Source organism: Lepisma saccharinum, chromosome 8 (genome assembly GCF_977018435.1).
Source record: "Lepisma saccharinum chromosome 8, izLepSacc3.1, whole genome shotgun sequence".
Taxonomy (NCBI): Eukaryota; Metazoa; Arthropoda; class Insecta; order Zygentoma; family Lepismatidae; genus Lepisma; species Lepisma saccharinum.
This window is the reverse complement of record NC_139236.1, coordinates 7,252,882-7,324,970: the sequence shown is the minus strand read 5'-3', so window position 1 is coordinate 7,324,970 and position 72,089 is coordinate 7,252,882. Positions and strand designations below refer to the sequence as shown.

The following is a 72,089-nucleotide window of genomic DNA, read 5'->3' as shown; positions in this document are numbered from 1 at the left end:
AAATTACTTCTTTCGTTCCGGTATCTTGATCCCGACGGGGCATAAACGTTAATTAATGTCAAGGTTCCCAATTTCCCCATGATTAGTCTTCCACTGGATTCTTTTTGTACTTGGATAAATGATAGTCCTTTACGAACTAAAATTGCAGTTCCTGTACCACTTGAATTATAATTATTATATTCTATGTAATTTTGATTACATTCTAGCGAATTTCGGCCTACTTCTTGCAACATCGCAACATCTATACTTTTTTGATGCAAGAAACTACGTAATGATTTTAACTTTGTTTCATTTTGTATATTATTTATATTTATATTTGCAACTCGTATTACTGATGTTTCCATATTCCTATATAATACTATTAATAGTATTAAAATAATCCACACTTTTGTATAATACATATTTTCCATATAAATAAATTACTCTAAGTACTATGTTCTTGAGCTGCCTTTTCGCTTTCTTTACTTCGATTACGAGTCCCCATCTTCACTACTTGAGAATTTAATCCAATAATTGGAGCACTATTTGAAAAGTTATTTCCTAATCGTCTGGTAGAACGCCGTTTTGCTATAGAGTTTTTTGTTTTTGTTTTTCGTTTAAGCTTAGTTTCACTTACCTTCATTTGATTACTATTCTCACTCCCACAAGTGGAAATGAGATCACTGTCTTCTTCTGATTCTTGTTTGTCACTCAGTGATTTAGTGGCGGATGCAGTTTCCTCTGGTGATAAGGTAGTTGGGGGGAGGGATGTGTCCATGAATTCTTCATTTTTCTTCTCACTCTTCATTGATTCTCCTGATTCTTTTTCTTCCTTCGAGTGTTTTTTATCTTGAGGTTCTGACGTTTTTTTATTTGCTCCCTCCTCTTGTGTTCTTCCTATTTGTTTTCCCATCTCATTATTACTGGTTGGCTTCATTTGTGAGGTAACCTCATTTTTCTTCTGATTTGATGCACTGGCTAAACCCTCTGAGCTTACTATGTCGGTCTCATTGGGCAAAGCTGCCTTACTGTAGGTTGCCTTGACTTTCGGTGGGACCCGTAGGGTAGTCATTTGCCGCTGGTTACAACTGTATCTTAAATGTTCATCCGAACCACAGAACTCACACGTTGGAGTTTGTCCCGTATATATCACGTGTGCCTTATATTTGCCAATATTTACAAAAGATGGTATTGGCTTCTTTAATGACATTTTTACCGTACGTACGCCACTGGGCACGGGGTAACGAAACTTTTCACTCCACATTTCTTCTGTCACTTCATCCACTGTTCCATATTCACTGAATTTCCCGTGCACTTGTCTTAATTCAACTTCCATTGGTAAATTAAATACACGTACGTATTTCACTGTTCGACTTGCGTCGCTAATTTTTACTTTCACTACGTTCCCATTATCATACTTAAATTCTAATTCACCTGGGTACTGTTCTAGCAATTTTAACATAGTACGTTGTCGCACTAATTTCAAATAAACACCTCGCGCAGTTGTCGGTATTTGTATTGCTAAAATTTCATCAATACTAAGTTTAAACTTACTGTAAATGAACTCGTGCACGTCCATTGCACTGGGTTTTGCTGCTCCATATGCGAAATTTATCAAAATGGTATTTTCACGTTCCATTTCTATCCTTTTTGTTCTTATTAACTATTGTCAAATACTATTACCGATCAGAGTCCTATTTTCCACTTGGCTCAACACTCGCACTCGGTTTTCCGCGTCACGCGTTATCTAAGCCCGCACGACTGCTTAGCTTCGACCTGCCTCTCCCGTGGCCAAGCACGGACTACTGAGCCACCGCGGCCACCACTAGCTAATTCATAAATTGTGAAATTGTAGGTTGATAATTTTCTTTTGTAATGCAGTTCAGTTCGTTTGCTCTGTGCTAGATTTATGACTTGCTCCATGTCAAAGCAGTCAGCCACGAACTCCTGTGGATTTTGTACAGCTGTATCTTTCATCGCACCTTTAATTTCCCTCACCTTCTGTTTTTCCTGTATGTGCCTGTTATATTTTTCAATCAAGTCAGAATGATTAGATAAACAATTAGCTGATTTCAATGAGTTGTACGTCTCACACAAACCACAAAGATCTTTTTTTTTTTGGAGAACGAAATTTTAACTTCATACATTTAAAAACTGATCTGTATAACGAGTAACATGCCGAGCTGTTTGGAAATTCTTTTTTGAATAGTCCATACATCTTTGCAATATTTAAGTTGGACGACAAGTACTGTTGGCTAGAACTTCTGCGGCAAAAATGAGATTCCATCCTAGGGAACATATTTATGTGCTTTTTAATATCTGTACGCACTTTTTCGTCTCGTTCTTTTAACGTTGTCTGACGTCCAACTCTCTTTTCTTCTTCTACCATGCACTTGTTCTTTAACTTCATTAGCATTGTCCTTACTTGTCTCTCAGCAATTGCAAGTGTGTTAAGAAACATTTTACAACATACTCTTTGTCTTACGTTATGGTCATCTGGTAAAAAATAATGAAGCGTTCTTTCCTTCCTCTTTTTGTCTTCGGACTTCGTTGACCTTACAGGGAGTAACTCAACCATTCTCGTTGTCGAGAAACATTTCCTAAATTATAATACGCATTATTAAGTTTCATTCTTGTGTTGTCATCAAAATCGTTGCACTTCAATCCTCTTGTTTGGCATGTCCGTGACTGACAAAGTGGACGAAGCAATCTGCGAGAAGGAATATCTTGATGACTCTTTTCACTTACATACTCATAACCCAAAGAAAGACAGGCTTTTACATTTTTCTTACTTTTTCCTTTTCGGAAACCCTTCGCTTTACTGGAGTAACATCCTCCTTTTGAGAACCATCTACTTTAAAATCTGTGTGGCTTGATCCAGGAGGGTTGTTTTTCTCTTGTACACTAACACGTCTGTTGTGCTTGGCGCAATCCAATATGAAGTGATTGTAACAAACCAAATCCTGACACGTTACGCATGCAGCAAATATTTCTTCTTCACAATGCAAGGAACTACATACAGCGTGAACATTCCTCGGTGAAGAATGTACGGACGATTCATTATCACTGGAAGATATAAAAAAAATCAGGATCCTTGTTCTCAACATCCGCTAACGTTTCTGAAGAACTGTCAACGTCACTAACTACTGCACTCGAGTCATTGAACACACCACCTGAGCTCTTCTTTGGCACTGACAGAGGAAGTTCATCACCTGTATCACCACTTTCAGAATATTCTTCCATCCCGATCACAACACCTTCATAATAAATTTTCTCAGGATCCCACCACATTTTCACTTTCGCTCCATATTGCAACTCCTTCATTCCATGGGGGAGCGTAAGTTCTTGGCTTCTGACGATGTTAGTACTGCCATCAGTCCACTTCACAAGCACGTCCTTATTCATATCTTCTGAATAATTACACAACGAGCCACACCACTAGAAGGCTATTCTTCAAAATAATATCAAAGAAATATGGCATTTCTTTTATAAACCATTTGAAATAATTTAGTTGCGAGAAGTAAATCAGATGATTGCCAATTTCATTGAAAGTCTCAAAATATAGACTGTACATTGTTTCAATAGAAACACAAACAACTGTGCCTTACATGTTTTCTGATATCTTACAAATGCGTTATATTTCTTATGAAACAAGTGAAATATAAAACGTTTTATTACAGCGGCATCTGTTAGGCAAAATGTAGTCGAACTGAAACATCCTGAATGGATTGTAAAATATCATCATATTTTTCTCCACGAAGCGACGAATTTCATATTCGTCGGTTCGTGAAATTATCACAATACTAGTTTTCATATTCGTCAAAACGTTGTCCATCTTTATCTCCTAAGCAATATTTAATAGAAACTTGAAACTTTGTGAGAGCAAAGTACAAGTTGTTCCAACATATACAGCGTCAAAAACTCAAAATGTCAAATTTTGCACATTCGCCGGTTCGTGATGCAGGCGAGTTGACATATTCGCCAGTTCGTGAAAACATCGACGATATATGCGTTTCATACTCACTTAAAATGACACCTTATTCACTTTTAATGCCAGAAATAAAATTTACAAAATCTTACAAATTTGTTTTGATTGATTAAAGAATTTAGTTAAGGTATAAATTGATCACCATAAAATAGTCAAAATTGATAAGCAGGGTTTAGTTGTTTCTTTACGTCTGGATTATTTCGCTATCATTAGCACAATATAAATTCTGCCTTGGTTATTCAGGAAATTAATACTTTCTTTTGCGTCATTGATTGTAACCATAATATTAAAAGCAAACTCCCTATTTTGATATAAACTACATTAAGGAATTTGGTTAGACACTAGACACTTCTTTAGATAGATTGGCATTAATTGTTACTGAGATTACAAAATGAGCTTCTTAGAAATTTTGCGTTAGTACAAGAAAACAGTTCCATTTTCTAGTTTGTGTAATTTGAAGCATGTACTTCGTCCTTTTAATATTCCTTTTGTAAGCGGCATGTAGTACAGAGACGTAGAACAGATGACGTAGAGATGGCGCAACATATGCAAGAAACCTCTTGTCAGAGAGTTTCACATGAGAGAGAATGCATGACAATTCATATCCTTCACATTTGGATAATGTAGTAGCCCAGGCAAGATTTCGCATTCAACACCAAACATCTATACTCTATCCCGGGAATCTCTGGAGCAGGACCGCACATAACGGTAGAGAACGGGAGAAAGTGAGTGGGCTGAACTATGCAATTTCACGCTGATGCAAGCAGCTTGTAAATGCAGTACCCTTTTCCCTTTCACGCAATCCAGTTTCCTCGTAAGCGCAGAGACTTACTTTCGATCACTTGCTCCATAGATTCCAGGGACAGGGTATAGTATCTCGTGCTTGGTTATAATGGTCTTGAGCGCGAAAACCCCACTGCAGATTACACAGAGAATGGATGTACAAAAAGAGGTTTATTTCATGAAGGCTCTTTCCCAGGTGAACAATGTGAAGTTCTGTCTCATACAAGTTGTCACACTGATAGTTTTGTGCTTTTTTACAACCTTGGTGACAATGAAGTTCGACCAGAAAGGAATACGTGATTAAATGCACAGAGGCATAGGCGGTGGAATGGGTGACCCGCAGAAGTGACGCATGTGTGTAAGAGGAGGCGTGTGAGCAGGCAAGGATCGTGATCCCAGCATGTTGCACCCAAGGTCACGTAAAGAACTATACGCGTGACATTGAACTTCGACCAGACACCAGACCCATACGGAAATAATTCCAGATAGTGGCGCATTCGACGGAAGCATGACGTCACGGACACGATAAGGGAGTCCGCCGTATATAAGCGCGTGCTGTGCACCGAGGAACCGCAGTGCATCATCACCATGGCCAGGGGCAAACCTATTGACAACACCGTGAGGAGAATAGTGGTGGAGTTGCAACGGGATGGACTCAGTGAACGGGAAATAGGGCGCCAACTGAACTTACCCAAGTCATCCGTCCACTGCATCATCAAACACCACCAAAATACCGGTACTACAGAGCCAGGTAAGGCCCCCGGTCGAAAACGCCTGCTGAGCGTGCGTGACCTACGGATATTTAGGCGCTATATCCAGACCAACAATCATGTTTCTGTGGCCGAATTACGACTGTGGACTCGAGAACGCTTTCACATTGAAGTGTCAACCAAAACCATTCGCCGTTACCTACAGCGATGCGGTTACCGAGTGTACAAGGCGAAACGTAAACCCTTCCTTTCCATGTTGAACAAAGGCAATCGACTACGGTGGGCACGAATGTACCGGGGATGGACATTTCGGCAGTGGAACAGGGTTTTGTGGACGGACGAATCCATTTTCAATGTTGTACGGGAAAATACGGAAAACAGTCATTTGTCGGAAGGAGGAACAGAATGAAGCAAAATGTTATGCACGTCGGGTACAGAAACCTGCGTCAGTGATGGTATGGGGATGCATGACGGCATCTGGGGTTGGCCCACTACACGTCCGTGAGGGCATTGTGAATGCACACGCCTATACACGCATACTGGAGCGGCATCTTCCCACAGTGCGAAGGCACCTGTTCCACAGGCGGCGTCTCATCTTTCAACACGACAATGCCAGACCTCATACAGCGCGGCTGACAAGAAAATGGTTGACTCGCCATCACGTGCGAACTCTGCCATGGCCACCATCGAGTCCCGACCTCTCGCCCATTGAGAATGTGTGGCGTGTTCTTAAGCGACGTGTGCAACAGAGGGGACCCACGACAGTGGCTGCTCTTATCGCCTGCCTGCAGGAGGAATGGCACCGCATCGATGTGGAATACCTTGAACGACTCGTCCGTAGCATGCCCCGACGCATTGCCACAGTTATTCGCCGACGGGGCGGCGTCACACCATGGTAAACAGGATCCCCTCTAACAGTGGTCGAACTTCAATGTCACGTGTAGATGGACGAAAATGTTTTATTTTGTGTGGACACCATACATTGCTGCGTTGCAGCGGAAATTTATGTTTTCCTTTGTTCCATGTTGCCTGCTGAATAAAATATGTTCAGCATATGCATGTGTTCTCCTTCTTTCACAACGCACTCCTATATTTGTGACTGGTCGAACTTCATTGTCACTAAGGTTGTAGTTCTTTGATGCACCAATCTTCAAACTGTATATATATATCTTTGAGTCAGTTTCTGTGTTGCAATTGACAACGTACACATCCTTATACAGTCTGTAAAGTACACACGTTGCTGTCTAATGCGCACGTACTGTTTTCCTCACATATCAAGCTTTACGAAATGAACCCTTTGTACCAAATAAGAGGTACATTTGGTTTGCTCCAGAGTTTATATCTATCATCTTCCATCACCATTCAACGTGGAGCCTTCGAACATGATGATTCTCTTAACGTCTCTCATAGTTGTGGCCAGCACAGAACCACTGAATCCAGTTCGATATTTTGAATAGTGTTTAGTCGCATGCAATAATTGGAACTGTCCGGTATCTAGAAGAGCTACAGTTTCTTGAGTGACGTCAAACCCATGTCATTTAGTCATCAAGAAACAAAAGCAGCAGTGCTGTTACATCACGTGGATGAGTTGAAGTTTGAAGTGTTATCCAAACTTTGATGCACAGTGTGATTGCTATCAACTCATCTGATCTAATTCAGTACATAACATGTCAACACCAGGCGATTTCTTGCAAGTTCTTAACTCATCCGATCTTGAAGGCGGGAAGATTCTGAGCATTTACTCTATAGCATTCTTAAACCTGAAGGTTTATGGCAGCAGCAACACAAGCCGTCCATCTGTCCCTATCCTGGGCAAGATAAATCCAATATCTTCCATCCTTACCGATTTCCATTAGTTTCATCTCAACGTTATAAGTCCATTTTGTCTTGGCCTTCCTACTGGTCTTTTACTATTAGGTGTCCCAACAAGAATCCGGTAAACTCTTCTTTCCTCTCCCATTCGTGCCACATGGCCTGCCCACCTAAGTCTTCTTGATTTAATCATTCTAATAATATATGGGCATAAATACATATTATGCAGTTCTAAATTATGTCACCTTCTCCAATCATCTGTCTCCTCATACCTTTTAGGTCAATATATTTATCTAAGGATTTTATTATCAAATACTCTTAATTTATGCTCCTATTATAATGTAATGGACAAAGTTTCACATCCATATAATACCACGCAAAATTACTGTGTTGTATATTTTAACTTTTAGTTTCTTAGACATTATACGATGGGATAAACGTTTATGAAGAGAAAAGTGTTCTGAGCTTAAGGAAATGTTGCGGAAATGTTAGTTAGTTACTTGTAAACATCCCAATCGTTTTTACTTGTTTTGACATTGTTAGAATGGGACATTTTCATCCACTTTTGTCAACACAACCCGAGTTTGTTAGAATAACATTTCTGTGTCATGAAATAACATCCAGCACTTATACGTGTGTAACAACGTTATGGCTATAGCTATATCTTTGTTGTAAGTTCCGTTGTTGCCAACCCTGCTCTAATGATTCCTGATGAAGGTGTACAGAGTGTTCCGTGGATACCTCAATGGCTGACAACACTATGTGGTAAAACTGCTGAGAAATCATAAAATACGCCGCAGATAAACAGAATAATGGCCGTTCCAAGTGTTGAATGGAAAATCTTGTGTCCACTACATTATGCGAATGTGAAGGATAAGAATTTGAGACATGATCAAAGAAGAGAAACGATCTAATGAAAAATTCACAACAAAGTAGTTTCTAAAAACTTTTCACTATTTTCGTATCATCAATTACAATGAATTTCTGTTCTTCATTCGATTTTATATTCAGAAATCAAATGGGTTTGTATATACATTGTATATTGTACTTATTAATAAAATGTTATTTATGGTAAATTTTTAAATATAGAATATAGTATTTTAAAAGTTCATTTCGTCTAAAATCTTCTTACAAACATTTCGTAATCTTACAAAATATAAAATACTATTCTTTGGTTCTAGAATTATTAAGACTCTCAACTTCCCGTTATTTACATAAATTATTCTAAATACTGAGTCTTTCTTCAAAACTATTATTTTTTTAATTTTTAAAAAAAATATGTATTGATATATTATGAAAATTTACACTATTTGGAGCGTTACTGAAAAAAAACTTATGTTGATAAGTTCTACCATTCCCGACATACATCAAATAAAAAGAATATCCATAATTGCGGACTCTTTTTAGATGGTGGCCGCCAGCACTCAGATGGCGATTGACTACTCATGAACATGTCTTAAATAGTAGGCCTATATTATTACTTCTGCCTAGTTAATTGTTTTTATCAAAAAGAAAATGATTCCGGACTTAACCACCGGACTGTGATAAAGAAACACTATCGTCCATTTGGAGACACATTGTCTGGTGTATCTTCATTAAAATACATTAAATCCATATCGTTTTAAAGGGTAAAGATTAGGCTACAACATTTATTTGAAACATTTTCTTGTCATTTAATTTGCTCAAAAGTTACAATGCCAAAACTTTACAAAGTACTACAAAAATTTCACATCTTAAATATATTCTTTTAAATTATAATTATTTTAAATTACGGAAGAAACACACACAGACATTATTGAAACATTAAACAGAATCTTTTTTGTAGCCCATTTAATAAGAATTAAGACTAAAGAAGATTATCTATCTATGACCATTGGTTACAGAGATATAGGTCAATAACTAAGAGTCTGCTAAATTGATATTTTGGGGAGTGTTTGGAGGGGGAGAAGGACCATGGGGAAGGGCGGGGACTTTTGAGATTTTGCACAGCTTGTAGTGTTGTAACAACTTACCAAAATTGAACTTTACGGGATTATTCCCGACATGAAACTTTTATTGACAATGCTATTCCCATTGAGGACTATCACTGTCATCCACAAACATTGCTATACTTTTAAAAACATACTTACGATGTATTTATTAATTCAGAATACAACCAGAGCCACTTACTCTTACAATAATGAAACCACCATATTATTTAGAACCCTCATATACACGGACAAAATTAAGCACATCTCAAATTTTATCATAAAAAAGACACAGACCCAGAGCCGCTGTGATCTAGTTAGAGATCCGGCTTCGTTTCCCATCTTCGTCACCTCCAAAATGGCTGAGATCGAGAATGTGTTGGGTCCTAGCCCCACGTTCCCTAAATGTGTCTCCATGACACGGTGCGACATGGATGTGGAATTTACCTACCTGTAACTAATTCACTGGCATCTCTAATCATAAAGGTCTCTTACTAGAAAAACTCCTCATCGTGCCTATTTTCTTCAAGGATTTCTTAATGTGGTCATTTCGTACTTGTTTCTCAACAAGAACTGTATTTTTTTTATTTTCTCTCCCCTGCCAACAGAAGTCTAACTAAGTAACTAACTCTCTAGCCTTCCTAAACCCGAAGGCTTATGGCTGCGGCAACACAGGTCTTCCATCTGCTCCTATCCTGAGCAAGATCTATCCACTCTTTTCCATCCTTACCGACTTCCTTTAGGTCCATCTCAATGTTATCTCTCCATCTTTGTTTTGGCTTTCCTACTGGTCTCTTACCATCAGGCTTCCCAACAAGAATCCTGTAAACTCTTCTTTCCTCTCCCATTCGTGCCACATGGCCTGCCCACCTAAGTCTTCTTGATTTAATAATTCTAATGATATGAGGGAATAAATCAGATTATGGACTTCAGTTTTAAGTAACATTCTCCTGTCGTTTCATTTTATTTTGGGTGTAACTTAAGATTTTATTTTCAGATGGCGAACGGAAAAGTATTTTCACCTTTAGTTCATTAATAATATCACTTGCCCTTTCATTTTGTAGTACTCGCGAGAGAGTTTACACGAAACGTATGTTTGGAAAGAAGAACGCACGGACGACAGACCAACGGAAACTGTACTACTAACTCATAGTAAAAGCCCGTGAAGGTCAGGGCCTACATACAGAAGCCAGCCTCACTCCCAGACACCGCGGTTGAGGTGTTTGATCATCCAACCAGTTAAGGCGTGACGTGTGACGTGCTGATTCTAGTCAGACTGCAAGAGCACCTTTGGTCAAAAGGAGTTACATTGTAGAGAAGTATTTTCAGCAGTGGCGGAATAAATTACTGCCAGTATGCTCGTATTCACAGACCTGTCTTTTTATACAACCATTTTTTTCTTGTGATTTATTAATAATACATCGATTTTCAATCTCTCTCTTTTATCACCACAAAGCGCTACTTTTTTATTTGTGTCACGCGTGAATTGTAATAACTCTTATTAGACATTAAACCACTCAGTTGCAGAAGCTCCTAACACCACAAAATTCAGCCATGAAATTAACATGCATGATCACTGTGATTAATCCTGCCAACTGATATATTGTTTCATTTATTGCAAGTTATGTCATGTGGTAAATATGTAAAAGGCCGTCCTTTTTTTCCAATTATATACAATTCTAAACACGTTACTGGCTGATTCTAAGTCTTTTTCATTCAGTTTGTTAAATTATTCGTAGTTCATTTTAGAACCTTTTAGCACATTATAGGTGCTATTGTTGAGTTTCTCATGTCATGACGTATCGTCTAGGAGCGCTCGTCCGTGGACGGCGTGTGGAGGAAGAGCGCAGAGTGCTCTACGTTACAACTCAAAAGTTCAAGGAACACAGAGCTAGCGAGAGAGAGAGAGAGGGAGAGAGAGAGAGAGAGAGAGAGAGATGAGCGAGTACATTGTTGGCCATTGCGTAGCTACTTGTGCGATCAGCTCCAATAAATTTTAAATATTTTCTACCGGTATGCTTCTTGGCATCTTGATTTTCTTATGGTATGCCATACCGGCTCATACCGGCCCAATTCGACCATTGATTTTCACGTCATCCTCTGTTAGACCAGTAAACTGGATGATGAACAATTGACAGCATCTTTGAGAGGAATATTGGCGGCTATTGGCACACATCATGGTCCCTCCAACGACCACCTCTACCCCCACCCAAAGTGAAACACATCTATACACGCGGCTAAATGGCTGGCGTTTGATCTCGCTTCCTCCAGAGAGCCATTTCTCTCCCGCTGCCCGGATTGCGATTCCAACAATGGGAGCGTCGTCAACAATGGCAGCGGGATTTTCCCCGTCCCGCCGAAAGTAGGGATTCTCCTCCGCGGCGCACGTGAATTGCGGGCGGTGGACGTGACCCTATTTCTACAGAAGCCGTTGATTCACAAAGTAGCTTCGGTCGGAACGGGGCGGAGAGGAGACGTCCGACTTTGCCAACTGCAATTCTTCTCGATTCCTTTTCCTTCTCTGCTTCCTCCCTATCTCCATCCGAAATCTTGGCCTTGAACTAAAAATAGAACAGTTGGCACCGAAGATGTTCTCTTTGGTTGAACTTTTTCCTCCCTCACTCTCAGGTCTCTATCTCACCCTCGCACGTCTCCTAGAGGGTGGGAGGGATGTATGTCGTGAGGCTCACTTTCCATAAGGTGAACATCTCCGGCGTGTACTCTGGGGGGGGGGGGGTAGGAAACAGGAAATATACTAGCATTATAACTATTTTAACCAGCAGTTGTTCTGAAATATATTTTCAGAAAGTTGGAAATATTAACTCTCATTTTGTTTACAATTGTTACAATTCTTATTGCTTTGTAGAGATGATAAAATGCAAGATGCTGTAGAGGTAATCATGGACCTCCGCACTTCAGGCACACCCCCCTCCCTTCCTTTGCAAAATGAAATTCAACCAAAATATACATATTTCACACATATAATCTCATTTCAGTTGCAATGTTAATTATAAAAGGGTGTTGCAGGAACATGAAAACTTCAAACTGAATCATTTTTTTTATGTTGACAATACTACGTGTATTATGAAAATATGTCTCGTTTGCCCTACCTCGGAAAAATACCCTGCTTGCCCCTTCCTGGAAATAATCCTGCGGACGCCATGGATTCCAGCCAAAGTATTCCTTGATGTAACAAAACAATAAAATCAATTGATGGTATGGCATGACATGAATTCCGAAGGGCGAATTGGCAACGTTGACCACTTGATTGGCCACCACAGTCAGAGGACTTTTTACCGCTGGGCATCTCTTTGGAAGGTCTCCTGTATTGGTCCAGTCGGTAGGGTGTTTGACTAGCAAGCAGTTCGATCCACGGGGTAGCGATTTCAGGCGGATTTTTGCCAGCAATGTCTGAGTGTCACTCGGCCTGAAATAAATAAGTACCTGGTGATACTGTCCAGCTATTAAGCGTATGGCTATAAGGTTTGGCCTTCAAGGCTAAAAGAAGAAAAACTGTAAGCAGATGTATTCTGTGTTTATTATCTTCCTGTATTGTGATTCAATGTACTTGAATGTTTCGGACATAACGTCCAGTTTCTATTAAATATGTTGATTGTTCATCGTGTGGTTTTTATCTTGTGCAACTTATAATAACCTGCATTACCATGTCCTTCACTCAAACATATCAATTTGGTGCTGTGGACAGAGGATTGACAGAGGATTTGAAGGATTCTAATCATATTGTCAGGATGACTTTATGATTTTATCGGCACGGGATAGCAGTGGCGTCGCTAGGCCATCTGCTTTGGGGGGGGCTGCAACCAGATACATGACTTACTACTATTGTAAATATTTTTAATGTTTGAAAATAGCAAAGTGATTCATAAGACAATAATATATAAGAAGCATAAGGAATTAAAACTAACATAGACTTACTGCATTAATTTTTATGAAAACAGATGGATATTCTTGTCCTGTTTTTCTAATGCTGGTGAACTATGTCTTTATGTATCAGCTGTACTCTGCGGTTCGAACTTCTTGCAAAATTATCAATAACACAATCCACACACAATTCATGACACTCTTCCTTTTCTATGGCCAGTATTGCAAGTGAGGAAAATCTGTCTTGGCCCATACTATTACGCAAAAATGTCTTGATTCTCTTCAAACAGCTAAAACTCCTCTCACACGATGCTGATGTCGCAGGAATTGTCACTGCAATTTGCAACATTCTGCATAAGTTCGGAAACATGTCTTTTGGATTGGCGTTCATTAAATGTACTATGGATGTGATGGTGTATGTCAAGTTCTTTAGGTAATTTTTTGCAATCATGATTTCAGCGATCGGCACTTGTAATTGAAAATAGTCACAAAAACCACTCAAGAATTGATGGTTCAAAAACAAGTCAAAATTTGTTGTAAGTAAAGAAGGTGACATATGCTGAATTCCAACCAGAACACTGGAAGTTGCTTTATCTTTGAAACGACTTTCCAGCTCATTTATCATTCGATCAATGATAGTGTAAAAAAGTCCGCAGAATGCAGGTCTATCGGTATCAGTTTTGTGCCCCAGGGTTTCATTTACAACGTGGTCTTTCAGTAATGATGGTAATGTGTGAACACGTCTGTGAACTTTTGAATAATATTCAACACTTGTTTCGTTGAGAGTTACCTTCTATTTCGCAAATGACTCTGCCTCTTTGTATACATTAACACCTGCAATTGCCTCCGCAATATGAAGGCTTGGTGACTGCAACTTGTTATTGAGAATTTCTGTTATGGACAGAAACTCAATGAAAATAAACAGAGATGTCATGGTTGAGAATTTTCTCAAAAATTCATAAAAGCCTAGGCCTGTACATTTATCTGATGAATCTGATGGTTTCCTCAGATATTTCAAAAGAGCATCATAAGTTTTTCTCACCGCAAGTAGAGACCTTATTTGGCAAGCCCATCTAGTGCTACTTAGATTTTTTAGTTCTGCACGAACATTTAACTCTGTCTGTATTTCTACAAACCGTGTATGAGCTATTCCGGACGTAGAAAAGTAGGTATACAAGCACTTGAGGATATCAAAAAAAAATTCCAACATCAAGAATATCTGTACAAATGTTAACTAGAACCAAATTTAACCTGTGAGCATAGCAATGAACATATAGTGCAAAGGGATGTTCTTCCCTAAACAGCCGTTGAACACCACTATTTTGGCCACTCATGACAGCGGCACTATCATACCCTTACTAACACATATTGCATTTTTATATCATATTCAGACAGCTTTTCACAAAGTCGTGCCTTTAGTCCCATTGCACTTAAATGTTTAACATTCAAAAAACACAAAAAAACTCTCATTAAGTTTGTTATAAATAAAATAGCGAAGACACACGCTCATTTGTTCAACCTTACCTATGTCCCTTGTATCGTCTGCAAGAACTTCAAAATAGCCACTTCCATTTACCTCCGTTAATATTTTTTTGTTAGCAAAGCTGCACTACATTCCAGCAGAACGTTCTGGGAGTCTGGAGAAAGATACGTGGCATTCTTGGGCATAACGTTTTGAAATGTTACACTAAAATCAGTCTCAAACTTCCCTAATGTCTTCAGAATTTCACGCACATTTCCTTGAATGAAACTTTCTTCACTTTCATCATGGCCTCTTTGTGCTATGCACTGCCTACCTGTGAGCAATAACCCTTCGACGAGTTCACTCTCGGACAAAATGAGACAGAACAGCACCTCTCAACATCAGAAACCAACAGATACCAGCCTACGATTACGAGGTGTAAACGAAGGATATGTATGTGTTACAGCACAAATATCCGTTAAACTATACTTACAAAATAGGGATTATACTTTACCTGTTTTTCTCTGTCAGGAGAAACCTTTATATCCATTGATCGGTCGTACATGGTTGGACATTATTCAACCGTCTTGGAGAAGATTATTGGTTACCGCTAGTGTTCTTTCGGCTAGCACCGTACCAGGTACTATTACTAGCACTGGTGTCAACGACTTAAGGAGAGAAATTTCTTTTAGGTACGATAAAGTATTTGACGGTGATCTGACCAAGCCCATTGGAACTTATTTGGTCGATATACCACTGAGATCCAACTCCGCACCAGTATTTCGTAGACATTACGAAGTTCCTTACGGCATTCGTGACTGTGTTCAGGACTCTATTCGAAATCTGGTGAAAGTAGGGTTATGGGAACCGGTCGAATATTCTGATTGGGCCTCACCACTTGTCGTTGTTACCAAGAAGGATGGCTCACTTCGCATCTGCACTGACTTCTCAGGAACGGTGAATAAGACGACTGAAAACGTCAAGTTTTCCCATTGCTAGAGTTGAGGATATTTTCTATAAGTTGGCCAGGTGTAAATATTTTACAGTTATTGACTTGCAACTGACTTACGGACAGTTGGAGCTTTCTGAAGCTGCCAAACGTATCACTGTCGTCAATACACCTTAAGGGTTATACAAACCTAACAGACTACCTTTTGGCATCAACATAAGTGGAGATATGTTTCAAATGGTCCTAGCGAAGATTCTAGATGACATTCCCGGAATTTCCTTATACTTTGATGACGTCATCATTGGAGGTGAAACATTACAAGAATGCTTCACACGCAAATGTGATGTCCTGAGTCGTCCGGCCAAACACAATGTGAAAGCGAGCCACCTCAAGACAAAATCACAATTACGTTCTTTCATTGAGATGAACAACTTTCATCGAATGTTCGTTTCCAACTTCACTTCAAAACTTCACTTTTTGCTTTCTTTACTCAAGAAAAACGTATCTTGGAACTGGGACGATAACTGTCAACGAGTTCCAAAGCATCATGGCGGAACATCGACAGGTCAATTCTATTGTGCCTTTTGATCCAACAAAGCCAGTTGTACTTATCACCGATGGGTCTCCTTTCGGCTGTGGCGCGCAATTGTGTCATCGAGTTGATAGCGGTCTACAGACCATCGCCTGCTCTTCTACCACCTTCAGTGAGACGGAGCGGAGATACTCCCAGGTAGAGAGAGAAGCTCTAGCCATAGTTCACGGAATCAAGCGATTTCACAAATTTTTACTCGGATTCAAGTTCGAGATTGTTACAGACGCACGTGCTGTAAAGTTTATCTTTTCTCCGGATCGAGCCATTTCGAAACATTCATCCAATAGATTGATGAGATGGGCTCTACTTTTATCTTCATACCGATATAATATAATTCATTCCAGCAAGGTAGAAGTAGCTGACATGCTAAGCAGGTTGCCTACGCAAACACGTGACACAATACCAGAGGGAGAAGAAGAACTTCATGCATATTTCGGGTCCATTGAAGACGTTGTAGCTCCTCTTTCTCGAGACTCAATACAGAACGCCACTTCAGAAGACCCACTGCTCTCATTAGTTGTGTCCTGTGTAGTAAATGGTTGGCCAGATAGACTCGACACGTCCACCGAACGGAAGAAGCTCGCACCTTTCTTCGAAAGAAGAGCTCACCTTACGTACGAGCAGGGAACGCTCATGTGGTCGGGTAGACTTATCATTCCCACAGTTAAACGGAATGAAGTTCTTAGAGCTTTACACGATGGACACATAGGTTCAACTCGCATGAAAGAGTTGTGTCTATCCAGATTTTGGTGGCCAGGCATGTCAGCAGAAATTACGGATTTTGTAGAGAGCTCCAATACATTCCGAGCTAATACTCCTAAGGTCCGCAACGGACACGATTCTTCATGGCCTCTTGCTTCGTACGTGAACGAGAGATATCATATAGACAACTTTTTATTTGCAGGGCGTAAGTTTCTACTAGATGCCTTCAGCAAGTGGACAGAAGTATGGCCTGTACACACATTGGACACAAAGGAAACGATCCGCTAGCTTATGCAATCTTGCGCCACGCTAGGGATACCAAATACTATCGTATCCGACAACTGCCCAACTTTCACTTCTCTCGAATTTCGTAACTTTTGCCTTCGGTTCAATGTAGAGTTGGAATGTTTTGTAAAATGAGCAAATTACGTCCACACATTTAAATATAAAAAAGTTCCAGAAAGTATAGTCTTAATCATTTCTCCTTTCCCACCCGATTCCAGGACATTTCTGCATTCTGAAGAAACTATTCATACCCCTAGGCATGATCTGGCTATGAAAATCTAATCTGCCACCAAATGAAAGGCCACAAATTTATTAAATTAAGTCTATCTACGAACATCTAACTTCTCTACATAAAATGAACAAAAAATGCTTTTGAAGAAGATAATCCCAGCTTCACTTTAAAAACAATATTGGTGTTATTTTAATATTCGTTTGTATGTACACTTAACAGTGCAGGGTCCATTAGTCGAGAATCTCCCGTTGAATTGTGAGGATATTATGGGATGTTGAAGATGAAACTGGCAGTGTTGCCAAGATCCCCAACAATTTGTGCATATTTGAGTACAAGAGCTTGTCACAATTTTCTACTGCCTACAATGCAGATCCTGGATATGTCTTTTTAATTACTGTTTGCCACATTTTTAATTCAGATTTGAAAATGTTAAAAATATCTACCAGGCCATCCAACATTTTGACACTGTTGCAATGAATGAGGAATAGGCATTTCATATTGGAATAAGTTGTTCCAATTTTCAATGTGCTGACTGTGTTCAGAGAAACTTGGGTTCATTTCTACTACAAAATGGTCCAAAAATAGACAACAGTAAAGTTTATACTATTAGTGTATACAATTTCACTAATCACCTTAGTTAGTATTCATACTTTTCTGTTCATCTTGTGTCATACAACTTGAGAACGTTACAGTATTTCCCTGGCTATATTGCACTGCATTCTTTAAAACCAAATTCCTTTGAGACAATTGATTGATTGATTTCCTTTATTTTACTTCGCTTTTTGTGCCAATTTTTGCTCATTTGCGAAAATGGGAATGAGTGATGATATGATGAAATTGATGAATGGACACCCACAAACTCCCATGCCTAGGCCGGGTTTCGAACCCGGGCGTCTAAGCTCGACGTGCTAACTAATCCACCACGGGGGGCAGCTCCTTTGAGAAGACTCGTGGAGAAAAAATTATAACTGATTTGACAGTCTCCATATCGAAGAAATTCGACAGAAATGGGCAAAAGCCAGGGTTAAAATATGTGCTGAACAATGTACACTTCTCTGAAATTATCTATCTCACCCCTTAATGCTACCACTCATTACATCAGCACCGTCATATCCTTCACCAACCATTTTTTTCTAAATCCACACCCACTCAACTCAGAAAGAGTAGAAGTACTAATAGCTGAAGCTAACCCAGATGCAGTTACAGAGGCGCAGCCACGATTTTTTGTCTGGAGGCAAGTACCAGGTTAAAGCACCAATAATAATAATAATGATTATTATAACATTAATATTATTTTTATTATTAATATTATTATTATTAGTAGTAGTAGTAGTATCAAAGACGTTATTACCCTCGTAAATTACGCCAAAAAGGGGTAGAAGTCGGTGCTAAAGCATTTGTGTTCGAACAAACTATTTGAATTATTTTTTCAAGACGTTCAATTTCACATTAATCAAGGAAAAACAAGCACACAAACTATTTTTGAAGGTCAGATGATGTTTTATAAATGTATTCCGAATATACCGTAATTCTTATTGTACATTAATATGTATAACTTTCATGCGCGATATATGTTTCACAGATTTGCAACATGGAGTTCCGTTAAATAAGAAACTGCATATGCAACGTACCAACACAAAATTCTGTAGGTATTCAAAGTTTCTTTAATACATATATACACAACATTATATTATTTAAATACATTACACTATCAATTCATCCACTTCATAATAAACCAACATCAAAAATTATATAAATTGTGTCCGAAATGTGCACGCTCATTTTCCTCAAAACAATATTGTTTATGCATTTAAGACAAAATCAATTAAGAGAAGTCTCACTTCCCTCTCTGGCAATTTACAATGCATCACCGAAAACAATGAAATATTGGGAGCGAAGCGAGCAAAAAAATTTTACGAAAAGTAATTTTATCTTGAATAAAATTTGAAATTGAGTGCCCCTGTAGATACCATTGGCCCTCAATGTTTGTCCTTCCCTAGAACTCATTTCCATCCAAGGTTGAGGGGAGGGCAATGCCCCCCTGCCCCCCTTGTGGTTGCGCCACTGTGTAGTTATAATCTCCAATAGGGACAAATCGGTAAGAAAGTTTCCCATTTCGGAAATGATTTATCGACCCTTCGGGATTATCAAACAGTTGAGAAATTTCAAATTATGAAAAAATTAGAACCTGAGAAATACTTAATTCTCGAATGGTATCAAACCATATTGGGAACTTATAATAAAATGATAATATTCGCACTATAAGTTCACAAACAGCTGTTTCTGGCAGAAATTACATATAGCATTATAGAATTTGCGAAACGTCAGAAGATTTCTGAGTATTTTCCAGAGAAATTTCGAAACTATCAGGAAATTACAGACATTTGCTTGGTAGTCCCATCTGGTGTGGGAAATTAATATCTTTCCCATCCGTATCCCGTTCTATACGCCTGTAATTTAGAACAAAATAAGTCTGAAGAAATTTTTACGAACAAATCTCTGTTCATAGCGGATAGAACAGGTAATCTGGCAATTTAACTGAACCAAAGGAGGGGGAGGGGGTTTGACCCGTTGAACATAAAGTAACGCTACTTTAAATGTATTTTTTTATATTGAATTTGATTATCATAGTCTGTTTATATCTGTACTTTTCCCACGATCCTTTATGAGTGATTAGTAAGTTCACACATGCTCACACATATACACACAAACGTATTTTTAATGTTAGTTACGCATTGTAGAAATATTTAACACTAGCTACAGTAATGCAGTATGAAATAGCACACATATGTTTACTGGTATAAGTTAAAAGTTTACTAATCCTGATGAAATAAAACAGTGACATATTGTTGCAACGACCCTGCGTGGTCGCCATTTACTAATGGACCCTGCGTGGTCATCACTAACATATTATTAGACCATGCGTGGTCACAATATTCCGTTTAAATTAACATGTCAGTTGAAAGAGTTGAGCGGGGTGTCCCTGCGAGGCATACGCCATTAATTTTTAATTTAACTTGTTCCGTAAACGTTATTAATTATGGCATTTACACTGTTAAATCCATTGAGTATTGCAGAGTCCTGGCGGATTCATTATTAATTGTATTGTCTTAACGTATACAGTTTTTGTTATGGTAACACGTGCATCTAGTGATTTTTACACTAGTGATTTCTCAGTATCAAACCATGATATTTCTCAGTACGGAGATTGCAACATGTAAACAAAAAGTGAGTTGGCAACGCGAACTCTTAGTTAGAATTTTCGCCGCCCATGCACCACCGCGAGTATAAATCCAACGAAGCGAGGCCGGGAGGTCATTTGGCTTCCTGATGTCAACTGGCGAACATCAAGATTAAACCGGCCTAGCAGCCATCCCAGGAGGAAGAAGAAGAAGAGCCGAGCCTAGCAGCGACCTACCTACCTGGTCCAATCGCTTCGGCTGATAGGTGCTCAGGTTCTTCCTGCCCAGCTTGTCTGGGAGTACCAGGACCGTTCCTTCTTAACCTGCCGTCCCTATATAGCAGACACCGGCTGACTTGCCAATTCCCAGCTAACGCCGGGGGTGTCGCGGCTTCCTTTGATCCCTGACCTAGCGCCCGCTTGTCGGAAGCATCAAACCGGTTGGCGACCGGGGGTGCGGATTGACTACGACCAGTTCCCCGCGTACTTCCTACTTTCTTTTAAATTATACAGGGGAGCCCGTGACGTCATCAGCGACCAAAGCTCTAAATAAAATTAGGTCCCTATACTCCCCCCGGCACCTCACTGCGAGGGATAAGTTTGATGTTCCCTTTCTAACGAGAACAAAAGTGGTGCAGGTAAAAGAACGTGTGTGGTACAAGTAAAAGATACAGGTAAAAGACACGCGTGTAAGTGTGCTAACAGACATTAATATATTGTGTTTATAATAAAAACCTATATTAAACTGGTGAAACCTTTCCTTAACCCAGCAAGCCCTGAGAATATTTTGGAGTCTGTGTTCACCGACTGTATTTAAAAGTTAGCACCTATGGTAGACTTTTGCCACCCTCCTAACTGCAGGGTTTAGTGTCTTGAACGCAGCCAGTGCCTGTACTCCTGCGCTGTGTTGTTGTGTGCGTGGGTGAACGTTGCATTGCAAAACAGAATATTTTCAACATCTACCTAATTTTTACTAAGGAGAACAACACTCAATGAAATATTTCATGATCTCTTTAGCGTCAATATTATCCGGCTTGATACAGTGCCACAGAGTTAAGATGCTTTTTGATCATCGCACTTTGTAAGAAGTTCTTGGGGCGATGTAAAGCACAAACTACTTTCAGCCTCGCAAGAAGAATATAGCCTCAAAAGCAAGCGTAACAAACCCCGCGGCACGTTAAATTTGCAGCAACTTCTCGCCTATATAGACCCAAACATGCGCGCAAAATGTAGTAATATTACTTGCAATATTATCAATAAAAGGATTATATAACATTCTCCGTCTTTCTTCATAAGTTATCGCCACATTGTTTTATTTCACATACACAAGAAGCCAAAAACCTGATTTTATGTAGTGTAAACTGAAAAAGTTCCTTGGGGGACTTGATACCTACCTTGGATACGTTTATTATCAATAACAGGGTTTCAGAGTATTCTCTCCTTGACTCGATAACTATATCTCTCCTTAAATTATCGTCACGTTACTTTATTTAACACAAACAAGAAGTCAGAAGCCTGATTTTATCCAGTATAAACCGAAAAATTTCGGGAGGCATCCTCTCTTGGATACGTGCCTGCTATGAAGTTCCCGACGGATGGTTTTGGTAGAAGCAGGTTCAGTCAAGTGTGTATTCAATTCTGCAGTGACTTGTAGCGGTGGTTTCACGCTTTTGGACACAATATTCTTCAATATCCTGACGTCCCTGTCAAACAGCTTCCGCTTCCCCTAACAGTCACCACTCCTGGATGTGGTTCGTCCTTCATTCTGGTCAATGTGGCAGGAACAAACGAATGCCTGCTGCGCTGTGCATGACCAACAGGTGGCGCAGGCGAACCCTCCATAGGCCTCTTTTATAATCACCGATGTTTCAGTTTCAATGTTTGCCATCTGTATATTTGCATTTACTGTAAACTTCATAATGAATCCAGTAATGTACGAATCACTATCACACAACTAACGCATGACTTGGGTTTTTCAGGTGGAACAGTTAGCCGCAGTATTGAACAGTTGGGATGTCACAAAGTGTGTGCCCGATGGGTTCCACGAAACCTTACAGAAGACCTCAAAGCACAGAGAATGGCTTGTGCCCTGTCATTCTTGCAGCAGTATTCCGTTGACGGCCAAGATTTTCTTGAGCGCATTGTCACTGCTGACAAGACCTGGGTTCACCACCATACCCCAGAAACAAAAAAGTCAAGCATGAAGTGGAAGCATCCAAGAAATTCAAGATCGTGAAGTCGGCTGGAAAAGTGCTGGCTAGTGTCTTCTGGGATCACAAGGGTGTGTTACTGGTCGATTTCTTGGAGAAGGGAACGACGATTAATGCAGCTGTATACGGTGCAACATTGGAACGTTTACGAGCTGCCATTCGACGTAAACGTCCTGGACTCCTGTCACAAGGTGTGCTACTCCTGCATGATAATGCTCGGCCACGCAGTGTCAATGCCACTCAAGAACTGTTGCGACATTTTCTGATCTAGCGCCCAGTGATTATCATCTCTTCCTGGCCTTGCAAAAACATCTTGGAGGGCACAGATTCCAAAGTGACGAAGATGTGAAAATAGCTGTGCAACGCTGGCTGAACAGGCAGGACACCACATTTTACGAACGTGGCATCGACAAACTCGTCCCACGATTATACAAATTCCTTAATCGTTATGGTGACTATGTTGAACAATAAAGTGTTGCATATACCATACCATGTGCTTGGTTCATCGTCCAAATAAAATAAGATAATTGACAAATAGGCCTTAAACTTACTTTTGGGACGCCCCTCGTAATTAGTACTGCAAGTAAGACAAAAATGACCAGTAGGTAGGCCAACACAAAGATGGAGGGATAATGTTGAGATGGACCTATAGGAAATTGGTAGGGAAGGAAAAGAGTATATAGATCTTGCTCAGGATAGGGACAGGATAGGCCTGTGTTGCTGCAGGCATGAACCTTCGGGTTTAAGAAGTGTAGAGAGTTAGTTAGTTAGTAAGACAAAAATAATCATAACTTTAATTCCTTTACTTTTGAAACATAATTTGAATTTGACGCTTCTTAAACCTAGCAACACTTAGCGTCATATCGTTCGCAGAGAAACGACAACTCATATTCACACGAGATGTCCACGAGGTGTCCTAATTTGTGAACTGTCCCACAATCTTCTCCTTCGTTGTTGTCTGGCTCTTCGTTTCCCCACACGAAGGCTGTGGAATACAAGTTGTCCCCTGCAGAATACATAATAGCATATGTAACTTTTCACAAACAAAGGGGCATTCTATGTGAAAGTGCCCCTGAGCCTCATTTTTTTAAAAACTAAATGCAATGCTGTAACTTTATCCTATCTTGTGAGCGAACAATCTAAAATTATCTTTTGGATAAAAGTTCAACTATTATACATAATTAAGTTACATGGTAGAAGGTATTTTACTGTTCGTTTATTTTAGCTTCTTGATGTACTTTTGTTTTGTATCGTGTACCACCCGTTACACCAAAAAACAATTGAAGGGCTCGGGTGTAAAACATGGTAAGTAACATTTTGGTCATTTTTGAGTTACAAAGTAAAATGTGCCATACATCAGTTTTAGAGTGAAATTGCAATGTCAAACAATTTGCATTAGACTCAGTGAAGCCTTCTGAAATTGGCAACAAGAAAACAATTTGTCTAGAGTATAGCTTGTAATAACCTTTTTTCTTAATGAACTCAGAAATGACCACATTGTCACTTACCATGTTTTATACCCGAGCACTTCATTTAATTTCTCCTTTACCTGTTACATTTCCCACTGAACTCCACTAGAATATTCAAAGGTCAATTACCTTCTCTCTTTGTCTTAATAATTTATTTTTCAAAATTTGACAATTCACAGAAATTAAAATAAGTTTCGTATTATGTGAAGAGAGAGTGTTTCGTCTGTCCCACCCGTGACACACAATTGTTCACTTAAATATCTGGGAAAGTATTTTAAGGGTAGTTTTCTTTAATCAGCAGTGTTAACTTTCATAATTGAATGAGCAGGAAATATAAGGAAAAGATTGCTTAATGATCAGTAGAATAGTTTCTATAATATCAAAAATGTAGTCCGCATGTCCCACTTGTTGTTTCTTCATAAGAAATATTATCAACTTTCTGTCCGTCACTTCCTACATCGCATACATAAAAATGAAAAACTTATGAAAAGCTCTCACTGACATCCATGGCGGGATGCTTAGCCCAGCAGCACGGGTTCCAGGTTCGATTCCCGGCCTGAGCAGGGATGTTGTTTGTGTATTTCCGTTCATCAATTTTACCATATCATCGCCCATTCTCATGTACGCCATTAGCCAAGACCAGGGCTCCAGAAGTTTCGTTTGGGCCCTCCTTGTAAAGTGTTTCAACATAATTTGATTTTCAAACAAGAAATTGTGCGGTGAAATTTTCATAAAATTATTGTGTGAGAACCTTTCAGGTCCTTATTTTATCGGATTTGTAATTAGAATTATTCACTTTATATTACGAAAATTAAGGAAGTTTATCTTCCGAAATGGGAATATTAATAATGTGGAGTCTATTACTCAGTTATACCCAATGGAGGCACATAGTGGTTCGGATCCCACTTTAGACCGTAGGTCCAGTCTCGATTAACCTTTCTATGCATAAAGTAGACTTAAAGTACCAAATCAATCAATCTATCATTCAGTTCAATCTGTAGTGTCCATCCTGCCTGTGCGTTTAATATCAATATTTATTCTTTCGAATACAAAGTGAATTTAGATTGACTGATTTGGTTTATTTTACTTCGCTATTTGTGCCACCTTTGGCTAAAATGGGGATGAGTGATGATATGATGAAGTCGACGACACAAAAACATCCCTGCCCAGGCCAGGATTCGAACCCGGGACCCCTGGCGTCGTAGCGCAATGTGCTAACCATTCCTTTTTATTATTATTGACAAGTTGTAAATATTACATTGTTAATTACATGGGTGTAATACTGAAATTAGCAGAATTTCATTCTATCTTGATATAAACTAAACATTTTTGTTTGTCCAAATTACGTATAGAGTACTATTAAGAAATTTGCGTACCATTTATACCTGGTATGAGGATGCATTTTTTCGTAATGTTCTCTCAAGAAGATACTGAATTTTCTCTTAAAACTACTCTGGTGATTGTGAAATATATATATATATCAATTATAACACCATTAAGCCTTGTTTCCATGATTATGAAAAACTAAATATGCTGACCAAGGCAGTAATTTATTTTATTAAAAACATAAACTAAACGTAACGTTTCAACCTTCTAGCAAGGTCTTCTTCAGACTCTGTATCAAGTACAAAAGTAACAAGATACAAAAACAGGGCCTTATATATACACAAACATTACTCCCTCCAGACTATTTAGAAAGTTGTTAGGAACTTTCTAGAAGGTGACTTTCACTTTCACCAACTTTACTTTCACCTCAAAGGCTAAACTCAATTACTTCCATATAGAATGTGGTTGGACTTTTAATCTCATGATCTTTTCCCTTCATTTTTCTTCCTTCTCCTCTCCTCTTTCTCTCACTTTTTCTAACATCTTCTTCCATTCTTTGTTTAACTTCAGTCCCCCATTCCAGTTCATTATGTCTTTTTCATATATATCAAGTATTGAGTTTTCAACCATTGTACTGCTCGTTGTTTCGTTGGAGGGAAAAAATTAAAATCAGGGAAGGCTATATCTGTGTCCTTGAACTTTATTGATGATGTGCGGCATATACGACTTAGCATTGTTCTCAATTTGGTCCATGCCGTGGAGGAGTTTTGACACTTTGTTAACCTGTCTGGCATGTCACAGGAGATGCAGTTAGGGGAGTCACTGATTCCGTATTGGTATATCCTATCTCTTGTCACTATCACACGATGGACCACTTTGTACCATATTGATTGGCCAACTCTTGAGAATTGTTTGGCTGAAACATTTTTCCATATTTGTGTCGAATTATGGGCAGAAAAATCCCTGGCACTGTGTCCTTTGGACTATTTATTTCACTGTATACCTTTTTAACAGATGGCGTGATGGTCTCATTTCGTAATAACTGATAACATACTTGTATAGCAATGTCCTTATAAAACAAAAACCTTTTGGGGATACTTTGGATATCGATGGGAGCTTCTAATGGAATGTTCCGTATTATCATATGTATATATCCTTGGGTCGTTGACTCGTGCAGGGAGAAAGTTGCTTGGAGGCCAGTCTGTACAAACAATGTTTTTGCCTGTGTGGTTGCGTGGATTAGTGCCAACCCACCTGTCTTCTCTGATAACGTGAGCTCACTCACTCATTGTTACTCGGAAAATCCTATCATGCAACAGACCACTCCGCCACGAGGGCCGGCAAATTAAATTTAGAAATAAATTCATGGTATATTATGATTTAAACTTTAGAAACACAGGATACTCTTTCTGAGGCATAAAGACCTTCAGCTACGCAGATAAGAAAAACACAAGCACACTGAAGTGCATTGTAAAAGTGCATCTCTTGGCTGGTAGCATAAACAAAGCAAGAAATTATGTTTGTATCAAGATGGACAATCTATTATTTACTGAAACAACTTCCAATTAACCCTAGCATACTCAAGGGGGGGGGGGTTGTCAGCCACACCACCTCTATTTTTTCAATTTTTGAACTGTGATTTTTTTAATAAAAAAATGAAAATAAATTACAATGTTCCCTATGGTTTTATAAATATTCTGTATTAGTTTTGTTAATAAAATACATAAATGTAATGTAAATAGGAGACAAAATGCACCTGGAGGTTATGTCAGACGCCATCTTTAAAAGCGTGTTATTCGAGACACTCATGCTAGTGAGAGTGTACAATTGCTTGGTAATTAAGGTATCTTTTTAATTATTATAATTAATAAACAACTCCTCCTCTATAAATATTGAAGCATTAATATATATTTTTTTTAGCGAATGGTGAAATATGTGACACTCATGCAAGACTTCGTTAATATTTTTTATTAATGATGGTAATTTTTGTAATCATTATAATTAAAAAATAACTAAACTTCTATAAACAAGATAGCAAACAACAATTCAATAACAAAATGGTTTCTTTAATTTAAGTGAATTAAAAAAGTTTGGGGTGGTCAGGGCCTTCCCTCAGGTAAGTAAGTTTCTCGTATGGCACGGGTATGCTAGGGTTAAAACACGATTTACAGCGGTAAACTTGGTTTAAGGTGTAATGGGTGGTTACTTCCTAAGTGGAGAAAAATATTCTAAAAACTCTCAACTACACATCCTAAAATGAATTCTTGTAAAACTCACCTAAAACAGTTTCGAATACAGCCTTCGTATTTCTGCAGTGAACTCCTACGAATGTAAGATTGGCAGTGCCACTTTCTGGATATCCTATTACGGATATCACGTTTGCGATATCCTGTTGTTCCTGCTCAGAATTGATGATAGCAAGATGAGCTCCTTGGAGCGTACAAACCACCGACGCTTCATCCCAAGTCTTCACGTCAGTGTGATATATGAATCTGCCAACCGAATACCCAGGTTCATACGTCACTCTTCTGTGTGTAGGTTCTGAAATAGTGAATATGTACTGTGCAAAGTAAAATATCAACCGACAACATTGTAAAATAATTTTTAGAGCTACTTATTTCAACATTCAGTTGTGTTAAGGTCAAGAGTGGCAGTTTCGCAACAGGCGTGCATTTGTTTCAATATCGTTGGAAAGAACACTGCTACTACAAAGAAACCCGGCTATACAAGAGAGCATAAATTTCTCCCCGTGTTGCAAGTAGAAGGGATTTTTCAAGTTTATTATTTAGCTGAACACGTTGTTTTAAAAATATATATAAATAAGAATTTTTACATTCCCATGCATTCCTTATGTAGAATCAACAACTTCAACTTCAAGTTACGGCTAATCAAATGGGAGTTTCGACTTTTCCGATGACAAATCAAATCTTCCACGTGTCCTCTATCCGTTAATACATTTTTGTACTCCATGGGAAGTTGGTATTCCGTACCAACGAGTAAAATAAGAAAAAGTCAAATATTGCTCCCATAAGAGAAAGATGCTCACCTAGCTCGCCGCGGGGAAATTTCGGTGGGAGAGGAGAAGTTTAGGGTCCTGCTTTTAAGTTAGGGTTGCCATATTTCTCCTTTGCCAATACAGGACGCTCACTCGTGGGGATGTAATAGAATAGCTATCATACACTAAAGCCCAAAAATATTTTGCATTTTAACTTTTCGTCATGTGTGAATTTACTTCAACTTATTATTAAATAGCATTTTTCTGGAATTACATTTGACTTATGACAAACGACTTACAAGTCTGAAACAACTGCTTAATTTTCAACACACAGAGGCAAGATACATTCAAAATTTTTCACACAGAAAAAGAAAAACTTTATAAAGTAACTTCACAGTAAGAGTACCGTTAAATATACCAATCGAGCTATACAAACTATTAAATAGTATATTACTACAAGCCGCCTGGCCACAATCAATTACAATGCTCTTGTTGACAAATGTACGATTTGTTAGTACGTTTAATGTGTCTTTTGCTATTTTGTGCTTGTCTTGTAATATACACTCATTTAATGACATGTTGAATTTCGGTAAACGTTATAACACGGATTTCACTGCTGTTGCAATCCCTTTCTTGCCCCGATTTACGCTCTATTAGAATTATAGGCTGAAGTACTACGACCAAATTGGTATATATGCATTTAGCCTTGTGCACATGTAATGTTTTGTAGTCAGTCTTGCATGATCATGTCAAACGGATCAAACAAAACATTCCGTGTGGACGGAAAGTTAGATGTGTTGGATGAACTAATTGAGGTTTCACGACCGTTCGAAAGACAGATGGGCTGGAACATTGATTTCAATAAAAACGGTCAAACCTCGCATAATTTTGCGCCTGGTCTCATGGATGTTGGTCAAGTAATGTCATGCTTTTCAATTTCTGGGGTTACTAGCTTAATAATTTGCATTAGGTGTCCACATCCATTCGTAATTAATTATGCATGTCCTCGTGTCCCTGCCCTAATCCACGGAGCAAATTGACACGTCAGAATTTACACGTCTTAAGCAACCACTCTAGACACTACAGTCAGCTATGCGCATTTCCATTTTCACCCTCAACGCACACACTGATATTATAGGTATTAATAGTGTTTTTGGAAATACTGAAGTAGGCTACAGACTGACAAGGGACGTTATCTAAGTGTCCCCCTCCGATTTCCATGAAACTTGGCAGGTGTATAGAGGGGCCCAAAGGAAGAAAGAAGTATTTTTTTGTTTCGGCTAAAAAACAGTTTTAGGGGGCAAAACCTCCCCTCTAATGTCAAGATGAGGACAAATTGAAGTGGGGATCTGACCCCTGTGTCCTCCTACGATTTCCATGAAACTTGGCAGGTGTATAAAGGGATCCAAAGGAAGAAATGCGTATTTTTTTGTTTCGGGGGGCAAGTGTATGTGCGGTGTAACTCATTTGCAAATGGTAGGAGTAGTGTGACAGATGATGACGGAAGTGGCAGACCAGCAACGTCCATCACCGACGGCAATGTGTGAGACGTGGATGCGATGATTCGTGAAGACAGAAGAGTCAGGTTGCATGGCATTGCTGATGCATTGAACATCTCATATGGTTCTGTGAGGAGTATCGTCCATGACCAACTTCGCTTCAGGAAAGTGTGTGTGCGCGCTGGGTGTCCAAAAATCTGAGTGAGGACCAAAAATACCACCGAATGGGCATTTCCCTGACCCACCTCACACGATATGCCCACGAAGGCAGCGGTTCCTATGTCAAATTTTAGTGTGATACTATGTGTCAAACATACTACAGTTTCTTATTTTTTTCTACGCACTTTTTTCAATAAATAGAAAATTCACCTTACATTTTGACACGCCCTAGAATATATTATCAGGTGAGAAGGAGTAAAAAAGTAAACAGAACTTTTTACTTTTTCGAAACAAAATCTACATATTGGAAAGTAAATTGGCATAATTGTTTGGCTAGAGATAGGCTACGTTGCATTTACTGGACTGTCAAAAACTTATTAAATACACCGTTTGAAAAGAAACAATATTGGTTGTTGAGTTCTTGCTCAAGATGTGTTATACGCTACGATCTCCTTTATTAAACTAGAAAAGGAAGTTCCGTTCCAAGTGAGTCGAGCTAAATAATGTTTCTGAGAATACTACATTTTCAAACTGGTATCTTTGTTTGAAGTAGCTGCCTGAGAAGAATTAAACACCTTGGATTGCAGGATACAATGTAAATACTTCCTGCAAAAGCAACTTCAAAAATCTATTGCAGCAAATTGTATGGCAAGATAGCACTTGAAGAACCTCCTTGATGGTCTCTATTGCTGCTTGGAGTTTCCGAAGCACATTACTGCCACTCGGTTTTGTTTCATTAATCAAAGATTTGTTGTGAATTCATCTGCTGTCTCTTTAATCGCTTCCATTTATGGTATTTTCCTCTTTGTCTGCTTACTTTTGCATTGCCGTTCAGCTGCTGTCTTAGTCATTATACTTCAGTAATGTTACAGATTAAACTGTAAATTAATTAGCAACATGCAGATAAAAAGCCAACATTATGACACACCACAAATCCCATTTGGATCAATTCGCAGATCTCAATGGTAATTCCATCAAACACAATTGGTAATTCCGTCACAGTGATATACAGCCATTCCATGACCCGGCAAACTATGGATTTAACACTAATATCGGTCGTTTTCCATGTCAACCCCTCACCTAGGGGTGCCAGCGGTGTCTTGGAGTTGATCGGCATTGGGAGTGTCACTATTCCTCTTAGCGACCTCGAAAACTATGGATTCCACACTAATATCAGTCGTTTCCAATTATTTTTACATGTCACCCCCTTCTCACCCCCAACCCCAGTGGTGACGGTAGTTTCTTGGAGTTGAACGGCATTGGAAGTGTCCCTATTCACCTTATCGACCCCGAAAACAATGGATTCCACACTAATATCGGTCATTTTCAATTATTTTTACATGTCACCTCCTTCCCACCTCCATCCTAGGGGTGCCAGAGGTGTCTTGGAGTTGAAAGGCATTGGGAGTGTCCCTATTCATCTTAGCGACCCCGAAAACTGTGGATTCCACACTAATATGGGTCGTTTTCGATAATTTTTATATTTCACCCCCTTCCCACCCCCTACCCCTACGGATGCCAGGGGTGTCTTTTCCCCACAGTATTTCTTTCCACATTGTAAGTCATATGTGTACCAAGTTTGGTCATCGTGAATGTCACCAATTATCTTAGCGACTCCAAAAACTATTTATTCGACACTAATTTTGGTGATTTTTGTCATTTTAACTTTCACCCCCTTTCACCCCCCCCCCCCCATCCCGATTGGTGATGAACTTGAAGTTGAACTGAATTCGGAGTGTCACTATTCATCTTAGAGATCCCGAAATCTATGGATTCCACACTAATATCGGTCGTTTTCGATTATTTTTACATGTCAGCCCCTCCCCAAACCCACCCCCAGAGGTGACAGGGGTGTCTTACCCCACAGTATTTCTTTCGAGATTACAAGTTATACGTGTTCCAAGTTTGGTTGAAATCCCTCCAGGCGTTCGAAAGTTATGCTGTAACACAAATACATACACACCTACACACGTACTTCCATTTTTATACATTAAGATTTTTATGTAATGTTTATTCATGAAAAACTGCTGTATTTAAGGTAACCATGCTGTTCGCAGCAGTATAAACGTTTAAATAAATAAATAAATAAATAAAATAAATCATGCAAGACTGACGACAAACATTACATGTGGGCCAGGCTTTACTTAGCTGTAATGGACTTTGGATTTAAATTTCCGAAGAATGTGAATGTATTTCTTGATGGCACAGCTTTTTACTCTCTATGTGCTTCTAGATTGTTTGCTAACTAACTAACTAACTCTCTAGCCTTTTTAAACCCGAAGGTTCATGGCTGCAGCAACACAGGCCTTCCATCTTTCCCTATCCTGAGCAAGATCTATATACTCTTTTCCATCTCTACCAATTTCCTTCAGGTCCATCTCAACATTATCCTTCCATCTTCGTCTTGCCCTTCCTATAGGTCTCTTACCATCAGGTTTCCCAACAAGAATCCTGTAAACTCCTCTTTCCTCTCCCATTCGTGCAACATGGCCTGCCCACCTAAGTCTTCTTGATTTAATAATTCTAATAATATCTGGACATGAATACAAATTATGTAGTTCTAAATTATGTAACCTTCTCCACTCACCTGTCCCCTCATCTTTTTTAGGTCCAAATATCTTCCTAAAGATCTTATTTTCAAATACTCTCAATTTATGTTCCTCTTTCAATGTAAGAGACCAAGTTTCAAATCCATATAATATTACAGGCATAATTACTGTTTTGTATATTTTAACTTTTAGTTTCTTAGATATTAAACGAGAAGACAAAAGTTTATGAAAAGAAAAGTAACATGCAATTCCTGAATTAAGCCTGCTTTTTATTCCCTCTTTAATATCATTGTCATTTGTTAGTATTACTATTATTATTATTATTGTTTGTTAGCAATTTATTTTTATTTACTTTGTGTTTAATTTTATTTGTAGTACATGCAGACCCCTTCCAGCTATACCCTAGTCGAAACAGCTGAAAGTAGCATTCACAAATATTTTACATCTCGAGCTATGAAAGTAGACGGTAAGTCCAGTAAGCAACGCCCAGGAAATTGCGTGGCTCGTATATCTCGTCTCGGCCTCGAATGGCAAGTCTCGTCTCGAGTATAAAAAATATATAAATAAAATAAAATATAATATCCACCACATGACCACTCTTTCTTGGCCTCCCGCTACGTGGCGAATCTGCTACGCTTCCCGTAGCCTTAAACTTTTCGTATCATCTGGATACTTATCTCCGCTCGAGGCGTTTGTCCAAACGTTGTTCGCAACCTTCTCCGCATCAAAACACAAGATTTTTACTAGGTAAGCCACAACACGCACTGAGCTATTTCCTGCATTGACGCCATGTTGGAATCACGTGATCGCGTGATCATCTGCACACAAGTCATTCAGAAGTGTGGACAGAACAGAACTTTAAATTTTCCTCTGTGTTAAAGAACAATATTTCGTTGTAATAAACCTATTACTTTGAAGTTATAGCGTTGAATCCTGCAGGACTTTTAAACACACTGTATTAGCAGCAGGTCACCGCACAAGTTTTCACAGCAAATGAATATAATTCAGGTGTCCTGAACGATATTTATCATCATACTTCATGTAGGCACTAAGAGTCTCGAGAAAGAGGATTCCATGTTCAAAATTGGAACTAATGGATTCATTTCTACATTAGGATAAACAAAATATAACCGTTCCAGTTAGACCCACCAAATAACTTGACCTGTTGTAAGAACAATCTTTATCGGATACAAAACATGAAAATAAACTTGTAACACATGTTAACAAATCTTAGTAAGATTATCTTCCGTTTGTGGCTGAAATCATGCTTATACCAACTAATGGGGCTGATAATAAATGTTTTCAAACGGGTACAGCCTGTATATATGAGGTACAAGTGTACTACTACGCTATACATGTAGTATATCTTCTGAATCCAATTCCAGTCGAAGATAATGAGTACATATTACAGAATTACTCACGAGGTAACTTCATGCTTCCTTCCAGTTCGGTTCCATGTACGGAGAGAATAATCAAGGAAAGAAATATCTCAAGTATTTCCATAGTTTTAGTTTCCAGTAGCTAAAGAAACCAGAGAAAACTAGTCAACAATAACGAATGGTTATTACATTTATGCAACAGATAATAAGAATATTTGTAGACACAGCTATCAGAAAAGTGGACGCAAGTATATCCTGACTCTCATGTTAATACATTTGAGAAAATAAAATTATTGGCAAATGTTTGTGTATCATTTATTGGATTGTGAATTGTATATTGACAATTCCCTGACCTTGTAACACGTGTGATAATGTTAACAAAAGAGATTAAAACGAAATACAGGTTGTTTCTGTTATGAGATTTTTATAAAGTAATTATGACATTTGATACATTGACAAGTAAATTAAAGAGAAAATAAGAATTTACAGGAACATGCTCCACTGAAGTAATTTTATAACGGAAAATCACGCCTTACAGATTAACAAATCTGATTAAAATAATTATAGATTAAATTATTTCATTTAAGACACGTATTCAGTATAATTCTATACTTAGTATAATTTGAACTAAGGCAAGGTGCAAGTAGATAATGTTTAATGTTGCATTTGGCCACGACAAATCGTCTCTGAAACAGCATTTGTATATGTTCTTATGGACATTAACGAAAAAAAAGGAACTTTTGATCTAGTGGACCGATTGAGCAGAAATTCAAGACTATGGTAAAACACATTCTAAAAGTCAAGATTCCGAAGTTTAATAAAAATCGAGTGAAGGATAAGGCCGTAATTGAGGATCAAAAATCACGAAAGATAACAAAAGGACGCTTGAGAAGATAGCATTCACGCTGAGCTGTCCTACTTTCCGTGCTGATGGACAATGAACGGGTCAATCACCTAATCTCTTCAAGGGTGCATTTCATCAATACAGGGGTAGATGGCGGATAACAAGTTTTTCTGGAGGGAAAGTAGAAAAGGACTTAAGCATAGAGGCTAGACATGGAAGTCTTCGCGCGAAGCTGAAAGAGAACACAGTGCTAGTTGAATATTCGTTCGGATCACATCCGCGCTCGTTGATTTCGCGAAAGAGTCTTTGTTAGTTTTCGACACGTTGAACAGCCACATCATGGGTGAGTAGAACGCTACAGAGCCCAAGGGGTTTCTCCCCCTTCCGATCGCGCCTACGTCTGCGACAAAATTCCATCTGTCGTCTCGAGAATTTGATTACCGCCGTGATAAATTATAGCCCGATAATTTCATAACATCGTTGAAACGCCGCCCGAACTATATTTAAAGATAACCGCCGCATTCGTAGCCCTGTGAACTCTGATTTCAATGTGTGAGAGATCGTGAACTGTTGATATGCTGAACCATTGTTGATGTGCCAATCCACTGTTGAGATGCCGAACCATTGTTGAGATGCTGAACCATTGTTGATGTGCCAATCCACTGTTGAGATGCCGAACCATTGTTGAGATGCTGAACCATTGTTGATGTGCCAATCCACTGTTGAGATGCCGAACCATTGTTGAGATGCTGAACCATTGTTGATGTGCCAATCCACTGTTGAGATGCCGAACCATTGTTGAGATGCTGAACCATTGTTGATGTGCCAATCCACTGTTGAGATGCCAATCCATTGTTGAGATGCTGAACCATTGTTGATGTGCCAATCCACTGTTGAGATGCCGAACCATTGTTGAGCGAACTTAAGATCCTTGCTTCAACGAAGATTACTCCAGAGAAAGGAAGAGAGGAATACGGGTTGACAATCGTAAGTTAAGTACGGGAAGTGAAAGTGATTCCGTTAATCGAGTGTCCATCTGAGATGTCATCCCAGGTAGCTATGACCCAAGTCCAGCCGTAAGGTAAGAAAGCATTTTATGAACGTCGGAGATCATTCCAGAATATCGGCGCGTTATTCTAAATATAGGATTACACAAGATTCCGTAGCCAAATTGACATAAACATTATCTACTTCGCATATTAACAAGTAATAATCATTTGAGTATAATTATCAGTCCTAAAATCACATTGCTTTGAGAAAAAATTGCTAACAACCGGCTTTAACTAAAAGCCAGACAATGATATTATTCCAGAAAAAATGAAAGTATTTGTAGTAGAATTAGTATTGTGTAATCTGCCGATGAATGTGTGAGTGAGTGTGTGGTTTGTGCGTAAGAGGGCAGCCTGTATAATATAAATTGATTTATTTAATTATATAGATTTCACACCCATTTTGTCGTGTTAAGTAATTTACAGAATAGAATAATATAACGGTATAAACAAAGTTACCTCGCTTTAAAGGTCCAACTGCGTAAACGCGACCCCTGAGACCATATTTATTATGATATGATTATATTCCTTTTGGCTTAAATTACAGTTATACTTGACCTTATTGAACTAATTAATTTGTGTACATTTTACTTTAATTGATTACCCCTGAACCCGTCGTCGCGCTTTTTACAAGATGGCGCCCGAACATGCGACAGGGCAGGTCGAACATGCGACAGGGCAGGCCGAACATGCGACAGGGCAGGTCGAACATGCGATAGGACAGGTCGAACATAGTTACGTTTAGGCTAATGTGTCGTATTTGCGTTCTAAATCAGCTGATCAGATAGGTAGGCCTGAGTGGGCTGTGGTAACTGCATAGGAATATGTTAAGATAATCGTAGCCAATATGCAAGCTATGGATAGGAAAGTAAACTGTTTCATTTGTTGTTGCTAGTATAATTTGTAATTTCAAGGATTGAAATTTGATTGAGAATTTTTATAAGCCATAAACCTGCCATGTTTTGCGACGGGACGTTAAAGCGAAAGGAGCTTGTGAAAAATTTTATTAAGCTAAATAATAGAATAATAACAATGAACGCGTAACCAAATTAATTGAGTTTGAATAATTACGTAACAAACACAAACTTAGGATGTTTATCATTTATTGAGGTATTCTGGAATATTTGCATGTTTTGTTTATTGTATTTTAATATTTGTAGTGGTTAGTGTAGTTAAAGAGTATATAGAGGATTTTGTGAATACTATTATGTTGCATGTGTGTATATATATATTTTGGGCTTATCGATCAACAATTAAATGGGCGAAGAATTAAATTTTTGGGCAATCCGGCGGTACGGAAAACGACTAGGCCGATGGAAGAAAGTGGAACCCCGTAGGCTCTATTTATGAAAAAGAAAAGAGAAATTTATATCTCGCTGCGAGAACGCATCGAATCCAAGGAAGAAGAGAGAGAGAATAACGACCGAGGAGAAGGGTGATGGAGAGAATAACTCGACAAAGGAAGAAGATTGAAGAAATGGACAATCTAAAGGAAGGAGAGGAAGTGACGTTACTGGAAGGCGACCAGGGAGGAGAAAGCAACCGTGCTCCGGAGAATACCGTTATCCCTGAAAGTGAGCAGCCAACGGCAGTGTTACCAACCCAAGGCACCATGGATGTTCAAGCGATAATGGCGCTCTTCACTACGATGATGAAGCAACAAGAAGAAGAGAAAGAACGTCGAAAAGAGGAGAAAGAAAGGAAGAGAAAATTGGAAGAAGAAGAGAGAGAGGAGAAGAGGAAATTGGAAGAACAAGAGAAAGAACGTCGAAAAGAGGAGAAAGAAAGGAAGAGAAAATTGGAAGAAGAAGAGAGAGAGGAGAAGAGGAAATTGGAAGAACAAGAGAAAGAACGTCGAAAAGAGGAGAAAGAAAGGAAGAGGAAATTGGAAGAAGAAGAGAAAGAAAAGCAAAAAGAATTGCGAAGAAGAGAGAGAGAACAACAACACCGAGAGATGATGGATCAGTTTCTACAAGCATTAAAAAAGAATGATGAGAAAATAGAAAAAGCCCAAGAAGAGTGTGTTGAAAGACATCGTGATAACTCGAAAGACATTGAGAACCTGGAAAAAACAGTGGAAACTGAAGTCAGGCAGATCCATGAACACCTGGCACACCTGGGAGAGAAGATAGAAGAAAAGAAGAATGACGTAGAAAAGAGAATGGAAGAGGAATTCCGAATGGTTGATCGTCGACTTGCAGCGGATTCCAGAATGGTGGAAGAAAGATTTGGACAAATCGAAACAAAGTTGACCTCAGAAGAACAGCAATGGAGGAAGATAAAAAACATGACGCAAGACTTACGCCAAGACGTCACACGAATCAAAGAAACGATGCAGAGAGAGACTTCTTCAATCGTTATTACGTCACCACGAACGAGGAACGAGGAAGAACAGCGAGAATCAACGCCCCTGGCGACATCAGTGCAAGAACCGTCTCGATCGGGGAGTCAGTCGACAGGCGATGACGTCATGGAGCAGGATAGCAGTTGCTCGCGAGTCCACTCCGTGGTACAGACCAGTGTGGCCACCTCGGAAATAGGCAGGCGTGCCATCTTCTCGAAGTTTTCACTGGACAACTTTATGATTTTCGATCAAGAGAAGACAGAAACTTTGCCATCCACGTTTCTTCAAGAATTCAAAAGAGATTGCATTTTATATGGGATTCACGAAGAGGATTACCTGAAGCTCATCCAGAAACTTCTTCGCGGTTCCGCACGCATTTGGTTAGACCACCAGGTACCAGCGTTCAAGACCTTTAGCACCTTCGAAAAAGCTTTCATTGAACAATTTCAGTGCAGATCGTTGGTAGAGAGGAAGGTTACCCAGTTAAGAAACAAGCGGTACGACGTCAAAGGAAAGCTAACATACAAACAGTTTTTCTGGGAGAGGGTGAATGAATTCCGTTCGCTTAAGCCCGGAACCGAAGTGATAGAAATCCTCACGGCCATCAGAGCGATGTACCCGAGCTATGTACAGAGGCAGCTTACAGGAGATGTGTTAGAAAATTTTGACCGCATGTCGCTTATCCTTGAAGACATGGATTTGCTGAAGGAGAACGAAAAACATCGATGGGAAGATCAATCGAGCAGAAGAGGGAATAATAATTTTGATAGGAAGAGAGGAGAAAATTTTCCACGAGTGCAAATGGCGACTACACGCAATACATACAATGGACGTCGACAACAATTCAATCGACAAGAACAATCGCAGTACAGTCCTCCAAGACAGCGAGACAGGGATGCCAAAGGCTCGAATCGAGGGAACTACCGTGGAGGCAGACAGAACACGAACGCAGGCTACCGAGGGCGTGGCGACATACGATTTTCAAACCGGGAGGAAGACAATCGTATGGAAGAAGGCAGAACACAAGCTATTCATTTAGTAAGAACCGCCTACAACAATGAGAAGCAAGAAACTGAAGAACAATGGCCTCAACCATCAACGAGTAGGGGACTCAATCCCAACGCGCCAGATTACCAGTCAGGTACTCGTCGGGATAACAGCCACGGCGCAAGAGCGGAAAACTAACACCTTCCGACGACAGCTCGGCTCGTGTCGGCGGAGAATCTGAGATGCAAAAGGTTCTAGAGCCACAATCCTCACCTGTGAATAGACGACACAAAATGACAGACATAGAAGTAAGAAGTTGTTGGTTTATAAATAACTTATCAGAAGATGATGATGAAAGCGATGCTGCAGAGAATTCGAGCAAGAAATTATGGCCATCTCAAACGCCTCAAATACAGTTAAAAATAGGAGAACACTCTATTAATGCCATCGTGGACACTGGGTCGGAATTGAACTTATGTGGGGAACAGATCTGGAAGAAAATCTCTAAGGACATAACAAAACCGCAGCTTAGTAGCAGTAAGGACATTAGGCTAGTAGATTTCTCAGGCAAGGTTAGACAGCGACCACTAGGGCACGTGGTAGTAGGTGGCAAAATAGGAGATATGGAGACTCTAATAGATTTTTACGTCGTTCGAGAATTGAATGTGGATGCTATTTTAGGCATGGAGTTCCTTATACAATATAGCGCAGATTTGAACCTACGTAGAGGTACGTTACGTTTATGTGACGACGTCAGTCAGCAGGAAGCTGAATTTATAAATAATAGAATGTACTTCCCAGAGGAAGGAAAGTGTTTTAATGTTACAGAAAATTGCGCTACCTTAAGCCCTGAAGAAAAAATTGATGTATTAGTGTCTAATCTCAACGAAATAAACATGGAAGCCCGAGAGAAGTTCAGAAACGTCCTACGAGAGCATGCAGAGATCTTTTCAGAGAAACCAGGCAGATGCAGAGTATACACTCATGAGATCAAAGTTGAAGGTGACGAACCAGTCGTGTCACGTGTATATCCGGTGGCCTACTCCTACAGGGGCGAAATAAGAAAGCAGTTGAGACAGATGTTAGATTGGGACATCATTAGACCGTCGAATTCTTGTCATCTCAATCCTCTACTGGTTGTTAAAAAACCGGGAGGTAAAGGATTACGTTTGTGTATCGACTTTCGCCGACTGAATCAGCGTTGCAAACTACAACGTGTAAAAACACTGAATCTTAACGAAATATTACAAATTTTTCATGGCAAAAAGATTTTTTCAAAGTTGGACGCTAATAGTGGGTTTTGGCAGCTGAACCTATCCGAGCAAAGCAAGCCTTATACTGCCTTTCTATTTGAAAATCAATTGTATGAATTCCAAACCATGCCTTTCGGATTATCAAATGGCGTTCAAGGTTTCACCAATGCAATGAACGCAGTGCTAGGAGCCGAAGTTAGTGGATTTTGCCTAGCGTACGTGGATGATTTGATCATTTTTTCAGATGATATAGAAACGCATCTAATTCACCTGGATACTGTTCTCAGTAAACTTCATGAAGCCGGAATGACAATTCAACTGGATAAATCAGAGTTTTTCAAAACACAAATTGAATACCTTGGCCACATAGTAAATGAAAATGGAATTCAACAGCATCCCAAACGTTTCGAGACGATCAAGCAGCTTAAAAAACCGACCTCAATTAAAGGAGTTCAGAAACTATTAGGAGTCTTTCAATGGCATAAGAAGTTCATTGACCAGTTCGCACAGATGGCAGCACCGCTGTATGAACTTTTGAAGCAGAACCGGAAGTGGAAATGGACTGAGGCACAGCAGCAGAGTATGGATGCTCTAAAAGAAGCTGTCTGCAAGGAACTGCAATTATATCACCCAGATTTTAACGACACCTTCTACGTGCAATGTGATGCAAGTATGTTAGCGCTAGGCAGTTGCCTATATCAAATAAAGGATGGCGAAAAGAGGATAATTCAGTATGCAAGTCGAGCCTTGAGAGGAGCTGAGAAACGGTACAGCATAAACGAACTAGAATGCTTGGCCATCATTTGGTCTATCCAGAAATTCCACATTTATCTGGCAGGAAGGGAATTTATCGTAGTAACAGACCATAAAAATCTGCAGTTTCTAAATCAAGCAAAAAATTGGAATAGTAGGCTAACGAGGTGGAGTCTCCAGCTTCAAGGGTATAATTTTAAGATCCAGCATTGTAAAGGGAAGGACAACATTGTTCCGGATTCACTGTCACGCTACTGTGAAGGTGAAGGTGTGACTACAGCACACGTCAACCATGTAATCATTGGCCAGCCATACCTCCAGATGTACACCGCCGAAAAACTAGCGGAAGAGCAAAGGAAAGATCCAGCCTTTCAAGGGATTTTTCAGGTACTAGATGGCAACACTGACGACGGAGATCGGCGAGAGAGGAGAGTGCGTGAGTTTTTTCGCCTCGAGAACGGCATTCTAGTACGCAGTGATTTCCATGACAACGGGCGGATAAAGATCTGCATACCAAACCACCTCACAGCCCAGATGTTGCAGGAGTGTCACGAAGATTCAGGGCACTTTGGATTTGAGAAGACCTGGAAACTTCTGTCCCCTTTGTACTATTGGAGCTCGATGAGAAAGGATCTTAAAAAATGGCTTAGGAACTGTGAACGATGTGCCGAAACCAAGCCACAAAAGCAAGGCAGAAATCATATTATTACATCTCTAAGGGCGACAAAGGCAAGAGATATTGTGGCGGTGGACTTAGTTGGCCCCTTACCAGTGTCAAAAGGAAGAGAGAGATATCTATTTACAATCATGGACTTGGCAACCAGATATCTAGTGGCTTATCCAATCAGATCGACTAACACCAAACTCTTACTTAAATATCTAACAAAATTTTATTTTGTTCATCTGGGAAAACCAACTTGTATCTTGAGCGACAGAGGCCCACAGTTTGTTAGTAAGGAATGGAAAGAAACACTGGAGAAGTATAACGTGAAGATTATGCTAACTGCACCCTATCATCCATCTTCCAATCCCGTAGAGAGAGCCCATTCAGAGATAAATAGGTTAATGCGAGTGTTCTGTGGAGAGAACCATTCCACCTGGAGCGAACACGTAACTTCCATAGTATTGCTACTAAATTACACTGTATGCACATCACTGGGGAGTTCACCCGCAGAACTTTTTCTTGGTCAAGACAACAATAGTACACTTCTGCAGCACTTAGGGATCAAAGAAGAAAGACAAGGAACACCGTGGAAAGAAAAACTGATAGCTGTCGAAACGAGAGTCCGAGAACTAAAACAGAAGAGGAACCAGAAAAGTAGTAAAATTGGGGAAGAAATCAAGGAAAATGATCTTGTATTTATAAAAAGCCACTATCTGAGCTCACAAGTTGATAAAAAGATAAGTAAATTCTTTAACCTATACGAAGGACCGTATATTTGTTGTGGAAGATTAGGAAATAACATCTTAAAACTCACAAACTGCAAAAATGGCAAAGAAACTACACCTCAGCACATCGATAATGTAAAAAAATGGAATTGTTCGACAGAAAAGAGAGATTCGTGGATTCAACAGCTAAAAATGAACCAAACAAATCCTACCAACGACCAAGCTGCAAGCTAAATGTAGAGAAACTTGTATATAGCAAATATCTATATATATCATAGTCTAAATATATATATATAACATAATGAAGTAAAAGGTTTGAAGAATTGTTAATTATAGTAATCACATTTATATAACCATGTCTACATGATGAAAACTAAATTAGTTATAAGTATATAATTTTCCATGTTTTAGTCAAGTTATGAAAATTGATTTATGCATATAATCATTATATTTAAGTGTTGTAATTGCACTCATTTGAGAAAATCAAGCGTAGGTATGTCTTAAGGTTTTACATATAAGTTCATTTATTCGACGAATGAGAAATATTTAATATTCATTTGCAAATATTTAATATGTAAGGTAATGATTTATAGTAATGATAATTGTGCTTGTGTGATATTGTGATATTGGTTATGAAAATGGTGTAAACAGTCCAGGGTTCGAGTCCCTGATTCGGACGTTTTAAATTTAAGAAAAAGTAGGCATAATTTTACGTTATTATGAAATTTATTGTGGGATGAATTTTCCTCTAGTCAGCAAAGCTAATTCCAGAAAAAAATTCATGTGTAAGAGGGGGAAAGTTTATAACGGAAAATCACGCCTTACAGATTAACAAATCTGATTAAAATAATTATAGATTAAATTATTTCATTTAAGACACGTATTCAGTATAATTCTATACTTAGTATAATTTGAACTAAGGCAAGGTGCAAGTAGATAATGTTTAATGTTGCATTTGGCCACGACAAATCGTCTCTGAAACAGCATTTGTATATGTTCTTATGGACATTAACGAAAAAAAAGGAACTTTTGATCTAGTGGACCGATTGAGCAGAAATTCAAGACTATGGTAAAACACATTCTAAAAGTCAAGATTCCGAAGTTTAATAAAAATCGAGTGAAGGATAAGGCCGTAATTGAGGATCAAAAATCACGAAAGATAACAAAAGGACGCTTGAGAAGATAGCATTCACGCTGAGCTGTCCTACTTTCCGTGCTGATGGACAATGAACGGGTCAATCACCTAATCTCTTCAAGGGTGCATTTCATCAATACAGGGGTAGATGGCGGATAACAAGTTTTTCTGGAGGGAAAGTAGAAAAGGACTTAAGCATAGAGGCTAGACATGGAAGTCTTCGCGCGAAGCTGAAAGAGAACACAGTGCTAGTTGAATATTCGTTCGGATCACATCCGCGCTCGTTGATTTCGCGAAAGAGTCTTTGTTAGTTTTCGACACGTTGAACAGCCACATCATGGGTGAGTAGAACGCTACAGAGCCCAAGGGGTTTCTCCCCCTTCCGATCGCGCCTACGTCTGCGACAAAATTCCATCTGTCGTCTCGAGAATTTGATTACCGCCGTGATAAATTATAGCCCGATAATTTCATAACATCGTTGAAACGCCGCCCGAACTATATTTAAAGATAACCGCCGCATTCGTAGCCCTGTGAACTCTGATTTCAATGTGTGAGAGATCGTGAACTGTTGATATGCTGAACCATTGTTGATGTGCCAATCCACTGTTGAGATGCCGAACCATTGTTGAGATGCTGAACCATTGTTGATGTGCCAATCCACTGTTGAGATGCCGAACCATTGTTGAGATGCTGAACCATTGTTGATGTGCCAATCCACTGTTGAGATGCCGAACCATTGTTGAGATGCTGAACCATTGTTGATGTGCCAATCCACTGTTGAGATGCCGAACCATTGTTGAGATGCTGAACCATTGTTGATGTGCCAATCCACTGTTGAGATGCCAATCCATTGTTGAGATGCTGAACCATTGTTGATGTGCCAATCCACTGTTGAGATGCCGAACCATTGTTGAGCGAACTTAAGATCCTTGCTTCAACGAAGATTACTCCAGAGAAAGGAAGAGAGGAATACGGGTTGACAATCGTAAGTTAAGTACGGGAAGTGAAAGTGATTCCGTTAATCGAGTGTCCATCTGAGATGTCATCCCAGGTAGCTATGACCCAAGTCCAGCCGTAAGGTAAGAAAGCATTTTATGAACGTCGGAGATCATTCCAGAATATCGGCGCGTTATTCTAAATATAGGATTACACAAGATTCCGTAGCCAAATTGACATAAACATTATCTACTTCGCATATTAACAAGTAATAATCATTTGAGTATAATTATCAGTCCTAAAATCACATTGCTTTGAGAAAAAATTGCTAACAACCGGCTTTAACTAAAAGCCAGACAATGATATTATTCCAGAAAAAATGAAAGTATTTGTAGTAGAATTAGTATTGTGTAATCTGCCGATGAATGTGTGAGTGAGTGTGTGGTTTGTGCGTAAGAGGGCAGCCTGTATAATATAAATTGATTTATTTAATTATATAGATTTCACACCCATTTTGTCGTGTTAAGTAATTTACAGAATAGAATAATATAACGGTATAAACAAAGTTACCTCGCTTTAAAGGTCCAACTGCGTAAACGCGACCCCTGAGACCATATTTATTATGATATGATTATATTCCTTTTGGCTTAAATTACAGTTATACTTGACCTTATTGAACTAATTAATTTGTGTACATTTTACTTTAATTGATTACCCCTGAACCCGTCGTCGCGCTTTTTACAATTTGTAATATCATGCTCTTGTTAAAGATACATACGTACGAATCAAAATCTGAGTAAGTTGCCATAAGAAATAACATAGATAACCTTGCGTTGGATTCTTAACGAAGGGTATTGTGATTTGGAACTTTAGAACCAGAAATGGCCGTTATGTGCTAAGTGGAACATTTTTTTTCAAACTAGAGTGAGAGTTGAAATAAGATGCAAAAATATTTTGAGCAATCCAAACAAAACACAGACAAAAGAATGATATCGGTACAAGAAGACTTACAATGTATAGTTTTCAGTAAAGGAACAAACCAGAACTCTATGTAAACTGCGGCAGCGTCATTCAAAGCAACTGAGATCTTTTTCAACCTTACATTCTGCTGCAACGATGTTTCTAAAGCTGTACCACAATTATCAATATGTTCCCAATCTCTATCGCCGTTGTAGTTTGAACACTACGAAATATTTATCTAAACCTGAATACAAAGGAATATGATAAGACAAAAAGTTCAATTGTTTCAGGAAGAGATATGGATCTAATTGCAACATGATGAACAGGATCTTCTAGTTGTGTTTCACTGTGTACATTTAGATTAAGTACTCCAATGTCTTTGAAAGGAGTCCAAGATTATTATTTTATCACAAGAACTTACACCTATGTACAGGCATATTTACAGCATTTTTAAGGGGGGGGGGGTGAGGCGCTAAATAACATTTTGAAAGGGCAGACCTTACTGGCGGAGTTTGTTAGCGCCTTAAGAGGTTCCGGCTTGAAATCCCGGCCTCAGCACGGGTCTTCTTTGTGAGTCTCTCTGACGGGCTGACGTCATCCCTGCTTCGTTCTTTGCTGGGCGGGATCCACGTGCTTCCAACTGCAGCCGCGGACTAACGACTCGCTCCCGCGCTGGAGCGAGTATTCGCAGTTCATCCGGAACTTTAAGCAGGCAGACGGCACAGCCATGGTTATTCTTGGCACAGCGCTAAGGCAATCATTTGATGATAACTGAGGAGACGGTTCAGAACTCCCAATGAAACCTACATAAGTAGATTCAACGTTAAAAATCATGTGTTTGACATGATTATTTCAAACTCCGATCCAGTACAAAATAAATTATAAGTGTAAGCAGCAGGATAAACAAAGGACCGAGAAAACTCACAATTTTCAAGTTTGTTGAAATGTTGTACTGGTTAAGGCAGGTGCTTGTGGTATTGAGGGTCTTACGTTCGATCCCCACTTGAGGCTACTTTCTTTCCAAAACCTTTTTTAATGTCTCGTTGCATTTCTAAAATTAATTAGAACGTATTGGTAAATTGAATAAAAGAAAATGTAACTGATTTACCATTCTTATAAATTCGATTATATTTCTTTAAAACTATCCTTTTAGCAATGGCTTAAACCATTGTCTGATTGTAAGACCAACAAATCGAGAATATTTATTAAATAGATGTTTAATTACGAATTTGCCGACATGTGTGGCGGAGTGGTTAGCACAGCGTGCTACGATGCTCGGGATTCCAGGTTCGAATCCCGTCACAGGCATAGGTGTTCCTTGTGAGTGTCGCTTCATCAGTTACCATATCATCACTCATCCTCATCGTCGCGATTTGCCAAAAGTGGCCAATACTGTTTTTTTTAGTATACAAATATACTAAAGTATTTGAAGTATTTATTACAAAATGTAAAAGAAGAATATTTTGTTTCGTAGGTTTGAAAGATGTCAGTAAGTCGATGAATATGAAGTAGCCTGGATGTTGGGCTGTCTTGTTTAAAATCACAAGATAAAAGATATTCTGAAGTTCGAGTTAAAATTTCACTTGGTTTAGGACCACGCTATAACAGCAGTAGAGACTTGTCCTGTTAAATTTGAATCCTACCATAACAACTTGCATCTTAAATGAGAAAGGGAGTCGAGCCATACTACGATCCAACTTTTAGGAAATTCATTTTCTGATATGGAAAAGCGCTTTAAAATGGGCACACCAAACAATTTAGTACAGGCGAAGAATGCTTCCTATGCCCTTCATGTAATTGTAACACCCCTGACGTATCCAATTATATCTGACCTAGATTTGTGGTTAACTATTAAAACATGGTTACCAGTACTGCACCAGTAATTGTTGTTTGAAATTTTTAAACCTATCAAACTGGAAGTCACTCGACACTCGTTCACATTTAACGTTTTCGAAATTTCTCCTGAGCAGCCTTTTCATGCAGTGACATTCATAATTCGAACATTGTATTACCAGTTTTAACAATATTTGCCTGTAACAGATTTGCAATGTGTATAATAAGTGTTTCTGCATTCCCTACTCGCCCCTGCTTCCGACGCCCGTGCTCGCAGTGCAGTAGACAGCAACGGTCATCGGCTGCCCGCCCGCTGTTGAACCACTCTGGATACTGATGGACGCCTGAAAACTTAATCTTCAGATGGGCAAGTTGGGTTGGTTCACCACAACAGCTGCAGCTGCGCAGGGCGGGAGTGGGCGGGTGTTTCTTCCCATTACGATCATTTTAAAAAGTGGATAAGTTTTATTTGAGCGAAATTGAATTGCCGCTGATAGCTTGCAGAGGTAATTCTTCCATTTAGAGAGAAAAATAGGTTTCAATTTTATTTCATTGCCTATTGTGTAGACACTTCAAACCTCATGTCATTGTTGAACGGACATTTGATATTTTACGAAACATTTTTGGTAGGTATCTCCAACCAAGAACTTATCACGTGTCTTGTTCTTATAATGACAGACTGAATAGGTAACTTTACTTTTTGAACAACCCTCCTACATCGATTTAAAGTAACATCATCTCAAAAACTTTAAATCGTTACGAGTGAAATATGTATTTCAAATGTACGTACATGAAGGTTATGTGTCTTCTTCCTTATATATTGGTAAACTGAACTTGAGAGTCTGAAATGCGAGGTGTAAAATCTGCGTTATAATACAACGCCGACAAATATGTTTTGATTCATAACTTTGGGACTCAGGAAGATAACATACTCAAACAACATTCAAAATAATTATGAGAAACTGTACTTTACTTTTTATCATAATCATATTTTCGATCTGATTGATATTTACCATGTTATGAGACAAAATATAGTTTCGAGAGCGAGAAATATATATATATATATATGGGAATATTTGAAAGTTTTTTGTTTCTGTATTCAAAGGAGAGCAAGAAAACTTAGTTCGATGGTTATTTTATACTTTGCTGGAGATTTCTTTTTCGGATGGCACCAGTTTTGCAAATCTGGGTAGCATAGTAACGTTTCTATCGTAAAAAGCTAAGTGTATTTGACTTGCCGCCATTTTGAATCCATTATGGCGGCCACCGTCCCAGGTTGCGAAGTTGGCAACACCACTTTCTAACTCCCCATGATGACCTCTTCCAGAAAAATTGTGTTGCCGCTTGTGGCGGTGACGTTCCTACGACGTTCATTTCTAGGCACATTTTCTTGGAAATGTCGCCCTACTATTTCGTATGAGCTTCACCCCACCAGTACATATATTCTGTTTTCTTTCTTTTCCTTTCTTAGAGCCTAATAAACACTATTAAATGATTACGAGATTAATGTACTTTCACCAAATGTGATTCTGATATTTACAAAATCCATATGCACATTATTCTATAAATTATTTAATTAAAGTGAGTTAAATTAGAGATTTTTTTCAAAACAATCACCTGACTTAAATGGCGATTTCAATCGCGATTTATATGAAAATTTAAATCAACCTCATTTATATCAATTCAACTTGCGTGTGTCGCATGACTTGCATTTGTGTTGCTCATAGTGTAAATATAACTCTCTTGCACAAAATGGGCAGGATTTCACACATTAGCTACACCTATATTTTCTTTGTATTAGTGATTGAATTACTATGTTAATGATATTAAATGTTAACTCACATTCAGTCTAACTAACTAACTAACTCTCTAGCCTTCTTAAACCCGAAGGTTCATGGTAGCAGCAACACAGGCCTTCCATCTGTCCCTATCTTGAGCAAGATCTATATACTCTTGTCCATCCCTACCGATTTCCTTTTGGTCCATCTCAACGTTGTCCCTCCATCTTCGTCTTGGCCTTCCTACTGGTCTCTTACCATCAGGTTTCCCAACAAGAATCCTGTAAACTCCTCTTTCCTTTCCCATTCGTGCCACATGGCCTGCCCACCTAAGTCTTCTTGATTTAATTATTCTAATAATATCTGCACATGAATACAAATTATGTAGTTCTAAATTATGTAACCTTCTCCACTCACCTGTCTCCTCATCCCTTTTAGGTCCAAATATTTTCCTAAGGATCTTATTTTCAAATACTCTCAATTTATGTTCCTCTTTCAATGTAAGGGACCAAGTTTCACACCCATATAATACTACAGGCAAAATTACTGTTTTGTGTATTTTAACTTTTAGTTTCTTAGATATTAAACGAGAAGACAAAAGTTTATGAAGAGAGAAGTAACATGCATTTCCTGAATTAAGCCTACTTTTTATTTCCTCTTTAATATAATTTTCATTTGTTAATATTACTCCTAAGTATTTGAATTTGGAAACTGGTTCAAACGAGTTGTTATCAATAATTAGATTTTGATTATGACCTAACACTTGGTTTCGGTCTGTAAGCATATATTTAGTTTTCTCTTTGTTAACTTCCAAACCTATATCTTTAGCAGTTTTGAAAAATATTTTAGCCTTATTCTTAATTGTATTTATATCATCCCCTAATAAGTCTACAGCATCTGCATATGCTAACAACTGAGTCATACCATATAATTTTAGTCCTTCATTAGTGTCTTTTACCTTCCTAACAGCATATTCTAAGGCAAAATTAAAGAGCAATGAAGATAATGCATCTCCTTGTTTTAACCCATCATGAATTGGAATTTGTCAGACACATTAATACCCACACGAATTTTACTTTCTGTTTCACTCACATTCAGTCAGATGGGATTATTTAAGTGGAATACGTCATTTAATTAAGAATATGATCAAGTGATATAAGTTCGTTACTTTTGGCTTATTCTGTATATATTATAACGGTTGTCGGTTGACTTCAATATTCGAGTGTAAAAACATCACAGAAAACAGCATAGACAGATTTAAAATGAATTTCAAAAGGTGCTTTTTTCTCATTACTGCTAACTATACTAATTTATAGTCCGGTTTATAAAACAGCCCAATGTCGCTGTGTCCTGCAATTTTACGTAGACACTTTTCCAACGGATCCATATACTCTCTCTTCAGTTGTCATTTAAAATATCTTTCGAGGAGACTAACATTTGGTGGTGCAAGTCCATTTACGTTGCTGAAAAAGTTCCGAAACTTTGTTCAAAATCGAGGATATTTCATCTAGTGTGACTCATGAATACGTTGAATATAGTTGAGGTCGGTTTAGATTGACTGATGCTGAGACAATAGTTAAAAGAAAGTGGAATCTTAAACTATGAAATTTTCCTCCAGGGTAGGTTTGATTTTGATTAAACACCTCCACGCCCTTATTTTTCAGAAAGGTGGGAGGAATACCGTCACTAAAATGGGAGGTAGAGAGAAATGAATAAACCTAACGAGAGAGGAGAGCACAGGTGTCGAATTTAGTGGAGGTGCCACTATCTGGTCCCTTTAAACTTCTTAAAAGAGAGGAAGAGTACCATTTTATAACTAAGAAGGTTTATTCTGGTACCGCTTCCGCCACTCGGGTTTCTGTCGTCTGCTGGAAGACCTTGGAACAATCACGTGAGTGCTAAATCCACTGAGAGGAGCGCTCTAGAGAGAACGTGGTTTGTTCTCTGCCAACCAGAGCTCGGTGTTCCCTGCATGAGGGGAATTAGTACACCTGGTTGTCACATACACAGAGCTAGGCGGCGGGATGGGGAAACCAACTGACACTTAGGGAACAAGTATTTCAGACGACTAGAGGAAAACACTAATTGCATAATTGGCTTGGCCTTTTGAAGGACATAAAAATACATAACAGGAACTAGAAAATAAATCTTTACATAATGAGAGAATCCGGACAAGAGAGAGTAGGAATATACGAATTGACGAGCAACAGGTGGGTGGTAAACCTTACTTTAAATCAATTGATTTGAGGACATGAATATGGAAAAAACAAGCTAATCTTCATAACTTTTATTGAACAAGAAAATGTTAAAACGTATATCATCATGTATGGCTCATGGTTTCAGTATTGTAACTTATATTGCCCAATAATCGGCTTATAGAGCTTGCGTGCAAAAATTAAAGTAAATGTAGAATAAAGGCAATAAAGAAAAGAATTTGCCAAAATAATAAAATACGGTACTACTCCAACCTAGGTAGAACAATTCATGGTATTACAGCACCATCTATGAAATATGATTATGAGTCTCACCACATTAATATCATCAGCATACGCGTTTGAAATTGTCTTAACCACACAACAATTCGGGAAGCAATTTATACCTACTGCCTGTTTCGAAAGATAAATGTGCTTAACGTAAATTTCTATATCTCAATTCTACTACTGACTGAAACGCTTCTTGCACGAGTATCAAATGACGTGCAGCTGGTTCCCGTTGTGCTAAAGCCTAAAAATTAACCTGGCTTTCAACATTCGGTGTGCGTTTGGCATATAGAGAATGGTTCACCAGTCCCCGGTGCTTGGAGACAGGGACAGAGCGTAAACAGCAATCGATAAAGGTCCTAATAGTGGGACACGAAATATGCAGTTGTTCTTAATTGCGGCTCATTCTGTGAATAGCTGCGTGGAATTAGCCGGCCTCTTCATTCAATTGGGCGGCGCTGCACATCACAAGTGGGGCCTCTTTAAAACACGGAACCGCTTTTAGCGGGATGAGGGAAATGGAAGAACAGCCAAGTGACGTCACGGCCAGCTGGGAGGGCGGTGCGACATTGTGAGTAATAGCGAGGTGATGGGGCGGCATCACGCGATGGATTGTGGGACAAATGTCGAGGGAGGATTCTCTGGAAGCAAGACCTTGAACGACATGAATCGACCTTGTTTCCAGGGCTCCCATTGACAAATGACCGTTCTCCTTGGTGTTAGCTCGACATAAACGAATGCCCGCAAGAAAGAGCAAACGGTAGCGCTGAGCCGATACAGATTTTCCCTGTATGTTGGTCTTTGACGAGCTCCGAAGAAATGCCGCTCGACACTTTCCGGGAGTCAAATTTTCCTGGAAATTATGGAAAATTTGAAGTTTATTTACTATTCTACATCAGTTTTGTGTGAAAAACTTAATTTTGCGGTAACAGAACTATAATTTAATATTCTATTGTGATTCTCGAATATTTGAAAGCAAAAAAGCTTGGTAAATTGATGCATATTATTGCATCAATATTAATCAAGATTTTGAACAATTCTTAATTACAGTAAAACCTCGTGAATCCGGACTAAAGGGGGGATAAATTGACCGGTTTAACGAAAGTCCCGATTAACCTAAATTACCTAAAAGAACAGTAGAAAGTGCATTAAAACTCCGTTTATAGCAACAAAACACGTTTATTGTAGTATATTTAAAAGGCATAGGCCTAAATACACTATACAGTACAGTACAAAGTCTGTTGCAAACAGAATTTCATCAGTGCTTGACTGCCTTTTCTTTGGGAAAATTTCTTGTTGACTTCTAGCCACAGTTAAAACCTTGCATTCTTCTTTTTTGGGGGCCTTTTGCCTGTCGGGATTAACTAGGTTTTACTTGATATCGGTGAGAATATCGGCATCGATATAGGTTCAATGTGGTATCGATTCAGCCCTAGCTACCACTACACAATGCTTTACATGCAAACTTGTCAAGTGTGCAGATGTACAGCCCCGGGAAATAATAATAATACACCTAGATCCTGAAAAACTCGCTCCTCTGCATGGCGTTATGTGTGTTGCGTAACTCACACGGTGGTCGAATTTGAGACAAGATTTTCTATTCAAATCCACTCATCGCCTTGAAGCTAACCAACCCACATCATGCAGGGAAGCCAGTGCTTAAGGATCTAGTTGTAACACTTTTATTGCCGTTGACTGTACATGGTAGGTACTGTGTTCTAATTATTTGATAGCCTTTTTTTAAGGAGTCCCGGCTTCGAATCCCGGCTTTGGTATGGGAGTTCTTTGTGAGTGAAGTTTTATCGATTCATCCTTATCTTCGCGATTAGCCAAAAGTGTCAGAAAAGCGAAGTAAGATAAACCAAATCAATCAATCAACTTTCACGTTAATTACTCATACTTTATAATTTCCTTTCATAAAACCGTAATATAGATGGCGTGCTAAGCTAGGGTGAGGGTGGAAGCTACAACAATAACAAAAATGGTACATTTTTTTCAGTAACACTGCTTAATGCAGCGTAGACTATATCTGTACGACACTATTGCCCTATGGAGATAAAAAGAAATCACAGGAAGTCATGAACAGAATTGTGCATTTTTTTTTCACTTTTTCGTCATGATCAATAAACTGATTTACAGTTTCTCACTATCGTGCCGGCCTCCGTAGTGAAGTGGTTAGCGTAACGCGCTTCGAAACCTGGTCAAGCATGAATGTGTCATGGTGTAATTCTTATCGCCCATTTCGACAGTTCTTTCGCGTCGCCACAATGAGTCCAATAGGTAGAAAACCTAAATCAAATAACAGAAATAGAAAGAACACTCACTTAACGTATTTCTTTATATTAAGGAGTTGTTGTTCGTGTATTTAAGCGTCTAATATATATTTATTGCAGCGCAGTTCTTTCGCCGTTTTAAGTTCTCACATAGACTTATTAGATACAAATTAATTTATTAATTTCCAGATTTAAGTGACTGTTAAGCCAACATGGAGCCTTTTTTCAACAATCATATGTGTGAAATTACAAATAAATATCTTCTGAATACAAAGTATATACAGGGTTATCATAATGTCTTTCCTTAACAAATGAAAATCATAGCTTGTAAAAGATAACAGCATAAAGCATTTGTGTTTCGACAGTACGTAATGTAATAATGCCTGTTTTACTTTCTGTACAGTACTGCCATCTGTGAAGCGGGTTTGTGGTACTGCAGTCCGTAGTGTATCATTGTATTTAATGTTATTGTATCACCGACGGGTGTCTGGTATTACACTATGTCCTTATCGTAACCCAATGAGAAGCCAATTAGTGATATATCAGGTGAGCTAGGTAGTTAGACGCTAGGCTATCGGACAACCCCCCCCCCCCCCCCCCCATGTTTGGAAATATGGTATCGAGATATTCACGAAAAGAAAATTAGCCCAGTGCAGTGGAGCCTCATCCAATTGAAAAAATTACACTTGCACAGAGGAAAAAAAAGTTTGTTTGAAATAACCAAAAGCTAGTCTTTTGTAATCAAATATTTGTTTGAATAGACAACATAGACAACAATGTTTACAAAAATTATAGCGTGTAAACTATAATAGCGAAAAGCTTTCGATTTTCGACAGTACATAATGTAAATGATGTAAGTAGACTCGCACTTAATTGAGTAAAACTTAACACTTTTTTTGTTTATGGGGTTAAACAAACATGGTTCGTTAATTTAAACAAATCCATTTTTTTTTCTATGTGGTATTTCGTACAACCACAGCACAGACGCCATTTTAGATGCTGCTTACTGCAGCGCCACAAATCCGGTTCACAGATGGCAGCACTGTACGGAATAAAACCTTACATCAGTATTGTCGCAAACCGCAGGTGTGTGCAGAGTGTCACGGCCTGTTTCCAAGGTGATGGTAGAATTATCTATTTTCTGGATGTTGGTCTACCCTCGTCAGTCCACCACTTATCCAACGGAAATAGCACACAGTTACAAGTTATATATACATATTTAATGAGTCCCGCACCCTGAATCTATTCAAATTACAAGAATTTGTTCCTGGGGGAATGTGAGTTTAACCAGACCCGTTACTAGAATTGATCTCCAGTGGGGGGGGGGGGGGGGAATCACGGGTTATCAGGGGCCTTTGTAAACAAAGTCTATTTTTTAAAAAAAATAATAGTAATAAATGAAGATGTGTGTGGGGGGTCATTAACTTATGTAAAACATATAAATATCATGCAGATACTACATTTTTCTACATCTTTTAAACCAGCTCTTGAAGTGTTAATTGACTGATACTGAAATCATCCCTTACAGTAGAGGTTCCCAAACTTCTTCGTTTCACGGCGCCCCTATTGTCTCAAGATTTTTCCACGGCGCCCTGGTCAGAATGTGGGCCTCTCTTTCATTTGCAACGCCCAATTTGTGTGGTTAGGTTGCTGCTCTTAGTTAGAAAAATACACATATTTCAAATTCAAAAACATTTTACTTGTAAAAAGTATACTAAATAAGCAAATATTTGGAACAATACAATCACTTCAGTGAAAATAATGTAACATTTCGCGGCGTCCCTAAAACCCAGTCACGGCGCACCAGGGAGCCGCGGTGCACACTTTGGGAACCACTGCACACTCAATACAACTTTGGATGATACAGATATGTACACACAAAAAAAACGCACAATATTCAATCACATTGCCTACAGTACATTTCACGCCCGGCCGAAGCAATGACACTCCCCGTCGTTCCCTAATCTTGAGAACTGGTGACCTTTGATGCAGATGCGAAGGGAATTTGCATGACGACATCAAAGTCACAGATTTCTGTCTAAACGGGAGGTCACAACAGGGACAGTGAAGGTACAGATAAAGATATGCAGGGTGCCAAATCATTGAAAACTGGTGCGGGGAGAAAGTTCTTAATCTACAAATAAATTACTCAATTAAAAATATATTGTTATTATTATTATTATTATTATTATTATTATTACTATTATTATTAATTACATAAAGGAAATTAATTTGTTACTTTTATACATAACTATCAGATATTGCGAAGCAGCTAACAAATTCATTTATTAACTAGTTAAAGATGTTAACAAATTATGAAATAGTTGAAGTGGTTTCATTATGTGTAAGTTCTTGTTTAGTTTGTGCTTTATGTTAATATAGGCTAAATCAATTACATTTCATAGTTATTATTGTCTTGTATTCTTGTTTTACTGTTATTGTGCGTATTGATGTAGATTTGTTAACGATCTCTTGAGAGAGAGAATGCATTCAATTCTCACAACTACACTAATTTGTGTGTGTTTTCGATATTATTCTTAGTAAAGTATATTGGAAATTAAAAGTAATTGCTTATCTTTTGTCTGTTATAAGAAAATTCTCCCCCCGGAAATGTTAAGTGCGGCCAAGATTGTTGGTGGGGGAAATCACCCTTCCCCCCAGGATTTCGCACCCTGCACTTATGAAAGAACTTTCAAAGTCTAGATAATCTTCTAAATATTTGCAGCTACTTACGCTTCAGCTCATAAACTAGATGAGCGAATGTTATAGCTGCTGTTCATGTTCTGTGGATTTCTCCTTAAAGTTGTGAGCTGTCTACATTTTCACTCTTCACTGGAAACAAATTACATAAAATATTTTTACCTAATGTCAAGGGGGGCTGATGGCGGTGCCAGGGGGATGACGGCAGGTTCAGAGAGGCTTAGCCCCCCACCCCCTGGCCCCTGCCTGGGTACGGGTCTGCGTTTAACTGATCACAGTGTTGAAACTAGCAACTTTTCTCCTGGGGGGCATAGAATTTCACGGGGCTAATATCATAGGCATCAAATTATATTACCAATTAAAAATACTAATATTTTTAAATTGCCCCTTGCTTCTGATATTTTTTAAAAATTAAGTATATAATTTTAAGAATGAAATTATGAGAATCAATATAATAATATTGTGTAATAGCCTCCCCGATGGAGCAATGGTAGCGTCGTCGCCTTGTAATCAAGGTGTCCTGGGTTGGATTCCCGGTGGAAGCACATAGTGGTTGGGATTCCACTTTAAACTGTAAGTCCAGTTCCAATTAGCCTTACTGTGCATAAAGTTGACATAAAACACCAACTCAGTTAATCAATTAATAATATTATAGCATGCACATGTTCATTTACAGCGAACTAATGCATCCAAACTCCGTACCAGCTAACTGTAAACCAGGCGAACGAGAACAAGTCTCTGCGCAAGTACTGACGCGAGACGGCTCCACCAATCAACAATGAGAGAAACGGGATTGTGTAATGGGCGACGGGAGTTACCCGATTTCCTTCTTCAGTATGCAGCGTTACAAACTTTTCAAAAGGATAATACCGAACGAACATGACAAACGGACCGTATTTTTGTCTCCAGGTCCGTACGATTGGTTTAAGAATTTCTTAGGGAAATATTAGGGATACAACTGCAAGAGTAAATTTTGACAAACCGTGCATTTAGCGTACGGACTAAGGTCTGGACCGTACGGTTGGCAACAGTGCGCTTTCACCACTCGATTTTCCACCTCCTCCTCTTCCGATATGCGCGGCCCTGCTCTACAGTTAGCTGGGACAGGCTATAGGCTTTCTACAAGAAATCTGTGGAAGATGTCATCAATGAAACTTTCTGTGGATTCCACGGTCCCTCAGTTAACCTTATCACACAAGCTTGAAGCGTATCCAGATCTATCTTATTTCATCATAGCAGTTATAAAACGGGTTATAATTTAAATTCGTTCATTATTTTGACTTTTAATTGTAAAGAAGACTAAATCAGTGCGTACGTGAGAAGAGCCGCGTCCTGTTGTGCGTTTTTATGTGTATAAGAACTTATTGCAAGGGATATTCGTAAGTGAATGTTTCCTGTTTACAGTGAGAAGTGTTTGTCCCGTAAAGCGGTGTACAACTGGGTCGATAATGGAGTGGTGGAATAACCGCGAAGAAAATAAGCGCTAACGAAATAAACACGAAAGGTTTAAGCGCGAAATGGAATGAGCGTGAACAAAATAAACGCGAAAGGTTTAAACGCGGAATGGAATATGCGCGAAAGGATTAAACACGAAATGGAAAAAGCGCGAACGAAATAAACGCGAAACAGATTAATCGCTACAGGAATTATACCGAGACGGGCTAAACGCGAACGAAACAAGAGCGAAAAGATTAAGCGCGATTACTTTCGCGCTTAATCCCTTTCGCGGTTATGCTGGCGACCCTCGATAAATTCTCGCAAGGAAGGTCAACGTTGTTAACGACGATCGGCCTGGTCGTCCGGTTCAGATTGGGACAGATCAAAGAGAAGGGCGGGTGGAGGAGATGATTCGAACTGACAAGGGTATGACGATAGTCAGAATAGAAATTGCAATACGGTGTTATCATGTCATGGTTTAGCCTGCAGCGACATTTAACTGTTTAGGCCGCTGAAAACTCACCTTGGCGACAAACGTTTCGCGGATGATGTTGAAGGTGAGGTGAGACTATGGCTGGGACGTCAGCCCAAAGACTATTATGCAGAAGGTTTTGGGGGACAGATAAAGCGATGGGATAAGGTTTAGTTGAAAAATAAAGAAAGGTTTTCAAGTCAGTATTCAAAGTTTATGGCCTACTTATTGACTTACCCTCGTATAAACTAATTTGCACAGCTCTTAAGCCCTATCTTACCCAATCTAACACCGCTAATTAGACTGAACATCCACTACACACGGTAGAAGGAGTCTACTGAATTTCCCCAGGAAGCAACACTAAATTCTCATCTCCCTTCCAATCATTTCAAAACGTGCCGTATCACTCCTTTGCTCCTGGCCCCAGATTCAGCACAAGCACATCCTTCGTCATCGCTGATTGGTCGTTCGTCACAACCAATCTGCACATGTTTTGAGCGGCTGGAGCTCTTGTTTGCAGCTGTTATCGCCGACTCTCCTTCCTTCCAGATTGGCCGCCTATTACACAGCTATTCATCAGGACGATCCTCAAAATACAAATGTTTGTCACTGGTTATGACATCATTCCAACTCGCACTAATTAATTTGTGCCCCCGTTGCATTGGTCCTCCACTTCGTGTCATCTGCGTATAATAGGTCGTTCACCCAAGAGCTGGCGGTGGACAGTCTGCAACGCACTTCTCTCTCTCCCTTTTTTTTGCAAGCGAGACACAATTATTTTCAAAACCACAGTTGGGAGAGTGTCGTTCATTTTCCAGTTTGGATTTTCTTTCGTAATCAACCTTCAGACCAGTGTGCAATTTGCTGCATGTCAGCTGTTAAACAAATGAGTCTGTCAATTGTTTCTTTTTTCTAAACAAAAAGTTGTACTACATCATGGATAAGAAATGCATCTAAATTAATTCAACTGTCCGATTTACTTAAGCAGAATTAATGCCTAACGTGGTGGTCTAGCGCTCCGAGCGTCCATACTATTGGATTTGAATCCGATGGTTCCAGGTTCGAGTCATGTCAGTCTTCCTTTATTACCATCCTTTCATCAATTCTAACGAATCATCATCGTCACCGCGGGTAACCTAACGGGGCAGAGAGGCAACATAATTGAAAACCAAACATGTACGCAACTGGTGCTAGTCATGGTCAAAGATGCATATATCTACAGACACACCAGGTCACTGTCGATGCTAACAGTTTTGGTCTGCTTTGAAAATAAAATTTGGAACATTGAAATTGGTCTAATTGTGTTATAATTATATGATGAAAAATCTAATAGCACATAATGTAAAAAAGGATAGGTAAATCTATGTCCAAAATCGTAGCGTTAGTGCTAGGCAGACAAAACTGTGAAGTAATGTTTCTTAAAATGTCTGTTTATAGTAGACCAGAGCAATACGGATGACAGGGCATTATGGATTGATCTAAGGTTATCAGGACGTAACTCGAAAGATGTTAGCAGATCGCGCTACAACGCTAGGGGTCCCGAGTTCGAATCCTGGCCTGGGCATGGATATTTGTGAGTATACATTCATGAATTTAATCATATCATCACTTATCCCCATCTTCGCAAATTAGCCAAAAGTGGCACAAAAAGCGAAGTAAAATAAAGCAAATCAAATCACAAAAATCTCAAATAGAAAGATGTTACAGTCAAGAATATGAAAAAGCACCTGATCACACAGCCATCTGTCCACGCAGTTGTCTTTAGAAATCAAATCAGCATCTGTGACTCAGTTATTTTTAGAAAATAACTAACTGTGACGCTATTACTTTCAGAAATCAGCAACTGTGACACAGTTCCTTTTAGAAACCAGTGACCGTGATGCAGTTACATTTGGAACTCAGTAACTCTGATGCAGTAACTTTTAAAAATCAGTAAATGTAACGTAGAATGACTTTTACAATTACCTTTTTTTGGTTGAAGTTTCTTTAGATGGATTTTTGCAGTACCTTGAATTAAATGTTAATTATATGAATGGGCTACTTGATGACCAATGAAATTTTGAGAAATGGGTTAGACTTCATTATCGCCAAAATAACCACAGCGCGTGCCCCAGGCATATTTACATATTTATTTTTTATTTATTTATTTATGCTTTGCACTTCTACAGAGGATTGAACCTCCAATTACAGAAGGCGTACACTGTGTTTAATTAATACAATAGAAATTACATGGAAATATACAAACACATATTCATTCATTCACGTACAATACATATAACATACAACATACGTAACGCATGAGATATATATACACACTTATCTACATACATTTAGGCAAGAGGTTTATACGTAATTCACAAATATTGCACACTGTAATTGGTAACATTTATATTAAACAATCTATATTCTATCAGAGTTTCTATAGCACTGAATCTATTATTCTTTTATATCTGTCAAATGGAAGTGAAAAATCTACACATTGGTTGTTTGCAACAAGGATATTGTAACTGTGACACATTCTATTTATTGGTGAGTTTCTATATTTCTGAGCTTTTGAAATTTTAGAAGTTAGAATATTTGTATTACGCAGATTATTTTTTCTTATATTGATTGTATTTGACCGAGAAAGGAGCTGTTGTCTAAAACACCATTAATTGTTTCATACAAGTACAAGTGTTCTAATATTTTCCTCCTATTACTAAGACTCTTAAATCCAAATATGTCAAGCATATTATTATAATTCACGTTATTTTGTCGTGGGGACATCATATTTTTTGTAAAACAGATACCTTAGGAACCTTTTCTGAATTCTTTCTATGCTATTTTCGTACGACCTATACATATAAACCAAATAACTGATGCGTATTCAAGTCTACTTCTTACTATGCTATTATATAGAGTTGTATCTCAGAGCATCTAGGAGATGAAAGTACAGCCTTACATAATATCAGAAAATTATCCAGGACATACCACAGCTTATTGGTCCAAGAGTAAATTATGGTTGACTAAAAACAAGAAATAAAATGTTTATTTCCTGTATAGTGAAGTAATCCTTTAGCGCTACAGTACAATATTGGGTCCTAGCTTACCAACCGACTGCTGGCGTCCCTCCCACGCGGGCCACCAGGGGGGCGTGGAAATCTGAGACGACGGGTGGTCAGCCCGACCCACCCCCAGCCGTTGTAGGACTTCGCGACCGGATTACGCTCACTCACTCGGAGCTCCCCAATTTCCTCGCGATGGTGGGTTGCCACCGGCTCTATACACAGGCCGAAAATTCCCGGAGACTGAACCCGGGATCGAACCCATGCCGTACCGCAGCCGCCGTCCAAAGCAAGGTGCCTTAGACCGTACGGTCACGGAGGAGGACTTCCTGTATAGTAGGTTCATTATAATTTAGGGAAAATTAATATTGATGATCGTAATTTGAAAAAAAAAAAAAAAAAAGTAAAACGAACAATTCATACATGATATGACGACTACTAGTGTTGTAACGTGGACTAGAGTTGTAAGCTGATAAGTTTCTAATGTGAATTGTGAGTTTTCATATAAAAAAAAACATTTGAAAATCGAAAAAAGTACACAGTAAAACGTTATGTAATATATTGTACGAATATTGGTTTCTGTTAAGACACATGGCATTGATTAAAAAAAATGGTTGAATGAAAGATGCTGTACGAACTATACCTTATTTAGATTAAACTAACTCTAAAAATAACATAGTTTCGTGTCGGCTCGCTGGTAGAGCGCATTAGGATGTCGATTTTTCATTTCGCAACCGAAGTTCCCGGGTTCGAATCCACTCCTACAAATGGATGTTTATTTGTGAGTGTCCTTTCATTAATTATATTTAATCACTCCTCATTCTCATCGTCACGACTAGGCCAAAGTGGCAGTAAAGCTGCGTAAAATAACAAAAATAGAAAATACAAACACAAACACACGCATGTGACCGCACACAAATCTCTCTCCACACAAGCCATTGGATCTCTGTGACATCAAAGGAATTTACACTTAATTTAAATGAAACGTTTTTAATTATCCTTGCAAAGGATATTATTATTCATGTTAATATTGACGATTACTCTATCATATCTCTCCATTCTTTCTTTCTCTCTCTTTCTTTCTCTCTCGCTATCTGTCTCTCTCTTTCTTTCTCTCTCTTTCTGTCTCTCACTCTTTTTTTCTGTCTCTCTCTGTTTCTCTCATTCTCTCTCTCTCTCTCTCTTTCTCTCTTTCTGTCTTTCACTCTGTTTTGCTGTCTCTCTCTCTCTTTCTGTCACTCTCTCATTCTCTCTCTCTCTTTTTGTCTCTCTAGCTACTTCTGTCTCTCTCTCTTTCCCTGTCTCTCTCTTTCTGTCTCTTTCTCCATTTCTGTATCTCTCTCTCTCTCTGTCTCTCTCTTTCTCTCTCTCTTTTTCTGTCTTTCTCTCTCATACGGAAACACATGCTCTCTCTATCTATCTATATGTTGTCTAAAATTTGCCAACTAGCAATCACGATTATAGCAACGCTGCCACAACAACTGCAAACAAGCCAACCAATAAGATTGTCAGCTACATCTAAAATAGTTTGAAGCTGTGCAATAATGTGTTGCATCATTTGTGCGTATCCTTTTGAGAATGAACTATTCGCTGCATGCTCGCATCATATCGGTAAATTTTTGGATGGGATGAAGTATTTTTCGGTCTAAATTGCAACATCGAGTTGGTTTTAAGTATTATTATTATTATTATTATTATTATTATTAAAAACAAACAAAAATAACTTACCCAACTAATGATCAATAAAGAATTGAGGTTACTTTTAGAGAAAAAGCATAAAACTGAATCTCTTGATAATCGGTATTTTAAATTATCGAGAAACATGTAATTCATTTTCATATTTTCCATGTAACGCGCTGGGTCGTCCATGACAATTTCTCCATTTAAATTCCATATTTCACAGTTGCAGGTTTCTAAAAGGAACTGTGCCAAATTAGTCACTTTTAAAAGCACCTGCATCACAGTTAGTGATTTCAAAAAGTAACTACGTTACAACTTCTGATTTCCAAAAGCAACTGCGACACACTTGATAATTTCTAAAAGTAACTACATCACAGTTACTAATCTCAAAAAGTAAGTAAAGTATCACAGTTAGTAATTTCAATTAGTAAATATGCCACGTCTACTGACTTCGCAGTTGGTTGTTTGTAAAAGTTGCTGCGTTACAGTTACGGATCTCTAAAAGTTATTGCTTTACAGTCAGCGGTTTCCAAAAGACACTGCGTCTGTGTTACAAGGAACATCTCCTTGTATTTCAACCTTGCACAAAATGTTGTAACACCCCCATGGGACTAAATAATTCGATGTTAAATAGATGAAGGAATACTTATGTCATTATGACGTTAAAATTTGTTTGGTCGCAATTCTCTTTTTCAGTCGAATGGTTATTGACTAACCTGAAAGTTTTTTCCAATTGGTAGGAAAAGTTATTTATTTATTAGAATGATGATAGAAGCTGAATTAAATGTATAATTTCGGTACTGGCAATAGAGAAAGGTTCTTCAAGATTAATGCCTTTTTCCGAATCCGCATTTTCTTTGTGAGTGTAAATTGTGAGGAACTAACATCAGTGGAAGATATATTGATGGCTGACTGACAGTTAGTGTGGATGCGTACCATAATTCATCAAAAGCCTTAAAATGTATCCCACTTCTTAGGTGGGCTCAGAGTAGGCTTGACACGTCCCGTTGTTCCCCACGAGGAAGTAATGGTCGGCTTTTTACTGTGACTAAAACCAGGCAACGCAACAAAGTATCATAACATCATCAAAATCGGGCAGGAGTAGGAAGAACTCCTGGTTGTTTTGAGAGGAGATATTGTGTTCTTGTGTGTCTTGGCAATAGGTAGGAACCTGCATTTTTATTGCGAAAATCTAACTAACGTATCGTGTTATTTTCTCCCAAAGTTCGTGTTTTCAAAATAAGTTGTTGTTAGCACTGGCGTACGCTAGGAGGGTGGGGGCTGAAGAGGCTAAAGGCCCCTCCGAAATTTAGAGAAATCAACGTTTTCAAATAAAAGCACTGAGAACTATGGAAAAAAATAGAGTGGCAAATGAACCCTAACTGATTACCATATATGAGAGTGGAACGTTCTAAATATACGTTATATGTAGCCAGGGACGCCAACTTTTAAAAAACGGTGGGTTCATATAAGGTAAAAAATTTCAAATTTTCCGTTCCATATATCATGATAATAATAGACACCATACTCGCTATTTTAAATATGTTATTTACTGATTTCAATACGCAAAAATATAACAATAACAATTATAGTAATATTATTAATATAGGCCTCCCCCCGATGGCGCAGTGGTAGCGTCTTCGCCTTGTAATAAAGGGGTCCCGGGTTCGATACCCGGTGAAGGCACATAGAGGTTCGGATTCCACTTTAAACTGTAGGTTCAGTCCCGATTAGCTTTACTGTGCATAAAGTGGACTTAAAACACGAAATCAACAACAAAACATTAACAATATTATTAATAATCATAACACAAATTATTAGGTGTGCTATGTCCCCACAGGCCTCTGAAAGCATCCACCTATACAATTCCAGCCCCTACAGAAAAAGAAATCCTGCGTACACCAGTGGTTGTCAGCATTGAAAATTGAAATGATAACAATGTTTAATCCATGTTCTTTCTCACCGTCTTGTACTTGCTACAAAACTCGAGTGACAAAATTTACCAAACAAATCAGCATATAACAGATTGAGACTTTAAAGAACCAATGTTAACAAAATATGTCAAGAGGATCGTCGTTCCAGTGAAAAGCTGGGTTCGTAAGTTCCAAAATTTCGGTGCTGACATAACATCGTAGCGACAACTGGAGAGTTACTTCATATTTGCGACATACAGTTTGCGATATATCCTTCATAGAAAAGTAAATCCATCATCAGAAACAAAAGATGCATGTCTGTAGCTCAGACCAAATGTTTAATTGTATCATCGAGAAAGATGCAGGATTTTTTAAAAATGGAATTGTTATTTTAAGTCCACTTTATGCACAGATAGGCTAATCGGAACTGGACCTACAGTTTAAAGCGAGATCTGAACCACTATGTGTCTGCACCAAGCAGGGAGTCGTTGATTATTGGGCGACGGCGTTACCACTACACCATTCGTGAGGCCCTGAGAAAGATGCAGGAAGGTGCATAAGAAATGCATGTAATGATGCATTAAAGTGCAGGTCGACACAGAAAAAAAATACTCACTTGCATTACATGATGACGTTTGACGTTACTTTTACAAACGATATACAAAGATGCATCAAACTGAAAACCTGATTCTTGCCAAAGGTCAAAAACACACTTTACTGCATCAATCGATGCGCATCAAGTAGATTTGATGACGCTTAAAATTCCAAATTCGCGTGGTGAATTACTATGCATAAAAACGTGTTTTGCTTATAATTTTATCCATTGATGACTTTCTGGTAAGAAGCAACATATCTCAATGTTATTACGAATGCAAAAAGGTCCCTAACAATAAGACGAAACCTATGTCCTCACAAAATATAAAGATGCTTCACGTGCTTACCGAATCAAATTAAATACTCAACCGTTTTGTGAAAACGATTGGGCCGCACGTCAAAAATTAGAACTTTGCAGTAAAATTCTTCTCACAAAATGCATCGTCACGGACAATTACCTCTCTACCTAATTTTAGAAGAGAGAGGCTTGCCTCGCGAATGCTTCGGTTGAGGCTTGACAAAGTGTGACAGTTTCACGGGACGAAGGCATGACGTCAATGCAAATGTCCAATTAGAAGATAGGAAGCAGAATTCCGCAAGAACTTGAGGAAGATTCTGGTAGTCCTCAATTAAAATCTGGATAAATCCCAAGTGAAGAAACCGCACATATTGTCCATTAAATCAATATACAAGTATTCTGTAATTCGTATAGTGAAAACTGGAAAAAAAAGTTTATTATTAAAATATTTGCAATTCTATAATTGAAAAAAATATCCCCTTTCAAAATCAATATAAGTACTTTGGGAATGAAATGAATAGTAAACATAGGCTTACGTATTTTTTCAATTGTAGTTGAAAGCATTTTATACAATTCCTTCTTTTATGAACGACAGTTATTTGAACTAGTAGGTTAAACAGAGATAAATACAACCTTTGTCAGAAACGTTCCAGGACTGATTTTTTTTTTATTCTTTGCCTGTGACATTCAAACACAAGAAATGGGTGTTATTCAGTCACCTGATATGTGTTCTGAATAGAAATGGTCTTGGAAGTGTTTCCATGTAAACACACTAGGTGGCAGGGCTGTGCTTAGCAGCCCACTATTTGGTTTGTTGGCGCATTTAGTTGGAAGTTACACAAGTGTCGTGATAGACGTGCATTCCGAGCAGAGAGTTAACATTAAGTTTTGTGTTAAGCTGGGAAACCCCTAGTGAAACATGGAATATGATACAGCAAGCATTTGGTGACAAGGCATTGTCGAGAAGCCGTATCTTCGAATGGCACAAAAGGTTTCGGAAGGGCAGAGATTGAGTGCAAGATTATCCAAAGACAATATTGATCCCATTTTTTTCATGCTAACGGTTTGGTACCCATGAATATCTGCCTGAAGGACAAACGATAAACAAAAACCTTTATATTGACGTCTTGAAACATTTGTGTCAAGCAATTCTGCGGCACCGTCCTGATTTGTGGGCATCTGGACAGTGGTTCTTATTGCACGACAATACAAGGCCACATACTGCTTTTTCATTCCAGGAATATCTCTCGAAGCATCGTATCTCTGCTCTACCACATCCCCCATATTTACCCGACCAGTTACCGTGTGATTATTTTTTGTCTTCCCGTGTGCAAACACCGCTGAAAGGGAAGCGTCATGAAGATGTTGGTAGCAATCCAAACGGTTTTGTGACAGATGTGCTGAGAAGCATCCTAGACGAAGTTTTCCCTGCTTGCTTCCATGACCTTCAGAAACGGTAGCAGCTGTGTATAGATAGCCAAGGGGACTATTTTGACAAAACCTAGGACCATTAGTTCCTAAGTTGAATAAATCATTTTTTACGAGCTCAGTCCTGGAACTTTTCTGACAAAGGTTGTATATTTGTGTTTCTTATATTTCGGTCACTTGAGGCTTATCGCGACGATAAGAATGAAGGACTATAGGTATGAAAAGGCAAGCCGTGACTCTCGAACCCGGAAACGTTCAGTGGTGAGATCTTGTTTCTACTGCAGAAAGTGTGGTGTTTATTGATTGCAATGGTCAAGGAAGTGACAGAAAGCGTTCACATCCTTCGTAAGATATAATCGCAGATTTATCTTAAAGTGACTGAAGAGAATAGGGAATTTCTCCACCAGGATGATATCTGTATGATTTGAACATGCAACATACACAACATAATCACAGAGAAACGCAGCGTATGCTTTAACATTACGGGCAAGTGGGATGAAGTAGCCAGAAAGGTGGCAGTCACTGCCTGATCTAGGGTTCCCAGACATTACTCTTTTATCTTTAACTTCGTTGCTTCTAATTTAAGTAATATCCAATGTTAAACCATCTCGTTTGTTAACTTAAGAGTTAGTTTACACAGTTAAAATGAAAGCCGTTTTGTTACACTCCCCGATTTACTTGTTTCTCTTCCGAGTTCCGACAAACATATTAGTCAGACACAGCGACAATCATACCAGCGTAAGCTCCGTCTACCTGGGGACAGAAAGTCTCGCCAACTAGCACTCTGTATGCTTAATGACATAATCTCTTGAAAATGCATATTTCTAAGCAAGTTTAATAAGAATAAATCAGAAACAGTTTAAGGCAGTGATAATCCAGTAAATAATATTTATTTTTCTAGTCGACATTTTTGTGGTAAGTAATTATTTATTCTGTCCTTCCACCCTTTCAGTTAACTCTATACCATGCCCTATTTTACTTTATACCCTGTAATTTATGCTTGTGAAAAGTTTTTATGACAGTGGAGTTTGTGCTTCATGTCTACTGTTATTAATTGGAAATAAGTACTAGTGATTTTATTGCCATCTTGTGAGAGTTTATTCATGTTGCAATGGAATTTGTATCACTCTGTGAGTTGTTCAGTGCCTGAAATCCATACTTGTAGCCTGGGTCACTGGCGCAAGCAGAGGGTGCTGATGGGACTACGGCCCCCTCCGAAAATTTCAGAAAATCTACATTTTTAAATAAAGGCAGTGAAGAACTCACGGAAAACAAGACTAATAAATGCAACACCGTTTAAAATGGCCCCCGATTTTCAATTTTGAGAGTGGAAAATTCTAAAAATACGATATATCTTCTTGTATATGCCGCCCCTCTAGAATATAGCTCTGAACAGTGGGATCCATGAGTATTACGGTGCAAATTGTCCATCAGCATGTTCGTGTAATTTATTTGACCCTACCCAATAAGATCTTCACAAATTAAAGGAAAACACAAAACAAGCTGTTGAAAACTTCTGCACCAGCATACATCGATATATATCCTTAAAAATACGTAGGGTGTGAGAGAAAATTTAATTAAAATAGTCATGAACAATTTTCACGGTAATATTCGTGTATCCCACTGTACAGAATTATCCACCTTTACAAATCCAGCCAAGAAAAATCCTACGTACGCCAGCGGCCTCGGTCGTAATAATGACATCACATTGTTAATCCATCAACATGGTAAAACCGTAAAAACTGTAAGCTGAATTTTACGTCTGATCGAGAAATTCGGTAACACGAGACTTCACTTATATCCTGAGTTATTGATTTATATTGTATCATAAATGAACCAGGGATGATGAAATTTTTCCACCCAACATCTCTAGTGAATAAAACAAGTAAATATTATTATTACAAAATATCCTTTAAGAGATCTATCTAGCATGGTGCTACTGAACCACCTTTAATGTTTAAAAAAATTTAGGTGCCTCTACAGCGCCTCTACAATCCTATCGGGTGCAGTGAACGTTTATACATATCTGAGTAATTCATGGCATAATGACAGTGTTAATAGCAAAATCAGAATCGGCATAACCCATAGTTCTAAAACACTATACATGCGTAATGTGCATGATATTGCTTGTATTGCATGTATTGCAATAGCTCAAGTTTGCCTCTTCCCTTTTTTGTCCTTTGTGGCAAGAGGATTGCAAGGTAATTTACTCGTTACGTTTTTTACGTCAATTACGCGTAATTTACTAGTAATTTACTTCGCGTAGAAAATCAGTGTTTTATACGAAGATGTAAAAATCTAATTTTCTTTCGTAAATTAATACTTAATATAAAAAACAACTAATTAAATTACATTTTAAACTTTAATTTTCTTACATATTTGAAAACAAAATCATTATTTTCTGTAGGCGGCGCTACTTCAGATGCCGACATTTTCAACCAGTAACGTCCCGCTTAAATTTACCCTCGAAAGTGTTTTGCTTCGCTCGGAATCGTTTAGAAGTTTCGAATGTGCAACACTGTATCAAAATTACGTTGCAGACTAAAACGTTAAAGTCAATGGTCTTCGTGAGCATTGTTTGCAATCTAAAATCTCCGAGGTTGAGTTGTTCTTTCCATCGCGACTACAGGTGCCCTGGACAGAGCTGCGAATGGAGTGAGGAACAGACCCTGAACCAAGAGCGTGTTAATTTCGTACTGTGTGAAAGAGTGTGGTTTTTGGTTACTTGCCATGCTACTTCTTTGTGTAATTGAAGTGTGTGTGTATTTTGTGTAAGTGAGGCGATTGAAATGCCAGCCGCAAAGTTCAAATTAAAACAAAGAATTTTTATGTATTATACTTACGTGAAAACAGAGTCGTGTCGAGACGTGTAGGCAATTTGCACAGAAATTCCCTGGCGTTTCACCTCCAGGTAGAGAGACTTGGATTGTATTGATTTGGTGTTGTAAGTCCACTTTATGCACAGTGAGGCTAATCGGGACTGGACCTACAGTTTAAAGTAGGATCCCAACCACTATGTACCTCCACCGGGTATCGAACCCGGGACCCCTTTATTACAAGGCGAGGACGCTACCACTGCGCCATCGGGGAGGAGGTAGAGAGACGGTTAGACGACTTGTCCTTACATTACGAGAAACTGGATCGTTAAATATTAGAACCCCTAAGCATAAACGACAGATTGTTACCGAAGAAAAACTCGACGAAATTGGGGCAGCGAGCACCGAAATAACCCTCATAGTATCGACAAACTAAAAGACAATATAAGGGCAGAACTTGAAAGAATTACGGAAGAACTTTTGCGTGTGAATCAAAATTTCATCAAATGATGCCAGGAATGTGTGAACAACTCTTGTAACACAGATTAGTGCTCGTTTCGCAATATTAACATGCTAAAGATATGTCCATAAAATTAAGCGGGACGTTACTAGTCTAAAATGTTGGAATCTCCGTTACCCAGCTCGCCACACTTCTCCCGATCTCTCGGCCTTGCAAGTAACTGGACGCACTGTACATTTGCATATGCTAATTGTTGTGTGAATGTGAATATGGCAGTTTGTAAAATTCCAATATAAGAGCACATACAAATTCAAAAGTTACTTAAAGCCTTCTTATTTTGTTTTCTGCCACTGCCAACTGCCATACACAACAATAATTATCACAAAAACTTATTTTCCTTTAATTTTTATCCGAATCTTTTTTTTGTGTACTTTACGTTTTATAAGTATCTTACTCGCTTTTTACTCGTAATTTACTTGTTATGTGGAAAATCTATTTTTACGTGTAATTGCACAACCCTGGTCAAGAATAATATTAACCTATATCGCCTAACAATAGACTTTAGATAGGCCAAGGACATCCAGAAACTGTAAACTACTGTTGTTGCAGAGATCGAGAAAACCACGCTCATAATAATCGGCAACGTCTGAAAGAAATGAGTCACAGGTTCCTATGTCTCAGGGGTACTTTTTGGGGATCATTTCTCCTTATGGTAGCAAATGTTCATCCCTTGGGGAATTCTACGTGTGTAGGTATGCTTCCGAAGAATTTACTGGAACCCAACATCCGACCTTGAAATATTTTACAAACTGCGCTGGTATGAGCTCTTATTCATCCATTGTAAGAATGTGCAAATGCAAACAAAAGCCCGTGACTTGTTAAATTCGAACTTCATTTGTTAATTCTGAAGTGTGCTCGTTTTCAGATATAGCTACCCGTTTCAGCATAGAATCTTAGGTAATTGGTATTCCTTTGTGAAACACTCTACATGCTTATGCTTTGGAGCAGTTGCCATAGGAAATAACCAATAAAACTTGTCTCAGGTCATGTGAATTTCTTAACATCTACTCCATCCATACTATGGGCGGAGGGTAGAAATTTGCCATACTTAGGAAACAATTGC

General features: G+C 38.7%; 1 protein-coding gene across 1 annotated transcript; it reads right to left on the bottom strand.

The window, feature by feature from the left end:
* Positions 1-23,576: 23,576 nt before the first annotated feature.
* Positions 23,577-45,914, bottom strand: LOC145991344 (hemolymph lipopolysaccharide-binding protein-like). Its single transcript, XM_083127345.1, has 4 exons — positions 45,812-45,914; positions 34,153-34,252; positions 27,807-28,070; positions 23,577-23,740 (listed from the first exon to the last, which is right to left on the bottom strand). The coding sequence occupies exons 2-4, from the start codon at positions 34,232-34,234 to the stop codon at positions 23,577-23,579; spliced, it is 510 nt and encodes a 169-aa protein (XP_082983471.1). The 5' UTR covers positions 34,235-34,252; positions 45,812-45,914.
* Between the last annotated feature and the right edge of the window lie 26,175 nt (positions 45,915-72,089).

Bases quoted from the DNA above. Each gene is read 5' to 3' on its own strand.
- LOC145991344 (XM_083127345.1), bottom strand. From the start codon at position 34,234: ATGGAAATACTTGAGATATTTCTTTCCTTGATTATTCTCTCCGTACAT. The intron at 28,071-34,152 runs GTGAGTAATTCT...TCACTATTTCAG, and splicing joins AGGAAGCATGAAGTTACCTC to AACCTACACACAGAAGAGTG. The intron at 23,741-27,806 runs GTGAGTTTTACA...TGTATTCTGCAG, and splicing joins TGTATTCGAAACTGTTTTAG to GGGACAACTTGTATTCCACA.